Consider the following 72,089-nt stretch of genomic DNA (forward strand, 5'->3'; position numbering starts at 1 on the left):
TTGATAAGGCTGGATTAATATCTACATATTTATTACTATTTTTAAATTATTTGCTTTTGGCCTTTGTTTCCTTGTGTGTGTGTGTTTGTGTGTGTGTGTGTTTTGATCTTTTTCTATATTCTCTAATTTTAATTCAAAATTTTGTCTTTTTCCATCTTCTCTCCTATCTTAGCATATCAACTACTTAAAACAAAAACTTTTTAGTTTTAGTTGTTTCTGAGTTTGATATATACATTTAAAACTAATCCAAACCCCCTTTCAAATTACCTACCTCCTGGGCAGTTCAAGTACCTGATAAAAAAGTATTCCCAATTCCACCCTCTCCTTTTGTATAACATTACTATAATTCATTTTACTTATCCATAAGTTATAATCACAGAATATATTTTTGCTATTATTTTTAACAAAGTTATATTCAGCTTAGTTCAGTTCACTTGCTCAGTCATGTCCAACTATTTGCAAACCCATGGATTGCAGCACGCCCAGCTTCCCTGTCTGCCACTAACTCCCGGAACTTGCTCAAACTCATGTCCATTGAGTCAGTGATGCCATCCAACCGTCTCATCCTCTGTCACCCCATTTTCCTCCTGCCTTCAAATTTTCCAAACATTAGGGTTTTTTCCAATGAGTCAGTTCTTCGCATCAGGTGGCCAAAGTATTGAAGCTTCAGCTTCAATGGTAGTCCTTCCAACGAACACCCAGAACTGATCTCCTTTAAGATGGACTGGTTGGATCTCCTTGCATTCCAAGGGACTCTCAAGAGTCTTCTCCAACACCACAGTTTAAAAGCATCAATTCTTCAGTGTCCAGCCTTCTTTATGGCCCAACTCGCACATTCATATGAAAGGTTGTTGTTGAATCACGCAAAGACACCAGGATTCTTGGCCTCCGGAGAAGAATTCAATCCGGGGCCAGAGACGAGGCTTGATCGCTCAGAGCTTTTGTGTAATAAAGTTTTACTAAAGTATAAAGGAGATAGAGAAAGCTTCTGACATAGACATCAGAAGAGGGTAGAAAGAGTACCCCCTTGCTAGTGTTAGCAATGGAGTTATATACTCTCCAATGAATCCAAAGAATGTCTGGAGGTTGTAAAGACCTCACCAGACCTACTCCCATAATTTACATTTTAAGATAACAGAATTAGCCAGAGACTGTCCTCAGGCAGGATACATTATTGTTATATAATCCTAAGGAATGTAGAGGAAAAAAAGTTTATCCTTTCTTCCTCCTTGAGAATTCCAGACCCCTCTCTCCTTGGGGAACCCTAGACTTCTTATCAACCTGCCTAGGAAATGACTCTCTCACATACATGAGTACTGGAAAACCATAGCTTCTACTATACAGACATTTGTTGGCAAAGTAATGCCTCTGCTTTTTAATATGCTGTCTAGGTTGGTCATAGCTTTTCTTCCAAGGAGCAAGTGTCTCAATTTCATGGCAGCAGTCACCATCTGCAGTGATTTTGGAGCCCCCCAAAAATAAAGACTGTCACAGTTTCCCTTGTTTCCTCATTTATTTGCCAGAAAGTGTAGGGACCAGATGCCATGATCTTAGTTTTTTGAATGTTGAGTTGTAAGCCAGCTTTCTCACTTTCCTCTCTCACTTTCATCAAGAGGCTCTTCACTTCCTCTTCGCTTTCACCCATAAGGGTGGTAACATCTGCATATCTGAGATGGTTGATATTTCTCCCGTCAATCTTGATTCCAGCTTGTGATTCATCCAGCCTGGCATTTCACATGATGAACTCTGCATATAAGTTAAATAAGCAGGGTGACATTATACAGCCTTGACATACTCCTTTCCCAATTTGGAACCAGACCATTGTTCCATGTACACTTCTAACTGTTGCTTCTTGACCTACATACAGATTTCTCAGGAGACAGGTAAGGTGGTCTGGTATTCCCATCTCTTGAAGAATTTTCCACAGTTTGTTGTGATGTGATCCACATAGTCAAAGGTTTTGGCATATTCAATAAATCAAAAGCAGATTTTTTTTGGAACTCTCTTGCCTTTTATATAATCCAACGGATGTTGAAATTGGATCTCTGGTTCCTCTGCTTTTTCTAAATTCAGCTTAAACATCTGGAAGCTCTCAGTTCATGTACTGTTGAAGCCTCACTTGGAGAATTTTGAGCATTACTTTGCTAGCTTGTGAGATGATGCAATTGTGTGGTGGTTTGAACATTCTTTGGCATTGCCTTTCTTTGGAATTGAAATGAAAACTGACTTTCTCCAGTCCTGTGGCTACTGCTGTGTTTTCCAAATTTGCTGGCATATTGAGTGCAACACTTTCAAGGCATCATCTTTTAGAATTTAAAATAGCTCAACTGGCATTCCATCACTTCCACTAGTTTTGTTCGTAGTAATGCTTCCTAAGGCCCATTTGACTTTGCATCCCAGGATGTCTGGCTCTAGGTGGGTGATCACACCATGGTGGTTATGTGGATCATGAAGATCATTTTTGTATATTTCTTCTGTGTATTCTTACCACCTCTTCTTAATATTCTGCTTCTGTTAGGTCCATACCATTTCTGTTCTTTATTTAGCCCATCTTTGCATGAAATGTTCCCTTGGTATCTCTAATTTTCTTGAAGAGATCTCTAGTCTTTCCCATTCTATTATTTTCCTCTATTTCTTTGCACTGATCACTTAGGAAGGCTTTCTTATCTCCTTGCTATTCTTTGGAACTTTGCAATCAGATGGATATATCTTTCCTTTTCTCCTTTGCCTTTAGCTTCTCTTATTTTTCAGCTATTTGTAAGGCCTCCTCAGACAAACATTTTGCCATGTTGCATTTGTTTTTCTTGGGAATGGTCTTGATAACCAGCTCCTGAACAATGTCATGAACCTCCATCCATAGTTCTTCAGGCACTCTATCAGATCTAAACCTTTGAATATATTTGTCACTTTCACTGTATAATCTTAAGGGGTTTTATTTAGGTCATATCTGAATGGTCTAGTGGTTTTCCCTACTTTCTTCAATTTCAGTCTGAATTGTGTAATAAGGATTTCATGATCTGAGCCACAGGTCCTGGTCTTCTTTGTGCTAACTATATAGAGCTTCTCCATCTTTGGCTGAAGAGAATATAATCAATCTGATTTTGGTGTTGACCATCTAGTAATGTCCATGTGCAGAGTCTTCTCTTATGTTCTTGGAAGAGGGTGTATGCTGTGACCAGTGTGTTCTCTTGGCAAAGCTCTGCTAGCCTTTGCCCTACTTCATTCTGTAGTCCAAGGCCAAACTTGTCTGTTACTTCAGGTATCTCTTGACTTCCTACTTTTGCATTCAAGTCCCCTGTGATGAAAAGGACCTCTTTTTTTGGTGTTAGTTCTAGAAGATCTTATGAGTCATAATAGAATCATTCAACCTCAGCTTTTTCACCATTAGTGGTTGGGGCATAGACTTAGATTACTGTGATAGTGAATGCTTTGCCTTGGAAACGAACAGAGATCATTCTGTCATTTTTGAGAATGCACCTAAATACTGCATTTCAGACTGTTTTATTGACTATGATGGCTACTCCATTTCTTGTAAAGGGTTCTTGCCCACAGTAGTAGATATGATGGTCGTCTGTATTGAATTTGCCCATTCTGGTTCATTTTAGTTCACAAAGTGTCAATGTTTACTCTTGCCATCTCCTGTTTGACCATTTCCAATTTACCTTGATTAACCTAGATAGCATATTGAAAAGCAGAGACATTACTTTGCTAACAAAGGTCCATCTAGTCAAGGCTATGGTTTTTCCAGTGGTCATGTATGCATGTGAGAGTTGGACTGTAAAGAATGCTGAGCACCGAAGAATTGATGCTTTTGAACTGTGGTGTTGGAGAAGACTCTTGAGAGTCCCTTGGACTGCAAGGAGATCCAACCAGATTCTAAAGGAGATCAGTCCTGGGTGTTCTTTGGAAGGAATGATGCTAAAGCTGAAACTCCAGTACTTTGGCCACCTCATGTGAAGAGTTGACTCATTGGGAAAGACTCTGATGCTGGCAGGGATTGGGGGCAGGAGGAAAAGGGGACAACAGCAGATGATGGCATCACCGACTCGATGGACATGAGTCTGAGTGAATTCCGGGAGTTGGTGGTAGACAGGGTGACCTGGCGTGCTGCGATTCATGGGGTCGCAAAGAGTCGGACACAACTGAGCAACTGAACTGAACTGATGGGCCTAACATTCCAGTTTCCTATGGGATATTGTTCTTTATAGCATTGAACTTTACTTCCATCACCAGTCACATCCACAACTGGGCATTGTTTTCACTTTGGTTCTGTCTCTCCATTCTTTCTGGAGTTATTTCTTCACTCTTCTCCAGTAGCATATTGGGCACCTACCAATCTGGGGAGTTCATCTTTCAGTGTCCTATCTTTTTTCCTTTTCATACTGTTCATGAGGTTCTCAAGGCAAGGATACTGAAGCGGCTTCTCATTCCCTTCTCCAGTGGACCATGTTTTGTCAGAACTCTCCACCAAGACCCATCCATCTTGGGTGGCCCTACATGGAGTAGCTCATAGTTTCATTGAGTTAGACAAGGCTGTGATCCATGTGATCAGTTTGGTTAGTTTTTGTGATTGTGGTTTTCATTCTGCCTGACCTCTGATGAAAAGGAAAAGGAATAAATTTTCTTTATTTATTTCTTTATGATAAGGAAAAGGATAAATTTATATTAGATCAATTAATAAGAAAAATAGTTGTTTTATTGTCATTTATTTTTTTCTAACACTTCTACTGTATTATGTATATCAGACCTATAGTTTTCCTTCCTTCTGAAGAATTTATTTGAGAATTTTATTCAAATCAAGTCTATTAAGTTTTGTTCATCTGAGAAAGCCTCTATTTCTCCTTCACTTTTGAAGAATAATTGTGTTGGATATAAAATTCTAGGTTGGTGGTTCTTTTCTTTCAACACATTAAATATTTTACTGCACTCTCTTATTGCTTACATAATTTCTAATAAGAAGTCTGATGTAATTCTTATTAATGCTGCTCTGTGGGTCCAGTGTTTTCCCCTCTGCATTTGTTGAGGACATTATTTTTTATTTTATGCAGCTTGAATTTGGTATACTTCAGCATAGGTTTTATATGTATTTTTATCCTGTGGTGTTCTCTGAGCTTCTTGCATCTGTGTTTTTGTATCTATCGTTTATTTGGAGAAATTATCAATCATTACTACTTCAAGTACGTTTCATGTTCCTTTCTCTCTTCTCCTGGTATTCCCATTACACATAGTTCCACCTTTTGTTGTCATTCCACAGTTCTTGGATAGTGTATTATTTTTCATTCAATGCATGTCAATTTTGAAAGCTTCTATTGACATTTTTTCAAGCACTGATTCTTTCCTCAACTGTGCCCAATCCTAGGATGAGCCCACCTGAACCATTCTTCATTTCTCATTCTTGTAGCAGAGTTTTTGATTTTTTATGGGTTCCTTTTGACTCTTTCTTAGAGGTTACATCACTCTGCCTAATTACCCATCTGGTTCTTGCATGTTGTCCATTTTTTTACATTGTGGCCCTTAGCTTACAATAACAGCTGCTTCAAATTGCAATCTGAGAATTCCAAAATCTCTGCCATATCTGAATCTGGTTTTCATACTTATTCCTTCCCTTCAAGCTGTGTGTTTGTTTTGTTTTGTTTTTTTGCTTTTGTCTTTTAGTATGTTTTGCAATTATCTGTTGTAATCTGAACATGAGTTACTGGGTAAGAGAAACTGAGGTCTCTTGGTGGGCTACAGTCCATGGGTTGCAAAGAGTCAGACATGACTGAGCGACTTCACTTTCACTTTACTTAACATGGGCTTCCTTGGTGGCTCAGGTGGTAAAGAATCTGCCTGCAATGCAGGAAACCTGGGTTTGACCCCTGGGTTGGGACGATCCCCTGGAGGCGGGCACAGAACCCACTCCAGTGTTCTCGCCTAGAGATTACTTTACATGGTGGGGATAGGCTGTGTTTACTGCCTGGCCTGCCTGTATGTGTTGGAGCCTAATGTTTCCCTTGAACCCTTATTTTTGTCTCTTCTATTGTTCTCAGATTGCCTCTAAATACTTTCTTCTTTAAAGTGTTTGAGATGCACAACTCTGCTCACTGTGTCACATGGGGTCTATTTATACGCTGATATGGCAGATTTCTTCCAAAGTCTTTTCAATACTGTATCTTCCCTTTGGATTTGTAAAAAAAAAAAAAAAAAAAAATCACTTCAACAATCACAAAATTCTTTTCCTCCAATGTTACAAATTGCATTTCAAGTGAAAGAACTGGTACTGATGCTTATCAAAACAGACAAGATGATTGATGTTTTATATAAAACCACTTTATATGTTAACTTGCCCTCCAAAACCATTTTTTTTTGGGGGGGGGGGCGGGGGCTGGCTGAAGAAGAGCAATCAGGGAACCTATATTTCTATCACAGTGTATCAGTCTTTTAATGCACCTATGCTTCTCTTATTTAGGTTTTTGTTTGCTTATTTGTTTTTCTTAGTTGAGATAGGACATCTAGAACAGGCTGGGGCTGGAGATTTCCCTTCAGAAAGATGGTTGGTTAGGTTCTGGTGAAATAGTTTCTCTGAGATCAGACCTTGTTAAGAAAATCAGAATGTGCTTCAGAACAGCTACTTTTCCCACACTCCATCCCCACCCTCACCCTGCCCCCAGCAAAAGGATGAAGGGAGTTTTCTTGGCCTCTTACTTGGAAAACCTGATTGAGTTCCTGAGATAAAACCTCACCAAATTGTGGAGGCTCTCCTCACACTGGGCCTCTGGGTTTTCAGCCCAAACTTTCCCATGCAGCCCTCCAGCAATTTATTAATCACAGTTTACATTCTGCCCCTGGGCTTTTATACTGTGAGTTGTGATTCTTTGTTCCATCAGCCAAACTCTTCAATTTCAAGGGCAGTCATCTGCCCTGTGTCCTCAGATCTCTAAAGATCTAAGAAGAGTTATTGATTTTCAAAGTGTTCAGCTTATTTCTTTTCCTTTTTTTCTTTTTTTTCCTTTTTTGTGGAATAGGAGTGATGACCAACCAGTTCCTCACCTGTGGCACCAAGACCCAGAAATCCCCATGTACTTCTTTAAATGCAGGGAAAAGACAAGATGCCTGATATCATTGCTGTTCTGCATGACAGGGGAAGTGCTGGATATTTACAGACCAGCAAAGAAAACAACAGCTGGTAAAGAATCCGCCTGCAATGCGGGAGACCTGGGTTCTAATCCCTGGGTTGGGAAGACCCCTGGAGAATGGAAAGGCTACCCACTCCAGTATTCTTGCCTGGAGAATTCCATGGACTGTATAGTCTATGGGGTCACAAAGAGTCAGACACAATGAGCGACTTTCACACTCAAAGGAAACAAGCCACATATTTTTAATTGAGTAGAATGTTCATCATTTCATAGATTTTTATGGGCAAGTATATAAAACATATCAGAATTGTAATATACTACTAAAAAGAAAAAGAGTACAACAAATTTGCCAGCATAGATTTTATTTTTTTTAATTTAATTTTATTTTTAAACTTTACATAATTGTATTAGTTTTGCCAAATATCAAAATGAATCTGCCACAGGTATACATGTGTTCCCCATCCTGAACCCACCTCCCTCCTCCCTCCCCATACCATCCCTCTGGGTCGTTCCAGTGCTCTAGCCCCAAGCATCCAGTATCGTGCATCGAACCTGGACTGGCATCTCGTTTCATACATGATATTTTACATCAGGACCATCCCTCTACATCAGCAAGAGCAAATCAAAAATATATGCCTAGGAACTAAGCTCACAAGGAAACAAACTACCCTCTAAAGAAACTTCTTAAAACCTTAAAGCACAAAAAAAAAGAAAAGAAAAATATATTATTTAACCACAAATTAACATATAAATTTATAATTTAATGTAATCAAATTTAAAACTCTTAATTTTTTTCAAGGGATTTTGGAAAAAAATTCTTTATAAATTTATAGGAAAGAATTAATTTTCATGAATAAATATCTTAAGAAAATGGGAAAATTGCCATGTGAGAATTTAAGATAGAATATATAACAATGTAACAATAATACCATTAATGTTAATAATACTAAAATAGCATGATACTGTGGTACCAATTAAAAATATAAATTCTTGGAACAGAAAAGCAAACTCAGAAATAAGTCCTCATAAAACAAATAAAATTTGATATACATAAAAGTGGTACCAACAAATCAATAATAAAGGAAAATCATTAAATAACTTGTTTGGGGAAGACTGTTCACCTCACATGAAAATTAAACTGGGTCTATTTCACTGACTACAAGATGCATGCAGAAGTAAGGACTTAAAAGTAAAAGATAGCATACAGCTAAAAGATGAAAATGTAGAAGAATAACTTTTTGATCTGGAAGTAAGGAATTACTTCTTCGATAATATTAAAAATTCACAAACCATGGAGATCAAAAACCTACTGGAACTTCCTGTACCAAAATTTGAAATGCCTGTTCAACCAAAAATAGGAAGCCATCTGATAAATGGTAGACTGAGAGAAGATAAACTGAAATGTAAAAACTTGAAAAGACTAATATTAAGAATATATGAGTCTTAAAAGTATAAACAAATACAGGAAAACTAATAAAAATGCAAATCAGTAAAGGTAGGAAATAGGCAAATAATAAAAGAGAAATCTAAAAATTAATAAGTTCATAATGTTTAAATGTACTAGTAGGTAGCCATTTTCAAAGAAAAGCAACAGTAAGATATCATTCTACCAACCACTTAGATCATACCTTGGTAGCCAAAACAAGTTGGCTGCCTGTTTTTCTGCAGTCCACAAGCTAAGAATGATTTTGTGTTTGGGGAAAAATCAAATGAAGAATAATGCTTCATAATATGTGAAAACCACTGAAATCTGTGCCCATATTAAGTGGTATGAACATAAATTTTTTTAATATATTAAAAAAAAATATGTTCTACACCAATCAGTTTAACAAAAGCAAGGAAGGAATTATAAATTTGATGGAATATATAGTGAAATGGAAGTATCCAAATACCTTAGGTGAGACTGCCAACTTGTACATTACTTTTGGGAAGCAGTTTGGCCGTACTTATTACGTATAGATTACATAGGTGTATAACCTATGATTCACAAGTCCTTCTCCTAAGCATACCCTCCCAGAGAAATTCACAGGTTCACAAGGTAAAATTCATGGAAGTAATCTTGGTTTTATCATTTATTGTATCCCAAGCTGGGAGCAACTTAAATGTTAATTCTATGAAAATAGGCAAATAAAATGTGATGCTTACATGAAGAGAATACCATGCAAAAATTTAAAGCAATATATTTGAGAGGGTAACAGGCAGGAAGGCCAGGGGTCTCCAAATAGAGGAAATAGCCTGCAAGTGTCAGACATTTTTATCTCTCTTAAGCGGCAGGAGGAAACAAACTAGCAATATTTTTTCCTTCTCTATACAAATTTAAAGGGAGGTTTCTCTTAAAATATTGTGTTGCCATAATGACACCCGGCTTCGCCTGAAGTTAGCTATTCTCGAGTCTAGAGATAACCAATGCCTTTTTCTTATGGAAATGTTTGTCTTAAGCTATGTTAATGTACTATGCCTTTACCCCAAACTCTGTCTCCAAGTCGGTTCGCCTCTTGGCCCAGAACCTACTTGACAAACCAGTATGGATATTGTTCCCCTAATCTATGTAAATGAAACTATTTGTATGGTGGTCTGCCCTTCTTCAAGATTCAAGTTAATCATTTTATGGCCCAGGATAAACCATTTGGTGCCAAGATTATCCCAAAATGCATCTTATGGGTGAGGGGCCTGGTGCCATTCTGAATTTTAAGACATTCCTTTCTTTCATTAACAGACTGCTAGTGACTATATAACATCCAGCTAAAGACTAGCAGGGGGGGTACTCTTTCTGCCCCCTTCTGATGCCTATGTCAGAAGCTTTCTCTATCTCCTTTATACTTCAATAAAACTTTATTACACAAAAGCTCTGAGCGATCAAGCCTCGTCTCTGGCCCCGGATTGAATTCTTCTCCTCCGGGGGCCAAGAATCCTGGTGTATTCACATGATTCAACAACAACCTTTCATATTTTACCTACATATAGCAACACTGATGGTCTTAAATGCTTAGGGTTATGCTTAAACAAAGAGAGAAGATCATCTGTAACACAATAGCATTTATATAATTTTGAAACACATACATCCAAGACACTATGGCATTCATTCAACAAAGCACTGAGTGACTATTATAGACCACATACTGTTCTAAGTGCTGGAGATTACCAAGGGGCAAAAAAGAATGAAAATATCCTTGTCCTGGTAGAAACTGACCACAAACTAACTAAATTAGATAATAACAGAAAGTATAAGGATTACAGGAAATAAAAGAATAGGCAAGGGCTGAACAAGCAAAGGCGATTGAGCACCAGCTGTCAATGAGATGAGAGGAAAATCGGAATTTGAGGGGAGCTTTTCATAAAGAAGGTTAGTGATGCCAAAAGCTGCTGAATGAACAAGAGGAGAACCAAAGAACTGACATCAGCAGTGAACTCTGACATCACAGTAACCCATCAAGAGCAGATTCCCTGGGGATGTGGGAACCAATGCCCAGAGGAATGACTGTGAGGAGATGAGGTTAAATGGATACAGCAAACAAGCACAACCCTTTCAAGGTGTGCTGTGCAGAGAAGCGGAAAAATGAGGCATCAGCAACTGAGAACCTTTGCTCGGGAGCAGGTGTGCCATGGAGTTTCAATGTAGAGTGTTACATCGGTGACTGCAAGAAAGAGAGGGAGCAGTGATGAAGGGGAAGAGAGAAGAGTTGCAGCTGCAAAATATTCACCAAAATGAGCAGGATTGGTACCCCAAGTAGGAGAGCAGGCATCACCTTTGCATGGAGAAGGCACCCTGCCATCATCAGAATGGAGCATCCAGCCTGTGGATACAGATGTGTGGAGTCAGGGGACTTGATGGCAGGAAGATGAGCTTCTTCCCATCATTTCTCTCCATAAAATGTGAGGCAGGACTCTCAGCTGCAACATAGAGTATCTAAAAAGTTGTATACAAGTAGTTTCACCCCCTTGAGCTATGTATCCTGGGTTCCGAGCCCAAATGTGTTCAGATGAAGTTTTCAGAGGCTCCTTTTCCCCACCCCATCCCAGAAGGTGAGCCTTGGGAGATACAACGTGGATTTATCCACATATGGCTCATAGACCTGCCCTTACTTTTAGACAGACACAGTGGAATTCCAAAGATAAAGGTGGAAAATGTTTCTGATTCACAAAAGGGGAAAATGAACTTTAAAAGGGGGAAAGAAAAGGAACCAAAAGCCAAATCATCACATGATCATTAATTTATGGTGAGCAGTAAATTTGTCAATGTGGGCAGCATAGTAGTGGATTTTGAGATCAGTGTAGTGGGGTCAAGATTAGCATTTTTAAAATGAAAGAAAATGGAAGAGAAGAGACAAAATGAAAATTTGAGCATGCATCTCATGGAGTCACATGTCTATGTGAGCATTGTGTCATGATGTAAGATATATTCACACTGTCAGTTGTTTAAACAATAGTGTGGGAGGAGAAACAAACACTTAGAGAAGTTGTTTCTAATTTCTTGGAAATACAGTGTCCCTTAGAGTGCTAGGCTATGGATGAAATCAAATATGGCATCCATAAGGTGTGAATTTTTTTATGCCTCCAATGGCTGGAAGCCTTTATTTTATAATTTTTTTATTGGTGTGTAGTTGCTTTACAATATTGTGTTAGTTTCTCTGTACAATGAATTGAATCAGCTATATGTATACATATATCCCCTCCCTGTTGAACCTCCTTCCCACTACTGTCCCCATTTCACCCCTCTAGGTCATCACACAGAGAAGGCAATGGCACCCCGCTCCAGTACTCTTGCCTGGAAAATCCTATGGATGAGGAGCCTGGTAGGCCGCAGTCCATGGGGTCGCTAAGAGTCGGACAAGACTCAGCGACTTCACTTTCACTTTTCACTTTCATGCATTGGAGAAGGAAATGGAAACCCACTCCAGTGTTCTTGCCTGGAGAATCCCAGGGACGGGGGAGCCTGTTGGGCTGCCGTCTATGTGGTCACACAGAGTTGGACACGACTGAAGCGACTTAGCAGCAGCTGCAGCAGCAGCAGGTCATCACAGAGCACCGAACTGAGCTCCCTGTGCTGTACAGCAGGTTTCTACTAGCTCTCTATTTTACTCATGGTAGTGTATATATGTCAATCCCAATCTCCCAATTCATCCTACTCATCCCCCATGTCCACAAATCCATTCTCTACATCTGCATTTCTATTCATGCCCTGAGAATAGTTTCATCTGAACCAAAAATGATACAGATGAGCATTTATTTTTACTTCTCATCCTATAAATATTGCATTTTCAGTTGTTTTTAAACCTTGTCTGAATTTTCTCTGGAGTCCATTTTATGATTAGAAAATACTTCTTGAAATGTAGTATATGAGAGTTTTTTCTTCTTCTTGCACGTATCAGCTAGCAGTCAGCTTGCGCAAGCTGTGTTGAGGTGAAAAGGTAGCCATGAAGGATGCTGTCTTGTACTGTCTACAGAACACTGTGGGCTAGTTTTCTCATCACCCCAACACTTTGTTCTTCACTGTCCTTCAAACTGCATTTCAATATCCTCTGGGTTTGTCTGAATTGAAGTGGACATATTCACAAGTAAGATTTAGGAAAAAACTAGAATAAAATGTGCAGATTCTCCAAGACTTTTTGCCATTCAAAGTATTTCATGAGAGAAGTAATAGAAGTTTAACCATAATTCCTCCCCTTTTGCAAGGTGATAATATTTTCTGGAGAACCATTATCTCTCTTTATATGCTCATATTTTCCATTTGAAACACTACAGAATTGTGTATATTGAATCACATTTATTATTTTCCTTAATTATATATGAATTTTATTTCCTCTTCTTTGAGACAGAAAATGCAGAAGCTGTGTTCTGTAACCTATTTCTGCAAACCTCTATCCTGGTTACTTCTTCCAAGACATTTTAAGGACTCTGATCACTTTTGTTGAGTTCTAAATTACTAAACAATATGCAATGCAGATTTTACTTTTATATCACAGCAGAAGCAAAGCACCCAGTCATTTACCCGTGCCCACCCAGGCTGACACTGCCCAAGTACCTGATTGACTTATTGCCAGTGTTTTGCTACCTAATGAACAGTCAGCCATGCAACATTTCCAGGCTCAGGACAGAGACTTATTTTAGCCACAACTGTCTTTGAAAGAACATTGTCTTACTAGAAATAGAAATAATCTTGAGAGCAGTAGGAGCACCATTGAAAAAGGGAAAAAAAAGGAAAAAAAAAAAAAAAAGCTTAGGTTAATTCTTGATGCTTTTCGAAAGGCAGAGGGAGAGAGACTCCTTCAGGAGCTAAACTCATCCTAAGGGCATTGGGTTCTGGGGACTGTTGCTGGAATCCCAGTGCATTCAAATGCACTCTTTCCTCCTGCTAAACTTCACAAGTGGCTGCCTTTTGCCTGAGGAAGGTGGTTGCTAAATATTTGAAGAAGTAATTGATAAAAATTTTCCAAAATGAATGACAGACACGCAACAACACACCCAGGAAGTTCAGAGCGCACCAAGCAAGATAAATACCAAAAAGATGTTCACTGGGGCATATCATAGTCAAACTACAGAAAACAAAAACCAAGACAAAGTCTTGAAAGAAGCCCAGATGAAAAAAATCTCACCTATAGAGGATCAAGGGTAAGTACTAAAGCAGACTTCTCATCAGGAATTATGCAAACAAGAGGAGAATGGAGAGAAATAGTTACTGTTGAAAGAAGAAATCCAAAGCTGGAAAATTAGATTTCAAAAGGATATATTAATTTTATTGGAGGGGTAAGTATCATTTTAACAAATTTTTGATATATAATTGATCTGTAACAAACTGCACATGTCCAAATTATATAATTTAATACGTTTTGACATGTGCATACACCTGTGAAGCCATTACTGCAACCAAGATGATGAATAAATCAGCCACCCTCCTGAAGACTTTTTGTGCCTCTCTGTAATTCCTGGGCCACCTTGCCCTTCCTCCCCAGGCAATCTGCACTCTGCTTTCCTCCTTCACTACTGTAACTTCAGGTAAATGGATTCAAGCAGTATATTCTTTTATGTTTGTTTTTTTCTACTCAGCATAATTATTTTGAGAATTATCCACATTGTAGTATCTAAGTTGATTCCTTATGATTATGGTGGTAGATTTCATTCATGGATATTCCATGATTTGTTTACCTATTCACCTATTATCTAGCTATTTGGGTTGTTTCCAGTTTAGAGCTTTTATGAATAAAGGAGCTGTGAACATTAAAAAAAGAAAAAAAAGTGAATTCCCTGAAAGTCCAGCGGTTAGGACTCTATCCATGCTTCCACTGCGGGTCACATGGGTTTGATCCATGGTCAAAGAACCAAGATCCCACAAGCTGCACTGTGTAGCCAAAAACACGAACAAATATAGAAGAAAGAGGAGGAGGAGGGAAGTCATTCTCCCACAGACCCCTCCGGCCAATGAGACTACTGCAAAGGATTTTCAGACTACAGAAACATGACCTTCCCAGTTCTCTTTTTCCCTCTGCTGAGATTCATTACAGACACATGCATTCTCACTCCCTGGCCCCATCTCTCCGCTCGCCCCTACTCCCAGTTTTCCTCTCTACTACGACTCCCAAAATCACACTAGAAGACTTTAAAATCTCTGCAAACTAGCACACCAACTGACGTGAGCATGGCTCCCTGCCACCCTGTGCTCCAGCGACCCTCTGACGCACAGCACAGTGGTCATCCATCGGCTGGGGACTTGTCGTCACCCACACTGAAGCGTCATCTTGAGTCCCGAGACCCCGTGCTGTGTTCCCACACTCTGGACTTCCAGCTTGTTCACTTGCATGCTCCCACAGCTTCTCCTCTCCAGGTTCACATCTGCCAGCCCCTGACCCTTCCGTGTTTGCAGTCTCTCCGGGCCTCACCAGCCTCACCTTGCCCTCATTGTCCATGCTGTGAACAACACTCGGGCTGACACTTTGCTGTTTTCCTCTTGTCCTCCTGCCTCGTGCCTTCACCTTCACAGTTGAATCATCCACTGTTTGCCCTACAGCTCAGATGCTTGACTTGGTTGACACAGTTGCAGATGCTGTCACAAGACACCCTGTTCTTCCATCATTCACTGTATCTTCCTAATAAGGTACCACTCCTATTTGACTCACTGGTTATTTTAAATAAACATTAGTTCCCTCCAATTGACTATCAATGTGTTTACCTGAGAGGCAGAGCCGTATTTTTAATTTTAAAAATAAAATAGAGTTTCTAGGAGTTGCTGCATACAGATGTTCATATGTGCACTTCACTGCTGAGGGGCAGAATGTAAACCGATTGTCTGGACTGAGGCATGTGGCTTCCACATTTTGGATAATTTGTTCTATGTAAGAAACAGTTCTTTGGCAATTTGTCCACCCATAGGAGATGTCTTTTTTTTTAATTCAAGCAATTCTGGTATAATTTTTTTCCAGCATTAATTTCTTCTCACCTCCCTCCAATACACACACATACACACAGACACTCACATCCACACACACACATCCACACACACTTCATCATTTCCACCAATGCCTTCTCTTTATCTCATGAGGGTCAAACTTCTCTTATTGTTTAGGTTTTCCTACATTAATGCATTCTTCACCTAACCACCTTGATCTTTCTTTGGAATTTTCCTCCAGCTTGCTCTCTCTTACATCATCAAGCTTTCTAGCATTACTAATCTGCAAAACAGTCAGAACTAGGAAAAGACTTGCAGAGTAACTTTTGCAACAGAATGAATCCCTGAGCCAGGGATTTTCTGGAATATCAACTAGGTTAGGGAAATTGAAAAATTAATTGAAATACATGCTATTACAAATAAAAAAATTGTCAATCAATTTGCTTTTAAAAATGTGTCAACATAATGGGCATAGTATATCATTCTGTTTCTTTGTGATGCCATCAGTTTCTTTCATTAATGTCTTACAGTTTTCAGAGTACAGGTCATTCACCTCCTTGGTTAAATGTATTCCTTAGTGAAAGTGAAAGTGAAGTCACTCAGTTGTGTCTGACTCTTTGTAACCCTCGGACTGTAGCCTACCAGGCTCTTCCATCCGTGGGATTTTCCAGGCGAGAATACTGGAGTGGATTGCCATTTCCTTCTCCAGGAGATTTTCCCAACCCAGGGATTGAACCCAGGTGTCCCACATTGTAGGCAGACGCTTTACCGTCTGAGCCACTGTCCTCAGTATCTTATTATTTTTATGTAATTGTAAATGGATTTTTTTTCTCAATTTCTCTTTCTGATAGTCCATTGTTAATGTGTAGAAATGCAACAGATTTCTATATATTAATTTTGTGTCATTCAACTTTACTGAATTCACATATTACTTCTAATAATTTCCTGGCAGCATCTTTAGGATTTTGTATATATAGTATTCATTTGCAAACAGTGACAGTTTTATTTCTTCCCTTCTGGTTTGAATTATTTTTATTTCTTTTTCCTCTCTGATTGCTGTGGCTAGGATTTTCAATACTATGTTCAATAAAGTGGTGAGAGTGGGCATCCTATTTTTTATTTGTTTGTTTCAGTGATTGAATTCTTTAGCTCTGTGTAGTTCTTTATACTTTCTCTTTGGCAAACTTCTCACTGTGTTTATCCATTCTTCTCTCAAATTCTCTGAGCACCCTTAGGATCATTATCTTGAACTCTTTATTGGGTAAGATTGCTTCTCTCCACTTCACTTAGTTCTTCTTACCTTATTTCTTCATTTGAAACATATTGCTGTATCACCTCATTTTGCTTAATTATTTTTTGTTTTATTTTATTTTTATTAGATAGGGTGACTATAAAGATGACTGAGTGCCAAAGAACTGATGCTTTTGAACTTTGGTGCTGGAGAAGACTCTTGAGAGTTCCTTGGACTGCAAGGAAATCAAACCAGTCAATCCTAAAGGAAATCAGTCCTGAATATTCTTTGGAAGGGCTAATGCTGAAGCTGAAGCTCCAATACTTCAGCCATCTGATGCAAAGAGCTGACTTATTGGAAAAGACCCTGATGCTAGGAAAGATTGAAGGCAGAAGGAGAAAAGGGTAACAGAGGATGAGATGATTGGATGGCATCATTGACTCAATGGACATGAGTTTGAGCAAACTCTAGGAAACAGTGATAGACAGGGAAGCCTGGAGTGCTGCAGTCCATGGGGTCACAAAAAGTTAGACACGACTAATCCACTGAACAACAACAAAGGTGGCTATGTTTCCCAAACTTAGAGAAGTAGCCTGACATAGGCGACATCCTGCAGATCACTCCCCTCTGCTTGCCAGAGCTATGTCTGCTGAGGGTGCCTCCCATTTGGATTGCACGTACCCCTCTGTTGTGCCCGGTCTGACTACGGGCACACCGGTGGATGGGGCCAGTCCCTTGCCTGATTGGCTGCTAGGCCCTGCCTTGTACAGAGGTTACTGGCCCACTTCCTTGGCTGGCTGTACAACCTGGTGAGCCCAGGACTGGCACCACCCTGCTAGTGCCTGGAACCAGGTCCCAGAGAGGCTACTTGAAGGACTAGGGAGGTTCCAGAGCTGGTGCCAGCACACTGTGGGTGTGACTGGGTGCCCGTGTGGCTTGCTGCTCTGGCTGGTGTGTCCTGGACCTGGTACTGACTGCATAATGAGAGGGTGAGCCCTCATCACTAATAGACTGAAAGGAGAATTCCAAAATGGTGCTAGCTAACACCAGTGTCCTTGAGGCAAAACAAACTCCCAAATTTGGCTACCACCAGCGTTTACATTCCCAGAGGGAGTCCCAGTTACCTCCTGCCTCTCCAGGAGGCTCTCCAAGGTCAACAAGACTGATCCGATTATCTCTCAAAACACTGCATCTCTATTGGATCTTGAAGCAGGTGAGATTCTGTGTGAGCCTTTCAAGAGCAAACTTTTGTTTCCTACAACCCTCTAGCTCTCCCATATGCAGATCCCACTGGTTTTCAAAGCCAAATGTTCTTGGTGCAGAATCCCCAGTCTAGGGAGCTCAGAGTGGAACTTAGACACTCACTCCTTAGGAAGAACCTCTGAAGTTTTGATTATCCTCCTGTGTGTGAGTTTCCCACCTGGGGATATGGAACTTTATTTCATCTCCATCACTCCTACTCATCTCATTGTCGTTCTTTCATTATATCCTCAGCTGTGAAAAGTCTTTTCTCTTAGTTTCCAGGTCATTCTTATAGTTGCTTTGTAATTACTGTGTAATTGTGATGTGTCTATGGGAGGTAAGCTCAGGGCTTTCTTATTCCACCATCTTGGCCACACTCCCTCATCCCTGAATTCTGAGTAGCAAAAGAAAATGTTGGGTCAGTCCCTCTATATAGCTGAATCTGCGATATAAATGCTCAAGTAAGCTGGAAATTGACACTGAATTAGGTTATCAACTTCATGAGTGTTACTTGAAGGATATTTAACACAGGACAGAAATAATGAATACTACCAGTTTTTGCTTCTGTGTTTAAAAAAGAAAAAGTTTAAAATGGGGCTGTTTCATCATTTTTTTAATCCTCATATGGTACCACATAATTAGTTATATTATAGATCACTTGTATCATCTCAGCATTTGCCTGGACATCAATGAAGTGGGAAACATCCATTATCATTTTCTAATTCCATTCCAATTGTTAAAAATCTATAGTGTGCAAGGCACTGGGCGAACAGAGATGCATGGTACAAGTGTTTCATGCACAAAAAGTGTACAACTGGAAAATTAAGACAATCATCCCTCCATTCCCTTCAGCATCTGGGTTCACCAAAGAATGGAATTTTCCTGGGAGGATCATGTCTGAAAAAAGTTATGCACTGGCAATTCTTATTTACCTGTTTCCTGTAGAAAGTTGGGATTCCCTGTAGCTCAGTTGGTAAAGAATCTGCCTAAAGTGCAGAAGACCCGAGTTTGATCCCTGGGTTGGGAAGATCCCCGGGAGAAGGAAATGGCAACTCACTGCAGTATCCTTGCCTGGAAAATCTCATGGACAGAGGAGCCTGGTGGGCTGCAGTCCATGGTGTCGTGAAGAGTCGGGCACAACTGAGCACCTAACACTTACTTACTTACTGTAGAAAGTTAAAAAGAAAAGAAAAAAATGGTATACAGGAAAAAGATAACAGCAAGTGTATCATGAATATTTCTGCCATTAATTGAAATTATTCAGTAACTCCAAACATCTGAAAGATCATATCCAATCTCAAGCTTTTAAAAATTCAAATATTTCCAATTGTCTAGTTTTGGATTCTTCATCTGCTATGTGTGGGTATCTATCTGGAAACCAATTGAGGCAGAGCAGTGAAATGTTATACATTAATCTGCTGAGAGCTCCAGGCCTGTTACTGCTTTATGAATTCTGAGTTTTCCTTCAGGAAAGTAGGCATCAAAACAAAAGGGAGAACTTTTGAACCAAAGCACCAACTCACATGGGAAATGTTTAACTTCATAATTAAACATATTTTCTCCTCTTCCATTGATTCCCTCAGAGTAAAGAAGAGAGGAGAGATTTCCCTTTCTTTTCAGTTACCAGCTGTTACATCTTTATCATCTCTGATGACCAGCTCCAATTCGTTTCACAGCCCTGACCTCTATGTTTAGCAGGGGTCCATCCAGGCGTTGGTTCCTGGACAATTATCTACAAATAGGATAGCTTGATAGAGGGTTCTGCAACGGAGATATGAGTACAGCTGCGGCCTGCTAAAAATGTAAGATCAGAACACAGACCCCTTCCTGTGGGGTAACCACAGAGCTCCTGTAACAGCCCCTCCCGGGATCTTAGAAAGGATACACGTCTATTTCAGAATGCAAGAGTGGGCTGCAGGCACAGTATACCCACATAGCTCCTGCGATGGGTGCTGACAGATGGAACAGATGATAATGGGCAGAGCCGTAGCCCAGCCAGGATAAGAGAAGAGAAAGGATTACATTCCAAGTAAGCACTTCTAATTATCTGCTTCTTTTTAATATGGGTAATGTATCTGTCTTCTAAATATTGAATATAAAGCATACCGTATTTCCATCTAGGACTTCAAGATGCTATCCATCCTGTGCCAAAAGACACCCACCATCTCAATTTCTACTATTATTAGAGTATTAATATCATTAGAATGTGCTTGGTTCTAGAAAGTTTGGTTAAAACTTATCCATTCCAATCATTTCTTCTTCAACTCCTGCTCCATGGATAAAACAGAAATACAATTTTGATTGTAAATCATACTTGAGTAAACTACATTTTAAAAATAGGGAAAAAGAAATGGAACTTGGAAAGAAGCTGTTATTTTTCCAGGTGAATTTCATTATTAGCTTGTACTTCACAGCATTATTCCTAATGCAAAGTAGAATAGTGGGAAAAAATCCAAAAACAATGGATTTTTTAAACTTTTTATTTTATATTGGACTATAGACAATTAACAGTATAATAATTTCAGATGCACAACAAAGCGACTCAGCCATACAAATACATGTATCCTTTCTCCCCCAAACTCCCCTCCCATCCAGCCTGCCACATACCATTTAGCAGAGTTCCCTGGGCTGTACAGTAGGTCCTTACTGGTTATCCATTTTAAATACAGCAGTGTGTACATGTCGATGCCAAACTCCCTAACTATCTCTTCCCCCACCCTTCTCCCCTGGCAACCATAAGAGAAAACAATGAATTTTAAGCATAGCCCTGTATGTAATATTGAAAAGCATTTATTTAACTTCTCTGAGATGCACTTTAAGAAAAAAACCAAGGAATGGCATTAGTTCTCTTACAAACTTATTTTGAGGATTAAATACAATCATGATTAATGTTAACCTTCCAACAGTAAGACAGTTAACAAGTATTAAGTATTTGTCAAATGTAATATATTTGTCAAATATAAGAATCGATCATCTTATTACCATTATAATGTTTATCATCTCTATTTCTATTAAGAGTGCTTTAGGAAATGGATGTGGCTCTTTCTTCACTGTACTCATTTTCCTCTCTGATGACTGAAGATCATGACACCATGGATTAGGTATGCAGCCAAGCTGGACCAAATCCAGCTCAAAGCACTATCCCCGCAACATCATGGCCTTGTAACTCCACTGCTCTGAGTTTCTACTTCCTTAAATGTTCTCTGGGGAATAGTGAGAACTACCACCGAAGTTTCTCGATGAATAATCTATATTAAAAGTCTAGCATAAAGGACTTCCATGCTGGCCCAGTGGTTAAGACTTCATCTTCTAATGCAGGAGAGGTAGGTTTGATCCCTGGTTGAGGAGAGAAGATCCCACATGCCTTAGGGCCAAAAAAACAGAGCATCAAACAGAAGCAATATTGTAACACATTCAATAAAGACCTTAAAAATGATCCACATCAAAAAAACCTTTAATAAAAAAAATTTCTAGCTTAAAGCCTAGTTTCCTAAGTCCGCAATCCATGCTAGTCATTGTTATTGCTGACTATGCTCATCTCAGGTTTGTGTGTGCGTGTGTGTGTGTGTGTGTGTGTGTTGAAAATCAGTTTCACTGTAGGTCTTCCCCTTCTGTATCTACAGACACACCCTACAAACACACACATGTACACACCCAGACACATCCCATATACAACATACACTCCTAACTCATGACAGTTTCACACCCAAGCTTTCTGTGAGCAAGTCTGGTATATTGAGCCATTCCATCAGACTAGGGCGCATCCATGCCATACGCAAGGCCCAGCCCACGATGCCCCAGGAGACAAAGCCTGGGCACTCGTGTTCCCCAAGCTGCAGACACTCCTCAGCGTCAGAGAACTGTGCCGTGCACCATCCATGCAGGTTTCCTGGTGCTCCCGCTTCTTCTGGGTCTGAAAGTCTGTGGCTAAAACACCCTCCTGCCATGTGAGAATTTCAATGGCTCTCCTCTAAACAGGAGCTTCACCCCTGTATCTCAGCTTAGGGTTTGGATTCCTGCCCCCTTGGACAAACCCCCTGGGTGGAGATCTGATTAAGTCATGGAGATCTCGCTCCTGGATTTCCCAAACATCCAATTTGACGGTGGGTGTGGGGATTCCAAATGACCCCACTGCAATCTCTGGAGGTCGCATCTCAGATTCTTTTGTGGGAGATGCTGAGCAGAAAATTTTGGCAGAGAGGATGAGGTTGTAGTATTTATATTGATGGAACAATTTTTTTTTAAATGGGGCTACTCAATTTGTCCCAAAGTTGATTATGTCTATGAAAATATAAATTTTACTGAGACACTTATTAACTGTATTTATTCACATATAACAAGTCTACTGAATATAAATGTCCCAGTATTTACCTAAACTTCTCTATCCCCAGAAGCAATGGATTCTGTTTGAATTATAAAATATATACAAGTATACCTTATTTTATTGTGCTGTACTTTACTGAGCTTCACAGATATTGCCTTCTTTACAAACTGAATTTGTGACAACACTGTTTAGGACAAGTCCACCAGTATTTGCTTGCTTCATGTCTGTGCATCACATTCCTGAAATTCTTTCAATATCTCAAACCTTTTCACTATTATTATATTTTTATGGTGATCTGTCATTAGTGATCTTTGACGTTCCTTTATAATTTGGGGACTCCACAAACCACACCCATAAGTGTGCTAAGTCACTTCAGTTGTGTCCACCTCTTTGCGACCCCATGTACTGTAGCCCATCAGGCTCCTCTGTCCATGGGATTCTCCATGCCAGAATACTGGAGTGGGTTGTCATTTCCTTCTACAGGTGATCTTCCCAACCCAGGGATCGAATCCTCATCTCTTATTTTTCCTGCATTGGCAGAAAGGTTCTTTACCACTAGCGCCACCTGGGAAGTCCCATATAAGGCAGTGAACTCAATTGATAAATGTTCTGACTACTCCACCCCACGGTTGCTTCCCACCTCTCTCTTTCTGTAGTCCTCCCTATTTCCCTGAGACACAACAAGGTAGAAATTAGGCCAATTAATAACCCACAACATCCTCTAAGTTTTCAAGTGAAAGGCAGAGTCAAAAGCTAGAAATGACTAATCTTAGTGAGGAGGGCATGTAGATAGCTGAGAGAGGCTGAAAGGGAGGCTTCTTGCACCAAAGAGTTAGCCAAGCTGTGAATGCAAAGGGCAAGTTCTCGAGGGAAATTAAAAGTGTTACTCAAGTGATTACACTAATGGTAAGAAATCAAAACAGCTTTATTGCTGATAAGGAGAAAGTTGTTATGGTCTGGACAGAAGATCAAATCAGCCACAACATTCTGTTAAGCCAAAGCTTAATCCAGAGCAAGGCCCTAACTCTCTTCAATTCTATGAAGTCTGAAAGATGAGGAAGTTGAAGAAGAAAAGCTTGAAATCAACAGAAGTTATTTCATAAAGTTTAAGGAAAGAAGTTGTCTGCATAACAGCTGTCTGTGTAATAAAAGAGTGAGGGAAGGCAGCAAGTGCTGATACAGAAGCTGCAGCGAGTTATCCAGATCTAGCTCAGATCATTGATGAAACTGGCTGCACTAAACAATAGATGTTCAGTGTAGAGAAAATAACCTCATTTTTGAAGAGCATACCATCTAGGATTTTCAAAGCAAGAGGGCAAAAGTCCATGCCTGTCTTCAAAGATTCAAAAGATAGCCTTTTATGTTAGGGGTTAATGTAGCTGGTGATGTATATAAAGTTGAAGTCAATGCTGACTTACTATTTTGAATTATACTCTGACAGAGATATACTCAGACACCAATTCTGCTTTCATGCTCTCCAATATAACATTCGTTTTGCAGCCCATGGATCAAGGAGTAATTTTGGCTTTCAAGTCTTATTATTAAGAAATGCATTTTACAAGGTTTCCGCTGCCATACATAGTGATTCCTGTGATGGATCTTTGCAAAGTCAATTAAAAGCCTTCTAGAAAGGATTCACCATTATAGACACGATTAAGAACATTCATGTTTTGTAAGACTAGGTCAAAATGTCAACATGACCAGGAGTTTGCAAGAAGTTGATTCCAACACTCATGAATGACTTTGAGGGATCCAAGACTTCAGGGGACGAAGGAACTGCAGACATGGTGGGAATAGAAAAGAACTGGAATTAGAAGTGAAGTCTCACCCTGTGACTGAATATGCAATCTCATATTAAAAGTTGATCAAACGGGACATTGATTCCTATGGATGAGAAAAGAAAGTATTTTCTTGAGGTGGATTCTACTCCTAGTGAAGATGCTATGAAGATTACAGAAATGCCATTGAAAGGATAGAAAGTATGGCATAAGCTTAATCGGTAAAGCAGTGACAGGGTCAGAGGATTGATTCCATGTTGAAAGAAGTTTCAATGCAGGTAAAATGATGTCAGACAGCATTGCATGCTGCAGAGAAATCATTAGTTAAAGCAGGAAGCAATCAAAGCAGCAAACTTCATTATTGTCTTATTTTAAGAAACTACCACAGACACTCCAGCCTTCAGCAGCCACCACCATCAGCCTTCAGTAGCCATCAACACTGAGACAAGATCCCACACCAGTGAAAAGGTTACGACTCACTAAAAGCTCAGATGATGGTTCTCAATAATTACCTATAAAGTATTTTTTTTATTTAAGGTACTTACATTGCTTTTTTTAGACATAATGGCACTGTACACTCTATTAAAGACTACAGTGTAGTGGGAAGAAACTTTTACTGAGAAACCAAAAACTTCAATTTAGTCAGTTTATTTTGATATTCATTTTATTGCCATGGTCTGAGCCAAGGCTGCAATATCTCCCAGCTGTGTCTATAATCATGTTTTAAACTCCTTCTCATTTTTTATTTACTAAAAATGATACATAAGGTTTACATATTTACTATGTGCCATGCCCAGAAGAACTTAGCCTTACACGAATTACCACATTTACTCTTTATAAGAAATACTTGAGAGAAATATAATATAGTCCCCATTTTACAGATGAGCAAACCTTTGCTAACACAAGGTTTAATTCTTTCGCTAATTATAATTTAATATATATCTACTCTACTTTGAGTTCATCACCTATAACAGGCATTCATTTAATTGACAGATTTTTATTTCTTCTAACGGTTGATATTCACATGTATACAAATGACTACGCAGAACTTCATTCTGCTCTTAACACCAGAATTCCCATATTTTATATCTAAAGGTTGTTGAAAACATAGGCCTGAAAAATGCATTGTTCAAAATTTTATAGCAGGGAAAGTGAAATGGACAAATTCTGGCGAGTAATAAAGGTATGAGAACAACTCTTTTTGGACCAAGAAGAGGTTTCATCTGGAAGCGGAGACTGTAAGTGCAGGACATGCAGCCAGTAAGTGGTAAAGCTGAGTTCAGGGACTTGTGCCTGCTCTGTGGGGCTTCCCTGGTGGCTCAGGGGTTAAGAAGCTGCCTGCAATGCCGGAGACTCAGGGGATGGGGGTTCAATCTCTGTGTTGGGAAGATCCCCTGGAGGAGAGCATGGAAACCCACACCAGTGTTCTTGCCTGGAGAATCTCCATGGACAGAGGAGCCTGGATGGCTGCAGCCCGTAGGGTCACAAAAAGTCAGACACGACTGATGCAACTTAGCATGCTCGCATGCACACCTGCTTCATGGCTGGAAGCCCATCAAGCAAATCACACATACTCCCTGAAGCCAAAAAGCTTTCCTGGTGGCAATTCACTCCAGTATTCTTGCCTGGAGAATTCCATGGATAGAGGAGCCTGGTGGGTGCAATCCATGGGAATGCATAGAGTCAGACAGGACTGAGCAACTAACACTTTCACCTTTCACCTGAAGCCAGACTCTACTGACCACATGGGGACATGATGACCATCACCTCAAGGGAAATATGTTGAGAGAAGGAAAGATGACAGATCACTGGCAACGTTTCCATTTCTCTTGGTTTCCAAAAAGATTCACAGTCTGGATGAATAAAAAGGAAAATGGAAGTGAACAGAGTTATAAATATTGTGTTACTGAAAGGTTTGTTTTTCTGGCTGATGCTTCAGATACAGCAATAAATGGCTTCCCACGGGCAGGCATCTCACACAAACAGAGCAAAATTTTTTACCTGGAGACCCCTTGATTTGATCAAGTGATTTGAAAAATCAGCCTGGAGACAATAAGGGTGGGGAAGCTGCAACAAAACAACTAAGGCAGGCAAGATAGACTTTATCTTCTTAGAAATTTAATTGAGATATGAGAGATGCCCAGTATTCTAGACAAAAACATTAAAGACTGCTACAGAGGACTCCAAATGTCCATACAGCATGCACAAAATAAGCACAGAGATCCTAGAGCTTCACAAAGATGTAATTAGACCACATCACCTAAGCAGTGAGAAGAGATTTATAAGTGGGAAAAAATGAGGGAGGAAGAGGGAGATTTTAAAGTCATAATCTTGTTGGATAAAAAGCAAATTGGTTCCATATTTCAAGAAATACATGAGCATGAAAATGAATGGCCTGAAAACATTTCTCAGTGTGGGCAGATGTAAGGACAGAGAAGCAGAGAATCAGTGGTTTGTTCTACACACTGTCCCAGTGTGAGACACAGCGAGGATGCCGGAGTGTCTGTGCAGACCTGGGAGAGTAACATAAACTCCCATCAGCAGGCTTAATACGAAACACCTGATTTTTAAAAATCACACATTCCTAGCTTAAAATCATATGGGGAGTGCTTTGACTGCCCTTCCCATCATGTGTGATGCCATAGAAGCCCATCATTGTTTCCATCCACCTGCTCCAGCCACCTTACTCTCATAACATGGGAGGCACCCTTTATGTATGCCCTGGCACTCTGCAGATCCTCCAGGAAAGATAAATGCAGGACACTCTAGTGGAAAGCACTTCAGGAGTCCATTTCTTGAGCTTGGCATCCAGATGGACAAGAGTATTCATCAGAGGAGAAGCAGAACCAAGACCATTAAAAAAGAACAGATTGCATCGTCTGAGGGGTGCCTCCAAATACAAAGCCTAAATACATGTGAAAACGAAAGTGCAGAATAAATCAAGTAGTTCAAGGTTATGCATTCAGCTGAAACCTCTTGAACATTTCAAGTTTCTTTTCTTTAAGTTCAAAGAGTTCATGCATTTGAAATTTGAAGAAAAGATCAAACTTTACATTTTCACAGAAGGTGGCACGTCTCTGGAGTAATTGTTATTCGGGATTACGTGCCTAGTACCATTTATTCAGAAAACTTTATTTTTATTTTACTTTGTCCCAGGACTGGTGGGAAGACGGAACTGTGATCCAGAGCTCATAATGTGATGCATGTCCGTCTCTTTGGGACACTTGAATCAAGTCTTTCTTGTATTAAGTTCAGTCTCACGTCACATTCCCTTTTGATTTATCTTGACTTGTTCTTTTATGTGAAAGGCAGCTTGAGCACAGAGGCAGGATAAATGTTCCTCTTTGGACAGAGTCAAAGACTCTCCAAGCCAAAACCTCTCCCCTGGCTGTGTTTCTGATAAATGCAAAAGCACTTCCTGAGAAGATCGTGTCTCTAGCATCTTTCATCCACTGTCATCTCACACAGGTGAGGCTATCAGAACAGTGATACCTGAAGCAAGAGCATCTCAATAAGAAGCAGAGGTGAGGCTTCTTTGGAAGAGAGAGGGGATCAGGGGATGCAGTGTGCATTTTGCTCACTCCTGAGAGGGCTGGCTCTGCAAGAAATTACACAGTTTTTCTATTGAGAGTGAATGGCCGAGGCTACATCTTCTGGAGATGGAGTGCCTGTTTTCTCATCTGTAGAATGAGTAATATTTCACCTCTCTTCAAGGGTTGTCTTGAGGAATAGCTAAGTTGTAAAGCACTGAAAATAGTAACAGGCACATGATCAAAAGCTACCTAAAGACTGCCATCCTATCACCTTCATCCTCCTCATCCTCATTCACATTGAAATCAGTACAGACACTCTTAAGAAGATCCTTAATGTGAATATTAAAATCCAAAATGGTCAACCAATTCACAACCATAAAGGCAGCCAAAAAGAAAATGACAACAATTCCAGAGGGGTAAAGTGATGCGAAATCAGCTAGAGACAGAAGTACCATTTTGAGAAACTAGATTTTTTTTTTTTTAACTTGAAAGACCACACATTGGGGTTTAGTAGACCTGGGGTGTCAGCCTGTGCTGCCAGAGCTCAATGCATAAAGGTGACCTAAGGCTCAACTTCTTGTCCTCAGCTTGTTCACCTCTGAAATGCTTTTCTGTCTCATAGAATCGTCACAAGGATTTACCAATATAATAAATGAGAGATACTCTGAAAATTATAAAGCACTATGGAAATAATTATAATAGCTTATATTTATTGTGAGCTTAATTTCCAAAGAGCTTGGTATTTTTCTAAACTCTTTTCCCATGTTAATTAATTTCATGTTCGCAACATCATGAGGAAACAGGACTGTTACTCTTCCCATTAAACAGATGAGCCCCAAGGAGTGAATGGCACATCCAAGGCCACAAGGGTAACAGGAGTTCCACCTGGACAATCAGTGAAGTCTATATCCAGGCCCTGGACCACAACCACTGAACACACTGCATGTAAAATCGATTGGTTTATTGACTGTCCAATAGATTAATTGATTCAACAGATGTGCATTGAAGCAGCATGTGCCAGGTACCATCGCAGGCCCTGGGATTAAATAGTGGCCAAAGTTGCAGCCCCCAAGGATGCTGCTTTATAATGTAAGAAACTGACAGGCAAATAGCTACAATGTCAGATGGCAAGAGTGGTAGGAAGGAAAATAAAGCAAGCAAAAGGGGTGAAATATTGTAGGTATAAGAAAGAGACAGGTCTGAAGAGGACTTCCTAGGTGAGATGATCTGGTGACTCAGGTTGAACTGCCAGGGGTGGGAAGGGGAGAGGTAGGAAGACCACGAAGCTGACAATAACCACCTCTTTGTGTATATGTGGTCCCTGGGAGGTAGTTGGATAAAACACAGAATAAGAAGAGCAAGAATGTTCTAAGGAGGGGAAGCAGCTAGTGAAGGTGCTATCGGATTAAGAAAGCCAGTGGTGCTGGAGTTTTGTGAGCCAGAAATAAAGTGATGGTCAGAGGCAGCCAGGGTCCTGATTCAGCACAATTCATACCAGCACCCAGGGTATCAGAGATAATGGATTACAGTGTCAGCACCTTAAATCAAAGTTCATGAAAAAAAAAGTCACTTATCCAAATCAATCCATCAGGAAGGACACCAGTCAGAGAGGCTGGAGTTAGTAGACACACTTAGTACCAAACAAGACCACTGAGTCACCAGCCCATTTGACTGAAACCCCATGCTGCCCCTGGCAGACACCATTCACCTACAAAATGATCTTCTGAAGTGTGATTTCAACATCCAAACAACTCTCAAAATGTATCAATAAACAAGCATTCCCACCTTGATATGATTTCTAAACAGCTTTGTACAGAAACAATCAGAGTCACAGAAATTTAAGTTTGTTGGTGAATTAACAAACTTTTATCCATTTTTCTACTGTGTGCAGTTGTCAAGTGAAAATAGCTCATCATTTATCAAAGACTCAGAAAAACGTTTCCAATAAAATTGATTTACTTTCTCAGTAAGAAAGGTCAGTGTCCTTGGATTCTAATAACATCTGAAAGTATCCATCTAATTAGACCTTTAAAATCCATGAAAAGAATTCATTTTTACCTACCTGTCATCTGAGTTTCAATTGTTGAACTTTCTAACAAATGAAAAGCAACTGATGAAGTTACTCAGCAAACGAGACAAACATAATGTCAGATGCTGACTCCATCACTTGGAAACAGCAGAAAGTATCAGCCAGAATTAATGCATCAATAAAACAAAGGGGCTTTACTCAGTGGGGTCCAGGGTCTAAGCCTGCGGGGTGTGTACTGCTCTATGCTTTCACTTTAGCATTCAGGCAAATGAGTCCAGCTTCACATTCTGGAAAAATCATAGCAAACTTGAAGCACAAAGGCTGCTCAATTATACCATAAAATGTTCCAATAGGACTTCCTGCGCAAAGTGGTTACTTTCACAGCACAGGTTGAACAGAGGTTAACATGGTGAGCAGAGGACAGGGATTATCATGACAAGAGCATCCTTGTGTGTGTGGTGTCTATTGGAAGTGTTGGGCAAAATCATTCACCCAACAGAGAGAAAGGGACATAAAGGGCTTCAGAGCTTCATTACCGTCCTATGGTCGGTGTGTGCTTGAGTGAGGTGGAGGCGAGTGGGGAGAGCACAGTCCATTGCCTCATTAATATTCCTGGCTTCTCTTGGCATTGAGGACCCAGTGTTAGTGCTGTGCTCTGGCTCCAGTGCCAGAACAGGCTGCCTGGGTTCAAGTCTCAACTCTGCGCCTTCTGAGCTGTGACTTTCAGCACATGAGCCACCTTTCCACACCACAGCTTCCCCATCTATAAAAAGCGTCAATAAGAAGTGTAAGAGCTTCTCAGGGTTGTTGGAAGAATTAGATAAGTTAAAACATTTAAACCAATCAGATTATTCCTGGCACATAGTAAATGCTCAATAAATGTTAGATTTACAATCATATAAAAAGGAGCTACAGTCAAGCTGGCTGAAATCATAGCTACAATGCAAAACAAACTGCAAGACTATCTTGAAAAAGATGAGTGGATATAATTAAGATCAGTTTCCAGCTGAAGGTAGCAGAGACATCTTCAATATTTGAGCTAAGCCTTAAAGGATTTTTAGACTTAGGCCATCTTGGGTAGAAGAAAGGCTTTCATGGGCCTTTCAGAGTCCAGGGGACATTTCAGATCGCATCTGGCTTGATTCAATTGTGGGATTTATTATCATAGAAATAGGAAATAAAAACTGTCAGAGAGGTTGACAGGTCTTTTTCTAACTGCTTTACATACATTAATCTGTTTAATCATCAAACTGCCCTGTATATGTATGTACAATTATTACCTCCATTTTATACATTAGGAGGAGAAGGCAATGGCAACCCACTCCAGTACTCTTGCCTGGAAAATCCCATGGACGGAGGAGCCTGGTAGGCTGCAGCCCATGGGGTCGCTAAGAGTCAGACACAACTGAGCGACTTCACTTTCACTTTTCACTTTCACTTTTCACTTTCATGCACTGGAGAAGGAAATGGCAACCCACTCCAGTGTTCTTGCCTGGAGAATCCCAGGGACGGGGGAGCCTGGTGGGCTGCCATCTATGGGGTTGCACAGAGTCGGACACGACTGAAGCGACTTAGCAGCAGCAGCAGCATACATTAGGACCTAGAACACAGAAAGATTTAATGAATTACCAAAAATTACAGCTATCATTGGGCAGAGCTGGAATTCTAAAGAAAGGAGGCCTAATCCAGCCTCTGTGTTCTTCCCCATTACACTCAACTACCTCTGAAAAAGCAAGTGGCAACACTGAAATTCTCCACAATCTGCATCTTCTGATCATTTGTCTACCAAGACCCTCTTATCTGGGATGGAAAAAAAGGATACAAAAGGATCCCCTGGAAAAGTCCTGAGAATGGAATGTATGTTTGTTTAGACTTTGAAATGAGGGTGTGGCTCTTAAAATTTTGTCTTTCTTCTTACTCAGATCTATTCTGCATAAAGAATAATGGTTACAAAAGGATACACGCACCCCAATGTTCATTGCAGCACAGTTTACAATAGGCAAGATATGGAAGCAACCTAAATGTCAATCAACAGAGAATAGATAAAAAAAATGCAGTACATGAACACATTGGAATATTACCCAGCCATCAAAAAGAATGTCATCATGCCATTCACAGCAGTGTGAATGGACAAAGAGATTGTTATACTGAGTAAAGAAAATTGGGCAGAGGGGAAATATTGTATGACATCCCTTACATGTGAAATCTAAATATAAATGATACAAATGAACTTACAAAGCAGAAAGAGACTCACAGACTTAAAGAATGAACTCATGATTGTCAGGGGAGAAGGATGGGGGAGGGGACAGTTATGGAGTTTTAGATGACATGTACACACTGCTATATTTAAAATGGATAACCATCAAAGAGCTACTGGATAGCCCATGGAGATCTGCCTAATGTTATGTGGAAGCCTGGACAGAAGGGGAGTTTGGGAGAGAATGGATCCATGTTTAAGTATGGCTGAGTCCCTTTGCTGTGTATCTGAAACTATCACAACATTGTTAATCAGCTATACTCCAATATAAAATTAAAAGTTTAAAAAAATAAATATTGAATATCATGTGTTCTTGTACTTAGAGGATAGACTGTGCTCAGTGCTCAGTCATGTCTAACTCTTTGCTGCCTCCTGGACAGCAAAGGATCCTCCAGGATCCTGTAGCTCGCCAGGATCCTCTGTCCATGGAATTTTCCAGGCAAGAATATTGGAGTGGGTTGCCATTTCTTCTCCTGGTGATCTTCCCAACCCAGGGATCAAATCCACATCTCTTGTGTTTCCTGTATTGGCAGGTCGACTCTTTACCAATAGTGCCACCTGGAAAACAAAGGATATATTACTGTGGTCAAACTGAATATTTAAAAGGCGCTGAAAGATCACTGACTGAGTTACATTGAGTTTCAACTAAATAGTTCTACCTTCCACCAACCCAGGCTATTGACTTGTGGGAAAGACTGCCCAACTGCACTACAAAATGACCCACATCCTGGAGCTCTTAAAATTTTACGCTGATGTTCTTTAACTTGTTTTTTTGTCTTTTATATTATGCTGTTAACTGAAAGCTACTTCTGAAGACTTGGCTAATGCATTTATATATTTTATGAAGAATCTTCATAGAAGGAGCTATCCACTTCATTTGTGTCACTCAGGAGGCATGTATAGTAACATTAGGTCACTGATGATGACGGTGAGATTAAGCTCTGAGTTAAACTGATGACAGACAGACCCCTGCATTGAAGTTACACTGCAGACCCTGGGATAATGTGATGTGATAATTTTGCATAATGTGAATTTTAATTTCTGACAAACTTTCAGATAATGATTCTATCACCTTTTGATAAGGATTATCTGAATCACTTTTTCCATTAGAATTTGTAAACTTGCTGTGATTAAAATTCAATAATTCCTTTCACATAAAGAGCTTTTGCTTTAGAAATGGATGTGTTCGATTACCTTGAAATATAGCTATATTGGGAAGGCAGTTTAATACTTACTTCTTTCTTTTAATCTATTTTCAAAGACAGTATTCAGTATAATTGTCATCCTCAATAACACCAAATATATTTTGCTAATTTATTTTTGTGTGTGGCTCTTCATTTAGTGAATATAATTATAGAATGAAGAAATACCAATATGTTTACTGTTTACATCAATTGCAGTTATCATTTTGAGGGAGAGTACTCTACGTGTTCCAATTTGTCCCACTGAATCTCCTTTAAACTAATTCCCAGGCCCTTTTGCTAGAATCCTATTTCATTTTGAAAACTTCTCTGCATTCCAGTTTGGCAAGATTCTTCTCTAGATTAAGAGGCAGAAGAGGCTATTGCTTCCGGGGGGGGAAAAAAAAAGTGGAGCAGACATAGTTTTCCCTATCCCTCTACAGAATTTTTCATTAACCTTAAGTGAAACTATTAATAAAAGTCCTGGGAATCACCTACAAAACAAACATGCATGTGTGTGCATCCTCAGTCATGTCCAACTCTTTGTGACACCATGGATTGTAGCCCATCAGGCTCCTCTGTCCACTGGATTTTCCAGGCAAGAATCCCCTTCTCCAGGGGATCTTCCTGACCCAGGGATTGAACCCAAGTCTCTCATGTCTCCTTCATTAGCAGGAGGCTTCTTTACCACTAGTGCTACCTGGGTAGCCCAAGAAGACTCTAAAGGTGTAGAGAAGGTACAGTGGCCAAAGATCTTGGAACTCAATCAGCAGCAGTGATTTCTTTGGGCTTTCTTTCTGCTTCATATATGCCAGACTCAGAGCTGGAGAAGACAGAAAACCAGAAATGTTAAAATGCATGAGTAAAAACTGAAAATATGCTCCTTAAGAAAAATCTGCTCTCTGTATCCAAAGGAGTGGGAAAATGGCAACAAAGAACATTCTTACATAATAAACATTCTACCACAGAAATATGAAAAAGCTGTGCCCCACCCCCATCCACATCAGCAAAGGCCAAGTGGGGATCCTGGATGCCTGTCCTTGTGAGGCTGCAATGAGATTCCCAACGTCCAGGCCAGGATGGAGTCAGAAAGAGTCAAGTAGGGAGGCAGGGTTTTCAAAGCCCCACCTGATGGCAAGAAATGCTCTCTTCTCATGGTGTTACTGGAAACTACATGGGGAGACCTGATTTCTACATCCTTCCACATTGGGATGGTGGCAGAGTAGGCTGAAGAGAATGAGCTTTTGCCATCAACCAGTACTAAAAGTGTGAGTGGAGCCTACATGGAGAGCAGGGACTCCCACCTGGCAGGAATGAGAAGAGACCCCTTGGATACAATGGAGATGAACTGAGGAGCCTGGAGTTCACTTACACATGGCAGCAATGAGGTAGCACCCTGTACCCCGCAGAGCCAAATAAAGCCATCTAAAACAGAAAGCTTAAATAAATTCAGCCTCTCATAACATAATAGGAGAATGTCCAAGTTTCGACTTAAAAATGTCACTCATCATGCAAGAAACAAAGGATCTCAAGCTGGATAAAAAATAAAAAGCAAATTAATATATGCCAACAGCAAGATGACTGAGATGGTAGAAATATTTAACAAAGCAGCTATCAAAAATAGCTTCAAAAATTACAAACACACTTAAATACAAAAGACAAAACCTCAGCAAAGAAACAGAAAATGTAAAGAAAGGTCAAATGGAACATTTAGAGTTGAAAAATACTAACTGCCGGGAGCCGGTGAGGCATTCCACTCGTGACAAAGGTCATGAGGAAGGAGGCTCGGCATACGCAAAGGCGGGATCGAGCCTCAGGAGTCCGCCCGGATATTCTCGAGCATTTTCCCCCAAAAAACCAGAGTCTGCCTACTTTATTGCTTTGTGCTCTCACCTCTGACTTTACTGGGGGCTGTCCCCTACCACCATCTCGCTCTCTCTGTCAAAGAGTTAACTTACAGCTCCAATTAATAAAGTTCCTGGGCAATTAGGAGTGTTTAAATCCAAACCCCTCAGATGGCTCTCTAACTCGCCTGACAAGTTTACCCGGACTCCTGCAGCTATGCATACGATTGTTTACAGTCTCCCAGCCTGGAGAGGCACGGAAAGCTTAAGATATTCAAATAGCTTAGAGCCTCTCAGAGAGTTAGAAACTGTCAGAATAAACTAGTAAAGGATTTCATTGATGAGTCAATGTTTGTTGCCAAGTTTTCACATCCCCTGAATTGTATCCTTGAATGTGTATTAATTAATAGTTGGTATATAGAAAAAATAAGTAGTGGCCTTGGTGTTAGTAACTTTAGACCCTTAAGGTAATAAATTCTTTCCTTTGTTGTAAACCCATTACACATCCGCCCTATAGGAATGCAATTTTATCTTTGGAAGATGGCGCCAAACCTTAAAATAATTACTCTTAGAGAAAATAAGTCTTTGTTGATAAGTCCTTGTCAAGAGTCATAAAATGTTAGTAGGCCTTCTGTCCAGAAGATGATGTAAATCACCTAAACCATTTGTATACGATAAATTTGCAGGAAAGAAACCCTGGTTTTTGATAAGAATCAAAGACTGCTGACCTTGCATCCCCTATTATCCTCTATGTGTAACTTAGGGTATATAAGCCCCTGTTGAAAATAAAGCTACGGGCCTTGCTCACCAACGCGTGGTCTCCCCATGTCATTCTTCCCTTTAACTTCCAGCTGAGTCTCCATCTGGAGCGCGGAACCCACCACGCTTACTAATTATGCCTGGGCTTCTAAGACCCACTCGAGAAGGTGTCTAGGGTGAGGCACCTTCCGCTATTCGAGAGGGCGCCTGCGGCCTACATAAGTGGTGCAAACTTCTTGTCTTGAAGTTTTATTGGTCTCCCGCGTAAACCAAGCTACTCAGCCTCTTTTCTCCACCGAATTTTCCTACTGAGCTATCCTCATACTATTATTCTTGATATCTCTGATTAGCATATAAATAGTCGCCTAGGCCATCTCTCCTTCGAATACCCTGGATCAGCTGGGGCTGGTCCCCAGCAACCAACAATAAAAGAAAAGGCTTAGTGGAAGAACTAAACAGCAGAATGGATGGGGACACAGAAGAAAAATCAATGAAGTGAAAAATAAACAAGAGAAATTATCAAGTCCAAACAACAGAGGAAAAATCTATCACTAAAAAGAAGAAAAAGGACTGTGAGAAGAATCTTAGGGACTTCTGGGACTATAGGTAAAGATGTAATGTTTGTATTATCAGATTCCCAGAAAGAGAGGAGAAAAAACTGAGGCTAAAAATAATACTCAAGGAAATATTGACTGAAAAATTTCCCAAGTTTGTTGAGTCATAGAACTACAGATTCAACAATCTACAAAAACCTCAAAGAGAATAAACCTAAAGAAATATACACCTTGACACTTCATAATCAAAATTCTGCAAAATAAAGACAACAAAACTATTTAAAGTAGCAATAAAATAAATAGCATTTTTCCATATGGAAAAACAATTTAAATGACAGTGAATTTCTTATCAGAAACCATGGAGACCAGAAGACACAATATTTTCAAAAGCTGAAAGAAAAGAACTCATACCTAGAAAAATATTCTTCAGGAAATCGATACATTCTAAGATGAAAGAAAAGTAAGAAAGTCTGTCATCAGCAGAACTAATGTAAAAGAATGGTTAAAGGGAGTTGTTTAAACAGAGCTAATAATGAAAGGAAGAATCTTGACAATCAAGAAAGAAGAAAGATTCTGGTAAGCAAAAATATAGGTAAATAAAATACATTTTCCTTCTTTTGAATTTTCTAAATGTTGCTTGATAGTTATAACAAAGGCATCACACTGTTTGACATGACTTCAAATGTTTATAAAGAACAGATTTAAAACAATTTTAAATTGGGGACCTTAAAGGAATGGAAAGGGAGGTAAGATTTCTATAATCCACTGGTTAAAAATATGATACCAGCAAATTATTAATGTATAAATTTATACCCAAAATAGTCACTAAAAATGCTGCACAAAGATATAAACTAAAAAAATATATGAAATAATAATGTTACTATAAAAATACTCAAAAAAGGTGCAAAATTAAAACATAAAAACAAAAAATAGAAAGAAAATAGAAAAAAAAGATAGAATGGATAATTTAAGCCCTAACATATTTAATTATATTAAAGATAAAAGATCTAAATAAACCAATAAAAAGACACAGATTTATAGAGTGAATTACATAACATAACCTCACCATATGCTGTTTTCAAAAAACTGACTTCAAATGTAATAGTTGAACATGCTGAAAGTTAAAAGATAGAAATATATTTATCACATATACATTAATCAAGTGAAATGTCAGATAAAGTAGACCACAGAGAAAAATTTACCAGAGACAATGAAGGACACACTATAATGAAAAAAGGGCTGGTACACCAAGAAGTAATAGCAATCCCATATGCACCAAACAAAGGAGCTTCAAAATGCATGAAATAAAACTAATAGAGCTGTGAACAGAAGCAGAAAAATCGACAGATATAACTGAAAATGTAACACTCCTCTCTTGAAAATCAACAAGCTAGAACATGGATCAACACAAGAACTCCAGTAACCAATAGAACTTGAACAATTCAGCAACTAAGAAATGACAAAACTGATTTTACAATATTGTAACAGAAAACAAAAGTAAACCACCCCCACACAGCATGTATGGGAAAAATGCTCTCAATTATTAACTCTACAGATGAGTATCTTTATTATATTTTCCTATATGCAAGTGCTGGCTTCCATAAAGACAGAACCCTCATGAACATATCTTCCCCACTTTGTCTGTTTTCCATTGTTCTTTTTTTTTTTTTTTTTTTTAAGTCTTAATTAGACCACCTGATCTGCCTCTTGAGAAATCTGTATGCAGGTCAGGAAGCAACAGTTAGAACTGGACATGGAACAACAGACTGGTTCCAAATAGGAAAAGGAGTACGTCAAGGCTGTATATTGTCACCCTGTTTATTTAACTTCTATGCAGAGTACATCATGAGAAACGCTGGACTGGAAGAAACACAATCTGGAATCAAGATTGCTGGGAGAAATATCAATAACCTCAGATATGCAGATGACACCACCCTTATGGCAGAAAGTGAAGAGGAACTCAAAAGTCTCTTGATGAAAGTGAAAGTGGAGAGTGAAAAAGTTAGCTTACAGCTCAACATTCAGAAAACGAAGATCATGGTGTCCGGTCCCACCACTTCATGGGAAATAGATGGGGAAACAGTGTCAGACTTTATTTTTCTGGGCTCCAAAATCAATACAGATGGTGACTGCAGCCATGAAATTAAAAGACGCTTACTCCTTGGAAGGAAAGTTATGACCAACCTAGATAGCATATTCAAAAGCAGAGACATTACTGAGACATTACTTTGCCAACAAAGGTCCTTCTAGTCAAGGCTATGGTTTTTCCTGTGGTCATGTATGGATGTGAGAGTTGGACTGTGAAGAAGCCTGAGTGCTGAAGAACTGATGCTTTTGAACTGTGGTGTTGGAGAAGACTCTTGAGAGTCCCTTGGACTGCAAGGAGATCCAACCAGTCCATTCTGAAGGAGATCAGCCCTGGGATTTCTTTGGAAGGAATGATGCTAAAGCTGAAACTCCAGTACTTTGGCCACCTCATGCGAAGAGTTGACTCATTGGAAAAGACTCTGATGCTGGGAGGGACTGGGGGCAGGAGGAGAAGGGGATAACAGAGGATGAGATGGCTGGATGGCATCACTGAGTCAATGGACGTGATTTTGAGTGAACTCCGGGAATTGGCGATGGATAGGGAGGCCTGGTGTGCTGTGATTCATGGGGTCGCAGAGTCGGACATGACTGAGCGACTGATCTGATCTGATCTGATTGGACCTCAAATGATGAGTCATGCAATCATAAAGCTGAAACACTCTTGTCAACAAGTACAAAATACATTTCAATAATTTTATCCCAGAAAAAAAAGGAAATCATGAAATCATGGGAAGTTACTAAAATTAAGCAAAAATGAATTGTAGGAAAATCATCTTTGGCTGTGATGTAAGGAAGGGTTAGAGTAGCTGAGACTATCCTGGATATTTAAGTGATTTTTAAAAAGGGACGGAAAAGAGACATACACAGTGTGAGGTGAGAAGGTGACATGTTTCAAAGGTTCATAGAAGGTAGAAGAAATGAATCTCCTGGGTGGAATGAGAGAGGGGTAAAAGCATGATCCCCAAATTGAGGTTTAGAGGACAGGGTGTTGTCATCACTGTCAGTTATGACAGAAGGTATGGAAAGAAAATACTGGGGAGTAAAATCAAGATTTTTAAACATAGGTTCATTGAAAAAATGTGGTCCACTGGAGAAGGGAATGGCAAACCACTTCAGTATCCTTGCCTTGAGAACCCCATGAAAGTATGAAAAGGCAAAATGATAGGATACTGAAAGAGGAACACCCCAGGTCAGTAGGTGCCCAATATGCTACTGGAGGTCAGTGGAGAAATAGCTCCAGAAAGAATGAAGAGACAGAGCCAAAGCAAAAACAGCACCCAGTTGATGCAACTGGTGATAGAAGCAAGGTCTGATGCTGCAAAGAGCAATATTAAATAGGAACCTGGAATGTCAGGTCCATGAATCAAGGCAAATTAGAAGTGGTCAAATAGGAGATGACAAGAATGAACATCAACATTTTAGGAATCAGTGAATTAAAATGGACTGGAATGGGTGAATTTAACTCAGATGACCATTATATCTGCTACCATGGGCAAGAATCCCTTAGAAGAAATGGAGTAGCCATCATAGTCAACAAAAGAATCCGAAATGCAGTACTTGGATGCAATCTCAAAAATGACAGAATGATCGCTGTTCGTTTCCAAGGCAAACCATTCAATATGAAGGTAATCCAAGTCTATGCCCCAACCAGTAATGCTGAAGAAGCTGAAGTTGAACGGTTCTATGAAGACCTACAAGACCTTCTAGAACTAACACCCCAAAAAGATGTCCTTTTCATTATAGGGGACTGGAATGCAAAAGTAGGAAGTCAAGAAACACCTGGAGTAACAGGCAAATTTGGCCTGCCTTGGAGTACAGTTGGAGAAGGCAATGGCACCCCACTCCAGTACTCTTGCCTGGAAAATCCCATGGATGGAGGAGCCTGGTAGGCTGCAGTCCATTGGGTCGCTAAGAGTCAGACACAACTGAGCGACTTCCCTTTCACTTTTCACTTTCATGCACTGGAGAAGGAAATGGCAACCCACTCCAGTGTTCTTGCCTGGAGAATCCCAGGGATGGGGGAGACTGGTGGGCTGCCATCTCTGGGGTCACACAGAGTTGGACATGACTGAAGTGACTTAGCAGTTGGAGTACAGAATGAAGCTGTACAAAGGCTAATAGAGTTTTGCCAAAAGAACTCAGTGGTCATAGCAAACACTTACTTCCAACAACACAAAAGAATACTCTGCACATGGACATCACCAGATGGTCAACACCAAAATCAGATTGACTATATTACTTGCAGTCAAGGTGGAGAAGATCTATATAGTCAGCAAAAACAAGACGGGGACCTGACTGTGGCTCAGATCATGAAATCTTTACTGCCAAATTCAGACTTAAACTGAAGAAAGTAGGGAAAACCACTAGGCTATTCAGTTATGACATAAATAAAATCCCTTACAATTATATGGTGGAAGTTAGAAATATATTTAAGGAACTAGATCTGATAGACAGAGTGCTGGATGAACTATGGACGGAGGTTCATGACATTGTACAGGAGACAGGGATCAAGACCATCCCTGAGAAAAAGAAATACAAAAAGGCAAAAAGGCAGTCTAAGGAGACCTTACAAACAGCTGTGAAAAGAAGAGAATCAAAAAACAAGGGAGAAAAGGAAAGATAGAACCATTAGAATGCAGAGTTCCAAAGAAAAGCAAGGAGCATAATAAAGTCTTCCTCGTAATCAGTGCAGAGAAATAGAGGAAAACACCAGCATGGGAAAGACTAGAGATCTCTTCAAGAAAATTAGAGATACCAAGGGAACATTTCATGCAAAGATGGGCTCAATAAAGGACAGAAATGGTATGGACCTAAAAGAAGTAGAAGATATTAAGAAGAGGTGGCAAGAATACACAAAGAACTATACAAAAAAAGATCTTCATGACCAAGATAATCACAATGGTGTGATCACTCACCTAGAGCCAGACATCCTGTAATGTGAAGTCAAGTAGGCCTTAGGAAGCATCACTAAAAACAAAGCTAGTGGAGATAATGGAATTCCAGTTGAACTATTTCAAATCCTAAAAGATGATGCCATGAAAGTGTTGCACTCAATATGCCAGCAAATTTGGAAAACTCAGCAGTGGCCACAGGACTGGAAAAGGTCAGTTTTCATTCCAATTCCAAAGAAAGACAATGCCAAAGAATGCTCAAACTACCGCACAATTGCACTCATCTCATATGCTAGTAAGCTCAGTCACTCAGTCATGTCCAAATCTTTGTAACCCTATGAACCATAGCACGCCAGGCCTCCCTATCCATCACCAACTCCCAGAGTCCACCCAAACCCATGTCCATTGAATCGATGATGCCATCCAACCATCTCATCCTAGTAAGTAATGCTCAAAACTCTCCAAGACAGGCTTCAACAATATGTGAACCATGAACTTTCAGATGTTCAAGCTGGTTTTAGAAAAGTCAGAGGAACCAGAGATCAAATTGCCAACATCTGCTGAATCATCAAAAAAGCAAGAGAGTTCCAGAAAAACATCTATTTCTGCTTTATTGACTATGCCAAAGCCTTTGACTGTGTGGATCACAATAAACTGTGGAAAATTCTGAGAGATGGGAATATCAGACCACCTGATCTGCCTCTTGAGAAACCTGTATGCAAGTTAAAGAAGCAACAGTTAGAACTGGACATGGAACAGACTGGTTCCAAATAGGAAAAGGAGTACATCAAGGCTGTATATTGTCACCATGCTTATTTAAATTATATGCAGAGTACATTATGAGAAATGCTGGGCTGGAAGAAGCACAGCAGGAATCAAGATTGCCAGGAGAAATATCAATAACCTCAGATATGCAGATGACACCACACTTATATCAGAAAGCAAAGAAGAACTAAAGAGTCTCTTGAAGAAAGTGAAAGAGGAGAGTGAAAAAGTTGGCTTAAAGCTTAACATTCAGCAAACTAAGATCATGGCATCTGGTCCCATCAGTTCATAGCAAATAGATGGGGAACACCAGCAGACTTTATTTTAAGGGGCTCCAAAACCACTGCAGATGGTGACAGTGGCTGTGAAATTCAAAGACGCTCCTTGGAAGAAAGTTATGACCAACCTAGATAGCATATTAAAAACCAGAGACATTACTTTGCCAACAAATGTCCATCTAGTCAAGGCTACGGTTTTTCCAGTAGTCATGTGTTGATGTGAAAGTTGGACTATAAAGAAAGCTGAGCACTGAAGAATTGATGCTTTTGAACGTTGTGTTGGAGAAGACTCTTGAGAGCCCCTTGGACTGCAAGGAGATCCAACCAGTCCATCCTAAAGGAGATCAGTCCTGAGTGTTCATTGGAAGGACTGATGCTAAAGCTGAAACTCCAATACTTGGGCCCTGATGGGAAGAGCTGACTCATTTGAAAGACCCTGATGATTGGAAAGATTGAATGCGGGAGGAGAAGGGGATGACAGAGCATGAGATGGTTATTTGGCATCACCAACTCAATGAACATGAGTTTGGGTAAACTCCTGGAGTTTGTGATGGACAGGGGGGCCTGGCATGCTGAAGTCCATGGGGTCACAAAGAGTTGGACATGACTGAGAGACTGAACAAAACTGAAAATCAAGATTTTTAAACATAGGTTCATTGATAAACTCAGCAAAACTCAAGGGTGAGAAATGTTGGTGCTCAAAAGGGTGGTGGGGGAGGGTGATCTGTACTAAAGGCTTACTTTCAGAAGTCTTGAGCATGTAAGACATAGTAGACACCTGGTAATGACAAAACGGGAGAACTGAAGAACAAATGTTATTTGTAGTACAGGTATTTGGAGATATCTGTTGGTAAATTCAAAAAGTTATAAGTATAGAACAGCTTCCATTGTATAAACTATTGTCAATAAGAAAACAGAATAAAATAGTGTGTGTGGTTTACAGCAGTGACACAAATGAGTAGTAACTAAAGAGAAATTTCACAGGAATTATATGATGCATTTAGAAGGAGTGTGACTTTATCAGGCAGCTCAGGCTAAGTTAGATGGTGATACTAAAGAATACCTAAAATCTCACCTATTTCTTGCTTATGCTACAGGTACATCACAGATCAGCTGGGATGCTATTCACTAGTCTTTATTTGAGGGCCAGGCTGAAAGAACAGACCCCGCAGAGATATTCTCAATACCATGATAGGACAAAAGAGGACACGGTAGAACCATCATCACATCCTAAACCTCTCTCTTGAATATGGCAGTGCCACTTCTGGTCACACTTTCTTAGCCAAATGGCAGGTCTAACATCAAAGGAGCAGGATCTGTGATTATTCCACAGAATTTAAACAATTAGACATTCCCACCCAAGTCAATTTTAAGCGGCATTGATAAATTTTATAGAGGAAAAAGTGATTTCATACAGCAAAGTCCAACTTCACATAAGCAAGATGAAAAGAAAATGGACAATTGTTTGGTAAATACGTAACACGAATGATCACTAAAGACTTACTAGACTTACTTCTACCTAGAAAGTGGGACTTCTCAGTCATTCTATCTAATGCATGCTCTCCTCTCTTAGATAAGAATTCATGGGAGAGGAAGCAGACTAGGCTGTTATTTGTCCCCATGATAAGCAAGGCCAGGCCTTTGTACAGTCAGTGACTGCATCACACCTTTTCTCTACGCTTCTATACACATATTTATTGTTTTTGCAATTAGCACATACCTTTTTCACAAGAATTATAATGGTTCTAAAATTGTAAGCAAATTAGCAACACTCCAATAGACAGACGGGTGGTTATCATGAGTGAAACTCTCCAAAATTAGGAAATAGACCCAACAAAGAAACATATGGAAAATATCCAAGAACATTTGTAATGAAAACACTAAAATTTAAGTAACAATGAAATTCAATTTTACATCTATTCAGTTTAGTCAGTTCAGTCTCTAAGTCATGTCCAACTCTGCAACCCCACTGACTGCAGCATGGCAGGCCTCCTTGTCCATCACCAACTCCTGGAGTTTACTCAAACTCAAGTCCATTGAGTTGGTGATGCCATCCAACCATCTCATCCTCTGTTATCCCCTTCTCCTCCTGATACAAATGTATTATGTCATAACACAAATACCTATTAGGATTTGTTCCAAAATGAGACATGCAGAATCATGCTAATTCATCTGGGAACATTGCAGACAATGTTGGAAAACATAACGGGAATACATTTCAAGAGATAAGAGAAAGTTGTTAATCTTTGACCCATTAATCCGACTCTTGGGTATTTATTCCTAAAGTATAATTCCATGCAAGAATTCTCCGTAGAGTTTACACTATTTTGCCAACACAGAGATGAAATGATCCAGCTCAGAAAAATCTTTTCCACTCGGTCTTCCTGAGTAGAGGGACTCATCCCCTGGCACAGTCTAGAGATGGTGTAGGAGTGAGCAAGCCTCACTCCCTAAGGCTACATCAGGTCCCACGGACCCCAGGCTTAAACACAGCTAATTAGGAGGAAGCAATGCAGAAGGTGAGCCCTCAGTGACTACTTCCTGAGTGATTTAAGTAAGGATCTCACCACAGAGAAATTACCTTAATTACAAAACAGCACCCAAGAATATTAGCTGTGACATAATTGATCAAACTCTCAAAAATAAAGGAAAATTAGCTGAATAAAGAGTAATTTGAAAGGTCAAGATCATTTTCTTGCAGCCATCACTACAAGTGATAAAGTTATCCCCTAAGCAATCATTGAGAATTATTCTCCTGTTCAAAAGAAGAAACACACAGGTCTCTAGTCAAAGCTCTGCAGAAGAAGAGGGAAACATCTGTAAACTGCAGTATCACTGCTGTGTGTGTGTGTGTTTAATGTTCTCCGGAGTCATTGCCTCTGGAAATCGAAGCCAGAGTCGGGTAGGATCCTGGCAGGCAGCCGGCGTGGGTCCTACCCCCTGCTTCGTGAGCCTGTGCCTGACACTACTCCACACCCCGATACCTCCCACCCAAGATGCACACTGTGTTCACCACCTCCTCACTGCACCTTCTGAAACATTCTGCATGCTGCACTTTTAAACTTTTGATCAATTACAGCCACACTCTACCTTGTACTCTTAATTGACTTAAATTCCAAGTATCATTAGTCCAAATTTTTGAAAAAATTATATTATCTGTACTCTATTTTTCATTTTCTTCACTTAAAGGAACTCGGGGCCTTATCTGAAAGTTGAACTCGGTTCCTTATCTGAAATGAGCTCTCTGGTCCTGAAGTCAGGTCTTTCTTCTTGGCGTCCTTGTTAGCTCCTTACACAAGCTGGTGTGCCTGACCCAGTAACTCTCTCTGGGTAAACGGGTCCTCCCCCGGGACCCCAGTCAGGCTGCCCACACAGTGATGATGTTCAAGAAAATGTCTGAATTATTCACTCTTTTTTCCCTTTGCTTGAAATTAGCTTTTCGCTTCCTTTTGTTTCCCATTTTCACAAAGGGTAGTTAGAAAGCCAGACGGATTACAGATGCCATGATGGGAGTACAGGACGCAGTTCTACTTTATGAGTCGATTCCTCTCTAAGCGACTTTTTCGGGGGAAGTGTTTGGTGAGTCTGCCTATAATGTGCCAAATTCGAGTAAACCTCAACAACTAAGTCAGATACTGCTCCAACTGACGCTGACTTTCTGAAACCTTTAAAACGCTAACATAATTTTGAAATGCTATACTGAAACCTAATGTGGAGACATTACTTTGCCAACAAAGGTCCGTCTAGTCAAGGCTATGGTTTTTCCAGTGGTCATGTATGGATGTGAGAGTTGGACTGTGAAGAAGGCTGAGCACTGAAGAACTGATGCTTTTGAATTGTGGTGTTGGATAAGACTCTTGAGAGTCCCTTGAACTGCAAGGAGATCCAACCAGTCCATTCTAAAGGAGATCAGCCCTGGGATTTCTTTGGAAGGAATGATGCTCAAGCTGAAACTCCAGTACTTTGGCCACCTCATGCAAAGAGTTGACTCATTGGAAAAGACTCTGATGCTGGGAGGGATTGGGGGCAGGAGGAGAAGGGGACGACAGAGGATGAGATGGCTGGATGGCATCACTGACTCTATGGACGTGAGTCTGAGTGCACTCCAGGAGTTGGTGATGGACAGGGAGGCCTGGCGTGCTGCGATTCTTGGGGTCACAAAGAGTCGGACACAACTGAGCAACTGAACTGAACTGAACTGAACTGAATGTGTGCTATTAGATGAGCAATTACTAAAATGCATGATACTTTGTTTAAAACCAGCCTTCAGTTTTTATTTTGAGTGTCATATTTAATTCTCTAGGGGGTCTCTGATTTTTGGCTTGCAATTTCTGTATGCCCTTTCACCCCATCTTTTTTCTTGTTAATTTTTTTCCATCCCATTCATTTCTCCCCATCATAGTTTTACTTCTGCCACAACCCATGATTTCATCTCAAGATGCAGTCTGTTTGACCAGCCACGGAAAATAAAATGAAATGGCCACCAGTAAACTGTATTGGTCATGACAACACTTGTGGAGAGATTTATGTCCTTTACCTGCAAAAATTTGCCAATCCTGGGACAAAAGAAAGAAGTGGAGGGAATTTCCTCAAGGCTGAGGAACTTGAAATCCTGGCTTCTATTCTGTGGCAAGGATGGACAAGGAAGCAGCCAGCCCACGTCACACATCTCACTGGTCTGCCTGAAGTGCATGCCCAGGTCTCGGTACCAGCCAAAGCACGTGAGTTACCTTGATGAGAAAACAGGAATAGCATTAATAATAATAACATAAAAACTGAACATGGAGGGGGCAATGTAAATAATTCCAAATGTTTATGGAACACAACAGTTGCTTCAAAATTTATAACTAAATAACACCTAGATATTCCTTTGATTTTTGTTATATTTCACACAATGAACCTTATTTATGAACCACAGAAGCAGTATCACCTATTCATCTAATATGATATCTAGAATAGAAAAGTATGAGTTGAAGGCTACCAAATACTCATTTTATGCCAGACACTCTACTATGCACTTTCCTGAGAAAGTCATTTAGCCCTGAAAACCATCATAAAAAATTTAAATCGTAAGAACTAAAGCTCACACAGGTTAGGTACCTTCTCATGCCCTCTTGAGGTCCTTTAATGGACTGGAACCTCGTGGTCTGGAGTCAACCAATAAGACAGTAAAGAAGAGAGAAAGAGGCTGATATTCCTTGGTTTGCACAGAAAGCCAATAAAGCCCCTGCACAGGGCTTGCTCTGTTCACAAAGGCCTCAGGCACCCTCTCGATGGGGAGAAGGCGCAGAACAAGAGGGTCTTAGAAGCCCAGGCAGGAAAGTGAACTCAGAGAGCCTCTGCACTCCAGGGGATCAGCCTGAAAAAGAGAGAGAGGGAGAGAGAGAAAGAAAGACACAGGGACCAAAGCTCTGATGGAGCAAAGGTGTTTTAATCGACATGGTGTGGGCATATATACTGCAATTATTCTCAGCAAAGATAAAGATTAAAATTCTAGACTTACAAAACATAGGCAATCTATATTAAAGAGAGAGAGAGAGTTGTAAATAATCACTTTTACCGTATGGTTCATAAAAAGGAAGAGGGTACTTATCACTGTATAGAAAAACTAATGAAGGAAATGCCTGGATTCCTCAGCCCCAGGAGAGACTTGCCTTTCCTCTTATTTCCTGAATATTCAGGAATTAATAAGGAACAGAGAATTCCTGACAGATCCAAAACAGCATACAGGAAGCCTCCTGTTAAATGCTTCCTGACAATGCCCCATGTGACAAGTGGGAGTAATATGTGAGTGGAGGTTTACCCAACTCAGAAGTGTATCTTCTGTAGTGCCACAATTCTGCTTTTCATCATTTTAAGAGGAATAGCCATATACTGAAAGCATGACTTACTAGAATACATGTATTTTTCAATGGTACTTAATTTACCTTCAGGGAATTGTTTTTGTATTGAGAAAAATGCATATTTGTTGTAACTAGTCATGATTTATTTAAATGTTTTCTCCTTTTGTTCCTTCCATCTTCTTAATTTAATTCTTTAGCTTATTTTATTCTCTTCTTTTCAGTTTATTTACCAACACCTAATATTCCCATATGCAGATGACATCACCCTTATGGCAGAAAGTGAAGAGGAACTCAAAAGTCTCTTGATTAAAGTGAAAGTGGAGAGTGAAAAGTTGGCTTAAAGCTCAACATTCAGAAAATGAAGATCATGGCATCTGGTCCCATCACTTCATGGGAAATAGATGGAGAAACAGTGGAAACAGTGTCAGACTTTATTTTTTGGGGCTCCAAAATCAATGCAGATGGTGATTGCAGCAATGAAATTAAAAGACACTTACTCCTTGGAAGGAAAGTTATGACCAACCTAGATAGCATATTCAAAAGCAGAGACATTACTTTGCCAACAAAGGTCCATCTAGTCAAGGCTATGGTTTTTCCAGTGGTCATGTATGGATGTGAGAGTTGGACTGTGAAGAAGACAGAGCGCCGAAGAATTGATGCTTTTGAATTGTGGTGTTGGAGAAGACTCTTGAGAGTCCCTTGGACTGCAAGGAGATCCAACCAGTCCATTCTGAAGGAGATCAGCCCTGGGATTTCTTTGGAGGGAATCATGCTAAAGCTGAAACTCCAGTACTTTGGCCACCTCATGTGAAGAGTTGACTCATTGGAAAAGACTGATGCTGGGAGGGATTGGGGGCAGGAGGAGAAGGGGACGACAGAGGATGAGATGGCTGGATGGCATCATCACTGACTCGATGGACATGAGTCTGAGTGAACTCTGGGATTTGGTGATGGACAGGGAGGCCTGGAGTGCTGTGATTCATGGGGTTGCAAAGAGTCAGACACGACTGAGCGACTGAACTGAACTGAACTGAAGGTAACCTCAATCTCTGTCCTCTGGATGTTCAAGGGAGCAGCACTGACTACTGAATTGGCGAAGGAAAGAGAAAAAGCTTCTGCACATCTGCTGGCTCCACAGGTTGCCTTTCATCCGTTCTCATCTTCAAAAGGAAGTGCTTAAGCTCATCTCATTTTTTTACCCTTTTCAGAAAGTCAACACATTTTCTGAGTCTTACATTGTTGTTGTTTAGTTGTTAAGTCGTGTTCAACACTTCTGCAACCCTGTGGACTGTAGGTCAACAGATTCCTTTATCCAAGGGATTTCCCAGGTGAGAATACTGGACTGGGTTGCCATTTCCTTCTCCAGGGCATCCTCCCAACCCAGGGATCAAACCAGCATCTCCTGTATTGGCAGGTGGATTCTTTACCACTAAGTACCAGGGAGGTCCATGAGTCTTACTTTATTCACCTTGAAAATCAAGGATTCAGCTTGCTCTTAATATGTGTAAATATAACATAACCCAGAATTTCCTGTGAAGTATTATTTATAACCAACAAGGACCTACTGTATAACACAGGGAACTCTGCTCAATATCCTATAGTAATCTAAAAGTCAATCCTAAAGGAAATCAACCCTGAGTATTAATTGGAAGGCCTGATGCTAAAGCTGAAGCTCCAGTACTTTGGTCACTTGATGTGAAGAGCTGACTCATTGGCAAAGACCCTGATGCTGGGAAAGATTGAAGGCAGGAAAAGAAGGGGACAATAGAGGACGAGATGTGTGGATGGCATCACGAACTCAGTGGGCATGAGTTTGAGCAATGTCCCGGAGATGGTGAAGAACAGGGAAACCTGGTGTGCTGCTGTCCATGGAGTCACAGAGTCAGATACGACTTAGCAACTGAACGATAACAAATGGGCAAAGAGTTTGGAGAAGAAAAAAAAAAAAAAACAGATATACGTGTATGCTGCTGCTATGCCACTTTAGTCGTGTCCTACTCTGTGCGACCCCATAGACCCATAGACGGCAGCTCACCAGGCTCCCCTGTCCCTGGGATTCTCCAGGCAAGAATACTGGAGTGGGTTGCCATTTCCTTCTCCAATGCACGAAAGCGAAAACTGAAAGTGAAGTCGTTCAGTTGTGTCTGACTCTTAATGACCCCATGGACTGCAGCCTATCAGGCTCCTCCATCCATGGGATTTTCCAGGCAAGAGTACTGGAGTGGGGTGCCATTGCCTTCTCCAATATACGTGTATATGCAGAGCCAAATCCCTTTGCATCTACCTGAGACTAATGTTGCTTATTAAATATGCTCTAATACAAAATGAATATTTCAAAAGTATAATTGTTAAAAAATTTAAATCTGAATCTATTCAAGCTTCTAGATCATACTTAGCAGATACATGAAATCAAGAGATGGGGGAACGAAGTAGATGGAACTGTGGGGAAGCACTCAGACGAGTCCAGAATGGGAGGTGATCAGCACATTCAATAATCTCCACATTCAATACCCTGCAACTAAAACAGTAGGGTGGCTGTTCCAAAATAAATGAGGTTTAAGTATTCCAATTAGAAATTTATTTTTTTATTTAAAAGCATTCAGCTAAGGGCAGGAAAACATATAAATATAAGTAGGTTGATGGAAATATACATACAGAGAAATCACTACAAAATGTCCACAGTTGTTGAACCTAGATGGGTATAGTTTACAATTTTACTACTTTCTTCAAATTTCTGTATGTCTGAATTTTTTTCAAAATTCAATCTTGGTGAGCAATAGTAAAAATAAAGGGGGTTATATAGAAGTTGGAGAAGGCAATGGCACCCCACTCCAGCACTCTTGCCTGGAAAATCCCATGGACAGAGGAGCCTGGTGGGCTGCAGTCCATGGGGTCGCTAAGAGTCGGACACGACTGAGCAACTTCCCTTTTACTTTTCAGTTTCATGCATTGGAGAAGGAAATGGCAACCCACTCCAGTGTTCTTGCCTGGAGAATCTCAGGGACGGGGGAGCCTGGTGGGCTGCCGTCTACGGGGTCGCACAGAGTCAGACACGACTGAAGTGACTTAGCAGCAGAATATAGAAGTTTAAAAATCCCTCCTATGTCTGCCTCCCCAAGACCTCTATGAGTAAAGAAATCTGGGTAAACAAAAGAACACAGAGGCAATGCACATTTAATGAACTGTCTAATCTATTTCTTTACCTGTTTTTCTATAATAAGTGGACCAAAGCCCCTAAAACTGTCTCTTCAATTAGATCATGAGTCCAAGAGGTGAACAATTTAAAACATTGCAAAGATCATGGAGGCATTTTCCTAACCAACTGCCCTAATCCTGACTCCTCTTTTCTTCGGGGCGTCTCTTCCTCATATGTTCCTTCATATAAAAAATGAAATATAACAGGAAAAGTAAGGAGAAGAGAGCAAACAAGCTATGGGATCCTGGTAATGATTGACATAGACATGCATTAGAGACAGATCCCAGAGCAGGTGGCTGACAGCCTCTCTGGAAGTTCTGTGAAATAGTATTAAACTAACTTTTGACAATCAAATATGCAACTTCAAACTCTTAGAAAATGTTCTTTTCCAAGTGAGAACACTCCAAATATTTTGAGTCTTCATCCATAGGGACACAACTTCTACTAATATAAGTAACACAATGTCTCCCAAACCTTTGATATCACCCTCTTGGGACATTGCTTCATTTATGGACCCTTTAAATCAATTGTGTATTAGGAAGATGGTTTGTGACATTTTGCCTGTATGTTCACAGTTTTACTGAGTATTATCTCTCTACATCACAACACACAAATTAAAAATTATGTGAAGTGAAACAAAGAATGTATATAGACAGCGGTGACTCTGTGTGTGTGTGTACACAAACACAAGATGTGAGTGTGTCTGTGTGCACACATCTATGTGTGGGTACCAAATCGTCCTCTTCACCAGCTGTTGCTATTTATTAAATTGAAGGTCTGAGGAACAGAGATTCACTTAATGCCATAGATCTTGGATTGTAGTGTAATTTTGCTTCCTTTCTTTTTTGAAATTTCCCCCCATGCATTCATTATTTCCCTGAAATGGAGCAGATGAAGATGGCAAAATCACCAGATACTGTGCTATAGCTTCAGGAAATAACAGGGTACAGCTGCCTAGGCTTTGTCCCTGAGAGCAGAGAAAATAACAATCTTGAGATGAAAGCACAGAGAGTTGTTAATCACTTTCTAATATTCTGTGCACAGAAATATTGATGAGCTTTCTGAAACTGGATTCACAGTCCTGGGGTTTACTTTTGCATCTTGGCAGAATTATAATAGCCATGCAAACACTCAGCTGAGGCCCGGGGCCATGGGATTTCAACCCTACCAGCCCCTTTCCAAAGGCACACAAGTGTTAGTCGCTCAGTTGTGTCTGACTCTTTGCGACCCCATGGACTGTAGCCTGCCAGGCTCCTCTGTCCATGGGATTCTCCAGGCAAGGATACTGGCGTGCGTAGACATTCACTTCTCCAGGGGATCCTCCCAACCCAGGGATCAAACCCAGATCTCCCGAATTGCAGGCAGATTCTTTACCCTCTGATCCACCAGGGAAGCTCAGGCACACAAAGTCCTATTTTAATCTTATCTTCCAAGAATTAAGTTCCATGGGCCACCTGCTCTGGGTTTCTAATCTGCCTTTTAATATGTACTCATATCTCTAGTGTTTTTCTACTGTGGTTCCTCAGAAATATTCCAGGGAGGATTAATATAAATAGGCATATAGATCATGATTCTAGAAACTTTGCTTTGGGGTATAACTCAACGAATACTGTAGCACATTTTCCTGTGTCTGTATTTTTAAATTTTTGTCTGGTATTGTGATGAGACCCTAAAAACACGCCCAAAGACCTAAAAATCTATCATTGTTTTTCACCAGCTAAAAGGATGCTGCATGTGGTTTGCTTAATGACAGGAAAAGACAGTTTAATTATTATCTCTTGCTGAGAAAAAGTTTGTTCCATAAGAAAACCTAATATATATTTGATATAAAACAGTCCATGTTTATTCAATTGATTTTAGGAGGAACATAGTTTATGCTTTAAATTTAGGTGCAATTTCTGATTCAGGGACTGAATTATGAACACACTGATTCAAATTTTGTGTTCTCCAATAAAATGGAAGATTCTGCAAGTTGGATTGATTCTTCCTTTTTTCTTGTCTAGGTATCCACACATTTCTGCTGGAATACAAAATTGCTAGAGTTAATACTTCAACCATGACACCAAATCGATAATAACTCCATTGATCAACTCATTTCAATCAGTTCTGAAAAAAATTTAACAAAATAATAAAGAAGGTGCTTAACCTATGATAGTATCCAGATAGGAATTTAATACTCAATTTCCTCCATTTTACCAAAATTACAATTACAAGCATGAATAATTTCCCAATAAATCATCAACGCACATTTCAAGCATGCTATATATCACCCCTGATAAATTATTTATAAATGTTATTTTAATTATAAACTTTATAAGATAGTTTCCAATTTTAAAGATAAGAAAGCTTATGAATGGAATTCTTTGTACATCATGTAGCCAGAAGGTTGGAGAACTGAAATTCATACTCAGGTCTTTCTCATCCCAGTTACAAAAAGTTTTGAATTGACCCAAAATGCTTCACATAACAATCCTGAAACTATTGCTAGACTCTGCCAGGAATTTCTATAAATTTCAATATATACAAAGCTGAAATGGACCTCTTTATAATTTGCAGATTATAAATAATCTGATAATCTCTCACTGTTCTACCTGGGGGAGAACAAGGCCATTGATGGGAAAGATGATAATTTGGTCCATGTCTCAAGTCTTCCCGCTCAAATCTCAGAGCATTTCCGGTCAAGTCAACCATCTCCAGGGAACTGCCCCCTCCACCTCAGGACCCAGATCCCTTTATCAGTTTAAACCCTTGACCCTGTGCATCACCTCTTCAAACTGAAAGTCCACTGCTCTGAACACCTCCAGAGGTAGAAATGCATATCTTGTAGAGTTTTATATTCAAGGGTTAAGAGATAATCTACCACAAATTGGTTTACTAATAAGTTTTACAATCTAAGAATGATAGCTATGCATGCACTCTTTTCTATATGGGAAGAAATAAAGATATTTTCATATTCTCAAATAATGCATTTCTTACCTTCTTATGCATGAGGGAATAAGCTTTCTCCTTGCCTCAGCTCTCACAGAAGGAAGTGAGAAACAGCAGGTATTTGAGCAGGAGCCTCACACACCAGAAGATTCAAACTTCATATAGAAAAGGATGGATTAAACAGCTAAGAGAATAATGAGACCCCCTGCCTCTCCATTTGGGCACAAGCAAAGAGCTGAATGGACCACTCCTCTTCCAGGAAAGTTGGGAGGTGATGAGAGTAAACAGAAATATCCTGGATGTACAGGAAATAAAAGATTATACTTGTGATAAATAGGAAGAGCCTTGCTCTTGGAAAGATGCACACACATACAAAAAATATTCCATTCAGGCTTTCAAAAAATTAACAAAATATAAATTCTGAAACATTATTATAAAAAAGAGATGATGGGATGTACATAAATCAAATTGAGTCCACTGAACCTGTGTGTAGGCAGCCTCCAGCCAGATGCTAAAAAAAAAGAAGATATGTCCACGTCAATCAGAAGATGAAGGCTGGGAGAGGAAGAGAAAAAGGAGAATGGCCAGAGTTTTATGTGGTTTCATATTCATGGAATTAGTCTAATTTATATTTCTGCTATTATACCCAAATGGGTTTTTCTGTTCATCCAGCAATACACTGACAGCTTTGAAAGATGTTCTTCATGCAACTTTATATTTTTCACATTGCTAAACCAATTTCCCATAGCATATTGTAAGACAACATCTCTAATTTGTTTGAAAATTTTATAAAGTGCCATATGCCACTTACTGATCTTAGTCTCTGGAAATATGAATAAAACAGACTAAAATCTCCACCTTCATAGTGCATTTTGATGGGGTGGGAGGAGGAATAGAACACTGATAATTAGCAACTTAATAGATACTGGGGAGAAAAAATAAAGCAAAGAAAAAGACTAGGAAATATCATGAGTAAATTTTGCAAATTTTAAAATGGTCTTAATGAAGGCCTTCCTGGGAGGGTGACATTGAAGAAAATAGACAGGGTTTGGGGAGGAAAAAGCTCTAACTGGGGGAGGTCATCCCAAGGGGAAGAGTTTTGGAATGAGCCGATGCATGCCTTGTTCAAGAAATGGGATGGAGGCCATGCGGCTGCAGGACAGTGAGTGGGGACCATCTCAGGAGGAGGTTCAATGAGAGAGGTGGCAGGAGGCCAGTCTGGTGTCACCAAGGCCTCTGCAAAGACTTCGTGTATTATGGGGGCACAGTGGGTAAACACTGGAAGTCTGAAGGAGAGTGCTAGCATTTTGGGGGGATACTAAATGGTTCCCGAGATTGTGATAGACTGAGAATAGACTGGAATTGAGGCACACAGCAAGGCCAAAAGCAGGACGAGTTGGGGAATTATTACAAGATTTCAGTTCAGATATTGTGAGTTGCAACAGGGTCACAGGTATGATGGGAGAAATGGCCAAATTCTGGACATGCTTTGAAGGTAGAGGATTTGCTAATGGATTCTACATGGAGTATAAAAGAGAGACTAAATTGATTACAAGACTTTGGCCATATTACCAGGAAAAAAAATGGAGTTGCTACCAACTGGGAAAAGGAAAAAATGGAAGTTGAGGTACAGATTTGGAAGAGATGAATCTGGTAATGGTGTAGCTGAGATGCCAAATTAGATATTCAAGTGGAGGTGTCAACTGTGTGATTGGACTAAGATCTGGTGTGATATGGAGAGCTTCAGGCTTTCCAATGTCAAGCATCTGAAGAGATGAAGACACAGCAAACTATACAGACAATGTATTTGGGAAAGAAAAAATGAGCAAAGGAGAAGAAAATCAGTAGTGTGGTATCCTGGAAAACACTTAAAGAAAGATTTCCAAGTTGAGGGAACCAACACCTGATATCCAATGATTATTTAAGGGCAAGATGAAGGCATGCCCTGTGGAGGTAACAGTAAGGAGGACTTCAGTGGCTTTGGCGATGGTGCTGGCGAATGCGATATTGCAAGAAGTTTGGAGGAGATATGGAGGAGATAATTCAGAGATGATGAGCACAGGCAACCTTTTAAAGAGCTGGAGGAGAAATTAGATGGAAGTGGGGAGTTAAAAGGAATAGTTCACTAGAGAGAGAAAAGATGCTGACAGCAGAAGGATAGGGCAGAATTGCTAGAGCAGCATCCTTGACCAGCTAATAGAGGAGGACATTCTTAAAGGTTCTGGTGAGATCACAAAGAAGGCATCACTTAGAGAATGGGACTCTCAAATGTCAACCCTTACGATAGTGAATGGCAGGTGCCAAGCGCTAGAAAGGAGCAGGAGGGGAGATGGGTGATGGCTATTTAGTGGACCGTTATCAGCATTTCTCACAATTAGCACATTTATTATTGTCATTGATATTATTATGAGGCCAATGAAAACAATGGGCCAACATCTAAGAGTCTGGGGGGAACTGATAGGACTGCAGGCAACAAATTGTGCTTCCAGATGTCCAAAAGCCTGAGAAGTAAGATATCAGTGTACCCTTCATGGAGATAGACTTGAGGATATTTGAGCTTACAAATACTGGAATCAAGCTCAAAAGAAATACCTCAAGAATGGTTGCATTGCAATATAAAATGAGTAACAGTGACCATTACAAACTGAACAAATAATGACTAAATAATTGATTTGAGCATGCTTCCAAAAAATATAAGCAAAAAGTAATTCTTGAAAGAAGATACACATTTACTATTAGTAAGTAATGTCATCCCATCTTATACAAGCAAGCATTCGTGAGAGGTATAAGGAGGTAAAATTATCTTCTATTCTGTGCTTTAGTTTAGTTTTAACCTTGGTAATATGAAACAATAGTCATTCTGTGGGAATTACCTTATATTACTAGGCTGGTTTTAAAGTTGCCCATAAAATTTATTTATTTATCTGTCTATTGGCCATGACACTTGTGAAATCTTAGTTCCCCAACCAGGGACTGAGCCTGGGCCCCCACAATGAAAACAGAGAATCCTAACCACTCTACTGCCAAGGAATTCCCATCCACAATGATTTAAGTGAGAGTGTATGCTTTCTAAATTTCAAGGAAAAACAAAATAATTAAATTCTTAAAGAGATACTGAAGCAGATAAGAAATATAATAAAAAGAACTGAAAGGAACAAAATCTCCAAAAAGATAACAGAAATGTATTATATGCATTCTTTTCTCTTACATGATAGATGTGTTCCTTTAAAATATCCTCAAATATTAAGACTCTATCATTAAAAATCATGTTAACGAGAGATATAAGCCATGGGGAAAATCATGCTGATATTGAAGCAAATGTAGAATCTATTTCAAAACAGTATGATTCTAATTTTTTTTAATGTATAACCCATCTGTACCAGAAAATGAAAGCACTGATTTTTCTTTTAGTTGTAGGATTTCATGAAGATCTTATTCTCCTTACTTTTATTTTTTCAGGTAAAAACATTTACTTCAGTAAACTGGCAATAATTTTTTATTCAGGAAAGGGATGTGATTTTGTGAAACTTCTTTTCTACTGCCTATGGAGAACAAAATTTTAATTGTAATTGTTTAATAAGATAATAACTCTGAAACATGGTAATTTCAGTATAAAATTGGAATACATATTATTGTCAAAATTTCCTTTGTACTATATAAAATATATAAGTGGTGATAAAGTAATATTTTGACTCAGAGGTGAGTGGACTTGCTTTTGAGTCACATAGGAAATGTCAAAATGTGTAACATTTTGAGTTTTATTCTGGATTGAATTTGGACTAATTGGTATTAGTACTCTTTCAACTGTGAACTGACAAGGTTTCATTTTGATCCCTCTTCCTGCCCTTACATCTAACTTATAAAGAAGAAAATGACATCTGTAACAGCAAATCCTTATTGTAGAGACTACATTCTTGAGACAATAACAGCATTCACTCATCACTACACTTAAACCAAGGTTTGCCTCTTAGGGTCTGGGAGCAGGGGCATGAGGACAGTAATCCATTAAACAGGAAGTCAGGTGCCCAGAAATATAGAATAAATAAGCAAATGAGTAACACCAGAGGGCACAAAGTGGAAATACTAGAAAATTCAAGAATACTTATTTTTTCTCTATGATCAATCCAATCAGATTCTTCTATAAATGGAGAGGGTAATACTCATGCAAAGACTTCATTGACAAGAGCTTTAAAAGTTGCAATGAGAGAATCACTGTAACTTAGAGAAGACACATTCAACTAGGCCAGTCTGTTGGTCAAATCTGTGGTCTCCTCAAATTACTGAGCCCTTGGTAAAGATGTACTAAAAGCTCTTCTCCATGTATCCACCACAGCAAAGGAGGACATAGAGCTAAGACCCTTGCTGACTCATTTTGCTCTGTATAACAGGCTCTAGGTTCATCCACCTCATTAGAACTGCCTCAAATTCAGTCTTTTTTTTAATGGCTGAGTAACATTGAGTTGTATATGTACCACATCTTTGTGTTGTTGAATGGCAGAAACCAGCACAACATTGTAAAGAAATTCTCCTCCAATTAAAAATAAATTATTTTAAAAAGCTAAGATTCTTAAAACAGAGAATGATGTGCATTCCAAGGAAAGGACTGACTCTATTTGAAAATTTGGAAGACAGACCAATTGAAAAATAAAAGAAAAACTGATGGCTAATGTTTATAAGGATTTTAGGAACACCCAAAAGTATCCTCATTTAAGGAAATACAATTATGATAGACTGGAATCAATCAATAACCTCCAGGCTGGAGAATGGTGGCAGTATTTGAGCTGTACCCCTCATGGACGGTACTGTGAAGACACGTGCTATAAATGCCCACAGGAGGGCAGGGTGCCCAGCTGGACTCATCATGTGCAAATATAGACTCCAATGTCACTCTTTCTCTACATGACCTTGCAAGATTAGTGTTTTTTGAAAGACACCTTGAGCAGCATATATTGGGAGATTTTTTTAATGAATGCTGGCAAGCTATAATAACACAGTGTTGTAAATCAGCTATACTTCAATTAACAAAAATGAGAACAAAAGAAAATGAGACACTTAGTAAGTCAGTCAAGTGTAAAAATAAATAAATGAGTGATGGAAACAGAGAAAATGGCTAAATCAAATGTGATTTCTGTTCTTTCTTTCCATTTCTTACTCTAAGAAAATGCCACAGAAACCAATAAGAATTCACTCTTGTAAATGGAATAGCCTTCATTTCGAGCACTTTAATAAACACTGGATGAATTTCATCATTCTAAGTTTGCAATTTCAGTTGTCTGGCAGACAATTTCTTTGGGAAAGTGGACATAATGTCTATGATAAAATACCAGCCCTTGGGAACTATTTAACCTTTTATCTAACGCTTTCATAAAAATTTGCCTTAGAATATATGCCAGGGTAAATATATTTCTAAAAGCCCAGGTGTATAAATACTTTGAAATTTAATACAGGAGACTTTCCAACACATTATATTTCAAAGTGATACTAACAAAAAATAGTATTAGTCACACCAGTAGAAATCTTACAGTTATTGGAATAGTGATAATCCTAGTTCTGCTTGTTCTAGTAAAAAACAAAGAGAAAACCACTCCAGTAATACATTTTAGTCCCTCCAGAAGTTCACAACAAAGAAAAATACTGGCTTCATTGTTTTCTTTTCTTTTTCTATCTCATCTTTCTTTGCATTGAAGTTGATTGTTGAAATCTATATTCTCGAAGACTACAGCAGAGTCTAAATATAAAACAACAATAGTATAAGCCCGGCAAAGGCACATTTCCTCTTTTTCTCTATACTTCGCTGCATCTCTCTCTGTCCCTTGTTGCTTCTATGTCTTCAACTATTTCAAACAGAATTTGGAGAAATTTAAGGTATGAATACAATGAAATAAAAAATTAACGTTTCATATATTAATGAATATATATATATCAGTTCAGTTCAGTCACTCAGTCGTGTCCGATTTTTGCAACCCCATGAATCGCAGCACACCAGGCCTCCCTGTCCATCACCAACTCCCGGAGTTCACTCAGATTCACGTCCATCGAGTCAGTGATGCCATCCAGCCACCTCATCCTCTGTCGTCCCCTTCTCCTCTTGCCCCCAATCCCTCCCAGCATCAGGGTCTTTTCCAATGAGTCAACTCTTTGCATCAGGTGGCCAAAGTACTGGAGTTTCAGCTTTAGCATCATTCCTTCCAAAGAAATCCCAGGGCTGATCTCCTTCAAAATCGACTGGTTGGATCTCCTTGCAGTCCAAGGGACTCTCAAGAGTCTTCTCCAACACCACAGTTCAAAAGCATCAATTCTTCGGTGCTCAGCTTTCTTCACAGTCCAACTCTCACATCCATACATGACCACTGGAAAAACCATAGCCTTAACTAGATGGACCTTTGTTGGCAAAGTAATGTCTCTGCTTCCGAATATGCTATCTAGGTTGGTCATAACTTTCCTTCCAAGGAGTAAGTGTCTTTTAATTTCATGGCTGCAGTCACCATCTGCAGTGATTTTGGAACCCGAAAAAATAAAGTCTGACACTGTTTGCACTGTTTGCCCATCTATTTCCCATGAAGTGATGGGACTGAATGTCATGATCTTCATTTTCTGAATGTTGAGCTTTAGGCCAACTTTTTCATTCTCCTCTTTCACCTTCATCAATAGGCTTTTTAGTTCCTCTTCACTTTCTGCCATAAGGGTGATGTCATCTGCATATCTGAGGCTATTGATATTTCTCCCGGCAATCTTGATTCCAGCTTGTGTTTCTTCCAGTCCAGCGTTTCTCATGATGTACTCTGCATAGAAGTTAAATAAGCAGGTGACAATATACAGCCTTGACGTACTCCTTTTCCTATTTGGAACCAGTCTGTTCTTCCATGTTCAGTTCTAACTGTTGCTTCCTGACCTGCATGCAGACTTCTCAAGAGGCAGGTCAGGTGGTCTGGTATTCCCATCTCTTGAAGAATTTTCCACAGTTTATTGTGATCTACACAGTCAAAGGCTTTGGCATAATCAATAAAGCAGAAGTAGATATTTTTCTGGAATTCTGTTGCTTTTTCCATGATCCAGCAGATGTTGGCAATTTGATTTCTGGTTCTTCTGCCTTTTCTAAAATCAGCTTGAACATCTGGAAGTTCACGGTTTACGTATTACTGAAGCCTGGCTTGGAGAATTTTGAGCATTACTTTACTAGCATGTGAGATGAGTGCAATTGTGTGGTAGACTGAGCATTTTTTGCCATTGCCTTTCTTTGGGATTGGAATGAAAACTGACCTTTTCCAGTCCTGTGGCCACTGCTGAGTTTTCCAAATTTGCTGGCATATTGAGTGCAGCACTTTCACAGCATCATCTTTCAGGATTTGGAATAGCTCAACTGGAATTCCACCACCTCCACTAGCTTTGTTTGTAGTGATGCTTTCTAAGGCCCACTTGACTTCACATTCCAGGATGTCTGGCTCTAGGTGAGTGATCACACCATCATGATTATCTGGGTCATGAAGATCTTTTTTGTACAGTTCTTCTGTGTATTCTTGCCACCTCTTCTTAATATCTTCTGCTTCTGTTAGGTCCATACGATTTCTGTCCTTTATTGAGCCCATCTTTGCATGAAATGTTCCCTTGGTATCTCTAATTGGCAAAGTAATATATCTGGGGTTTTTTTTGTTTGTTTTTTAATATGCTATCTAGATTGGTCATAACTTTCCTTCCAAGGAGTATGCATCTTTTAATTTCATGGCTGCAATCACCATCAGCAGTGATTTTGGAGCCCCAAAAAATAAAGTCTGACACTGTTTCCACTGTTCCCCCATCTATTTCCCATGAAGTAATGGGACCAGATGCCATGATCTTCATCTTCTGAATGTTGAGTCTTAAGCCACTAATCATCAGGGAGATACAAAACAAAACCAGAGTCAGATACCACCTCCCACCTGTTTGGATGGCTGTTATCAGAAAAACAAAGATTGTAAGTGTTGGCATAGAATGTAGAGAAGTTGGAACCTTTCTATATTGTTGAATATATATAGCTTCTATGCAAAACATTATGGAGGTGCCTCAAAAATTAATAGAACTAAAGACCTAAATAAACATTTCTCCAGAGAAGATGTATATATGGCCAACAGGAAAGTGAAAAGATGCTCAACAATACTAATTATTGTAAAAATGCATATCAAAACCACAATGAATTATTACCTCACATGAGTCAGAACAGCTATCTTTTAGAAGTCCATAAATACTAAATACAGCAGAGAGTGTGGAGAAAAACTCTACACTGTTGGTGGGAATGTAAATTAGTGTAACCACATGAAAAACAGAATGAAACTTTCTTTAAAAACTAAAAATAGACCTGTCATATGAGCCAGCAATCCCACTTGTGTGCATGTATTCAGAAAAGACAAGAACTCTAATTCAAAAAGATTACATCCACCACAACATTCAGTGCAGCACTACTTACAATAGTCAATATATGGAAGAAACCTAAGAGTCCATCAATAGATGAATAGATAAAGAAGATGCCGTACATATACGCAATAGAATATTACTTGGTCGTGAAAAAGAATGAAATATTGTCATTTGTAGCAATCAGGATGGATCTGGAGATTATCATACTGAGTGAAGTCAGACAGGGAAAGATAAATAAGATATCACACATATGTGCACTTTAAAAATAATACAGATGACCTTACTTACAAAATAGATTAGACACAGACTCACAGATGTAGAAAACAAATGTATGATTACAGAAGGAGATAGTGGTGGAGGTATAAATTGGAAATTTGGGCTTAACAGATGAATACTACTATATATAAAATAGATATACAATCATGATTTACTGTAAAATGCAGGGAACTATATTCAATATCTTCAGTTCAGTTCAGTTCATTTGCTCAGTCATGTCCAACTCTTTGCAACCCTATGAATTGCAGCACGCCAGGCCTCCCTGTCCATCACCAACTCCCGGAGTTCACTCAAACTCATGTCCATTGAGTCGGTGATGCCATCCAGCCACCTCATCCTCTGTCGTCCTCTTCTCCTCCTGTCCCAATACCTCCCAGCATCAGGGTCTTTTCCAATGAGTCAACTCTTCTCATCAGGTGGCCAAACTAATGGAGTTTGATCTACTGGAGCTTTAGCATCAGTCCTTCCAATGAACACCCAGGACTGGTCCCCTTTAGGATGGACTGGTTGGATCTCCTTGCAGTCCAAGGGACTCTCAAGAGTCTTCTCCAACACCGCAGTTCAAAAGCATCAATTCTTCGGCACTCAGCTTTCTTCACAGTCCAACTCTCACATCCATACATGACCACAGGAAAAACTATAGCCTTGACTAGATGGACCTTTGCTGGCAAAGTAATATCTCTGCTTTTGAATATGCTATCTAGGTTGGTCATAACTTTCCTTCCAAGGAGTAAGTGTCTTTTAATTTCATGGCCGCAGTCACCATCTGCAGTGCTTTTGGAGCCCCCAAAAATAAAGCCTGACACTGTTCCCACTGTTTCTCCATCTATTTCCCATGAAGTGATGGGACCAGATGCCATGATCTTAGTTTTCTGAATGTTTAGCTTTAGGCCAACTTTTTCACTCTCCACTTTCACTTTCATCAAGAGGCTCTTTAGTTTCTCTTCATTTTCTGCCATAAGGGTGGTGTCATCTGCATATCTGAGGTTATTGATATTTCTCCCAGCAATCTTGATTCCAGCTTGTGCTTCTTCCAGTCCAGCGTTTCTCATGATGTACTCTGCATATAATTTAAATAACCAGGGTGACAATACACAGCCTTGACGTAGTCCTTTTCCTATTTGGAACCAGTATGTTGTTCCATGTCCAGTTCTAACTGTTGTTTCCTGACCTGCATACAAATTTCTCAAGAGGCAGGTCAGGTGGTCTGGTATTCCCATCTCTTCCAGAATTTTCCACAGTTTATTGTGATCTACACAGTCAAAGGCTTTGGCATAGTCAATAAAGGAGAAATAGATGTTTTTCTGAAACTCTCTTTGCTTTTTCGATGATCCAGCCCATGTTGGCAATTTGATCTCTGGTTCCTTTGCCTTTTTTAAAACCAGTTTGAACATATCTTATAATACTCTATAATAGAAAAGAATTTGAAATATGTCTGGGTATAAGTGTGAGTATAGCCAAATCACTTTGCTGTATATCTGAAACTAACAAAAGACTAGAAATCCACTAAAACTTCAATTTAAAACATACAAAAACTAATGAAAATATCTGACGATCCAACAATTCCATTTCTTTGTATATAGGCCCAACAATTAAATTTGGGTCTTAAATGTATACCTGCTCCTCCCCCAATTTATTGCAGCATTATTCACAATAGTTAAACTATGGAAACAATCAAATATTCATTAACAGATGAATGGATAAAGGAAATGTGGTATGTACATACAATGGAATATTTCTCATCCTCATAAAAGAAAGATACCCTGCCATTTGTGATAACACAGATGAACCTTGTGAGAATTACGCTAAGTGAGTAAGTCTAGTTACAGAAGGCAAGTACTGCATGATTTCACTCACATGAGGTCCCCGAGATGTTCAAATTCACAGAAGCAGAGAATGGAGCAGAGATTATCAGGAGCAAGGGACAAGGTGAAATGGAAGTTTTTCAGTTGGTAAAGAGCTTCAGTTATGCAAGGTGGCTCACTTCTAGAGATCTGCTGTACAGTAGAGTGCCTATGGTCAAAAATCTTTAGGAGCTTGTTACCAGAGTAAATGTCTGCCCCTCTTTCTTTCATCCTGTCTTATAGACTTGAACTTGGTCAAATGGCCACACTTAGGAACAAGGGAGACTGTGAAATGCTGCCTTTATTCTGCGCAGAATGAGCCCAGCTATTAAACTGAGAATTCTACCACTGTGAAGAGGTGAGAATCATAACCCTGGGAATGAGAGCTAACGCAATCCTCATTTTCATTTGAGCAAGACACAATCCAAAACAAGGACATCCAGTGCCTTGCATGTATGTGATGCCAAACAAATGTTTTTATTAAAAAGTGACAGTGATCCTTTTATAAGTCAGCACCTGATGCTCTTTTCTTGAGCTTTGACATTTTGTGATTGTACGCTGTGCCTACTACAAGTTGTTTACTGAATTTTTATTACTTTACAATTATACTGGAATCACATCTGTGTGACTTAAGCCAGTAAAACTACAAAAGAATTCAGAACTCAGTGAGAAAGTGGTTAGAGATGCCTGCACTGCAGCCAGCAGCAAGGCAGCAGTCCTCAACCCTGGCTTATGCACAATGAATGACCCTTTTATCTTAATACCCATTTGTTAAAATTTTGAACCTGCTATAACTGGATTTTTTTTAAAAAATTGGAAAATGGATGGATATTTAGAAATCAGATTTTATTATATTAATACAATTACCCTAAGAATTTTGATTTACTATTATTCTTCCCTTCATATCTCTCTTTATTCATAATTGCATTCAGAGTATTATGACATATATGAAAATTGAACACAGACATATAATAATGGTTCCTCATTGTATTACAGCTTGTAGTGGTGACCTCTTTGAATGCTGGGATACTGGGGCTTGGTAGATTCTGAGAGATTTTATTTAAAAATTGTGTACTCCATGGCATGGGAAGCAGGTATTGACTGACTCCAACAGAGAATGACTTTATAATAATTCCTTTCTTGTCAATCCCATTCCCACCCAACACAATGCTAGGATATCCCATATCCATAGACTACTCATTCAGTTCAGTTCAGCTCAGTCACTCAGTCGTGTCTGACTCTTTGCAACCCCATGGACTGCAGAATGCCAGACTTTCCTGTCCTTCACCAACTCCCTAGCTTACTCAAACTAATGTCCATTGAGTCAGTGATGCCATCAAACCACCTCATCCTCTGTCATTCCCTTCTCCTGCCTTCAATCTTTCCCAGCATCAGGGTCTCTTCAAATGAGTCAGTTTTTTACATCAGGTGGCCAAAGTATTGGAGTTTCAGCTTCAGCATAAGTCCTTCCAATGAATATTCAAGACTGATTTTCTTTAGGATTGACAGGTTGGATCTCCTCGCAGTCCAAGGGACTCTCAAGAGTCTTCTCCAACACCACAGTTCAAAAGCATCAATTCTTCAGCGCTCAGCTTTCTTTATAGTCCAATTCTCACATCCATACATAAGTACTGGAAAAACCATAGCTTTGACTAGATGGACTTATATTGGTAAAGTAATGTTTCTGCTTTTTAATGTACTGTCTAGATTGGTCATAGCTTTTATTTCAAGGAGCAAGTGTCTTTTAATTTCATGGCTGCAGTCACCATTGAAGTGATTTTATATCCTTTTAAATCATTATTTAAGAGAGAAGACAATTCAATGACATTTTCAAATAAAATCTTGGGGAAGTTTGGGGCCTGTACATAAAGAAAAACTTTTCCTTTACCTTCTCAGGTTTAAAGATTGGAGATTTGAAATTCTAAAGTTTAAATTGAAGCATTTACCTTAAGGGGAGGGAGGCAGAGTTTACTCATACACATGTAGAAGCATATGAAAGAAGTGGCTCTCTTAACAGAAAAAGATGGGGACCTCTATATCTAACTTAATGAAGCAGGAGAAAAAAGCTTATATGGGAAGAGCAAATGTGTTTCCAAGAGAAAAAATAGGAAGTAGGAAATTTGTGATAATGTTTGTTCATGCACATGTGAGTGGCTTCCTCTATTTTTCTTCTACCCTTCATGGATGTGATGCTCCTCTGGAGAAAGGATTATGGCAGCCTCATTCTGAGAAGTTTCTTCTTTTAGTGAGCTAGGAGCATCTCCCAGGATGTCACTTTTATATCTGTTGACTCTCAAATGTGTTCAGTTTAAAATAATCTTTATACATCAGTTTGGAGAGGCTGAATGGCCCCTACTCAATTCTCTGCCTGAAATTTCCCTAGAAGCTTCCAGAAAAATTGGGTAGATTGCTATCGAGGAAACATTCCAGTTGGACGTTGTGCGATAAGAGATATGCCAGGGAAAGAAGAATATGGGTTATAAAGAGGAAACAAAAGGAACAAAGACTACAGGTTAGAGCAGATTATAACCCCAGTTTCTACATCCAGAGGACAGCCAGATTTCTAGATGCTGGTCTCAAAATGTTTTTATTAAGATACTACTGGAAGCATCACAGTCATGGTTATTTCCTGGAAATAACCATGAAAGATGCTCAAAAATGATAAACAGGACTGAAATGTGAAAACTCACAAGGCTGTGCTACAGTTTTCTATAGAAACATAAAATTTCCCACCAAAATCATCTTTAATTTTTTGTCCAGGATAAGCAAAGTCAAATTCAACTTTACTTGTTTGTAAAATAACTCTAATCTCATTAAAATTTTCCCACTTATTTATATAAGTGCAGAAATAATGGTAATAAATCACATAAATATTTTAAAGAAAGTCTTATTGGAATTTTATAAGGGATCTTAGTTGAGACTTAAATTCTCTTGGGGCTATGAAGCCAAGTCAAGAAATTATCATCATCAGATTGACTCAGTGAAAAAGACTCTGATTCTGGGAAAGACTGAAGGCAGGAGGAAAAGGGGACAGCAGAGGATGAGATGGTTGGATGGTATCACCGACTCGATGGACAAGAGTCTGAGCAAGCTCTGGGAGTTGGTGATGGACAGGGAAGCCTGGTGTGCTGCAGTCCATGCGGTGGCAAAGTGTCAGACATGACTGAGCAACTGAACTGACTTGATCTGTTATAGCAGGCAGGTAGCTAGGTATGAGCAGAGAAGGGGGTCATGGGCCAGGTGGCAGGAAACCAGGCATCTCATAAACAGCAGGGGCTGTCCATGGGCAGACAAAGACTAACAGCAAACAACCCTTCTGGGTGATAAGTGTCCCAGAGGCACACAAGGAAAGGTGGGGAAAGGCAGGAATCTCCTGTTGCTCATTATGCTGAGCATTTTAACAAAATCATGCTCATTCTAACAAGCCTTTCAGACAAGAAGATCCTATCATGCACCAACACCAGGACAATTTTCATAAAATATGAATAAGAACAAAAATCCCTCTTTCCCTTGGGAAGGTGAAACTTGGATGAAAATCAGGGAATATGACCCCAGCCACCTTCTTCCCCAATGAAATATTCTGCCCCTTCATATGTATGTCACTCTTAACCAGCTTTGGGGATTCCCTAGTGGCTCAGTGGTAAAGAATCCACCTGCCAATACAGGAGATGCGGGTTCTTTCCCTAGGTTGGGAAGATCCCCTGGAGAAGGAAATGGCTACCCATTCTAGTTTTCTTATCTGGGAACTCCCATAGATAGAGGAGCCTGGCCAGCTACAGTCCATGGGGTTGCAAAAAGAATCGGTTGTGACTTAGCGACTAAGGGACAACATAAGTGGCTTTCCAAAGAATCCCAGGGCAGCAGCTCCAAACTTGTCTGCCCATTCTCCCTCTGAGAATGTTTGCTTGTGTGTGTGTGTGTGTGTGTGTGTGTGTGTGTGTGTGTGTGTGTGTGTAGCTATTGTGTATGTTAGTTGCTCAGTTGTGTCCGACTCTTTGCTACCCCATGGACTATAGCCCGCCAGGCTCCTCTGTCCATGCAGTTCTCCAGGCAAGAACATTCTCTTCATGAAACCAAGCAGAGCCCCCCTGGGGCCCCCACAAGGTACAGCTCCTTTCCGTTCTTGCTCTACTCTGTTTCTTGTTTATAGGAAATAGGTTCCATTCAGCCTCCTATTGGAGAAGGAAATGGCAAACCACTCCAGTACTCTTGCCTGGAAAATCCCATGGATGGAGAAGCCTGGTAGGCTGCAGTCCACGGGGTGGCTGAGGGTCGGACAGGACTGAGCGACTTCACTTTCACTTTTCACTTTCATGCATTGGAGAAGGAAATGGCAACCCACTCCAGTGTTCTTGCCTGGAGAATCCCAGGGACAGGGAAGCCTGGTGGGCTGCCGTCTATGGGGTTGCATAGAGTCGGACACGACTGAAGTGATTTAGCAGCAGCAACAGCAGCCTTTCCTAAATTCCATGGGGCAGATTCAAACAGTTGCTAAACAGAGAAGTGAGGGAATGCAGAAACAAAGGAGGAGCAGCTGAGAAACGATAGTGCGTCAATGGGGCAGTGTCTTTGTTCTCTCAAGAAGTATATATAACAATGTATCTCTGACTTCTTCCACTGGAACTAAGGTCCGCACCCTTATGCTGCTGCTGCTGCTGCATCGCTTCAGTCATGTCCAACTCTGTGCGACCCCATAGATGGCAAACCACCAGGCTCCCCTGTCCCTGGGATTCTCCAGGCAAGAACACTGGAGTGGGTGGCCATTTCCTTCTCCAATGCATGAAAGTGAAAAGTGAAAGTGAAGTCACTCAGTTGTGTCCAACTCTTAGCGACCCCATGAACTGCAGCCCACCAGGCTTCTCGGTCCATGGGATTTTCCAGGCAAGAGTACTGGAGGATGCTAATTTCAGGCTGAGAACAAGATTCCTGGAGCTCTACTCTGTTACCTCACCCCCAACCAATTAGAAAAAAGTCACCAGTCCTGCAGCCCACACTTTAAGTTTTACCTGTAGAAACTCCCAGAAAGCTTTAAGGGAGTTAGACATGTTTGAGGGCAAGCCACCCATTTTTGCTTGACCCTGAATTAAACCCTCCTCTGCTCCAAACTCTGACATCTCTATTTCCTTGTTCTTGAAACAGAGCAAGACACTGTGGGTCTTCTGAGCACAGAAGACCTTCTGTCTCCCCTTTCCTGTTTGTAGAGAACAGAATCCAGCCTCTGTGACCTTTCCTGAATTTCAAACAGCAGATTTGAACTGTTGCCAATCAAGGGAGGAGCAGCCATTAAACCACCTGAGGCAAGATTAAAGGGGGTCAGAGAAGCTCATCAGTATTAGGACACTGAACACCTGAGACCCTGCACACACCCTTATCTTATCAGCAACCCGACCCTTAAACCATTGCTATAAAATTCCTCACCAAATTCTCCGAGGTTGGGACACAGTTTTCCAGGGCACAGGCCCTCTCTGTCCTCCTTTACCTGGTAAGGCAATAAAGCTATTATTTTCTACTTCACCCAAAACTCTGTCTTCAAGATCAGTTTGGTATCATTGCAGAGGGGTCGAGATTTTGGCATCAGCCTCTCTGTGCTCTGGGCACAGGAACTTGCCTTGAGGAACATTAACAACGTTCAAATATACAACAAAGTATTGTTGAGTACAGTAATGTTGTCGCGTATTCCCTGGATTTATTCATCTTATAGCTGAAGGTTTATACCTTTGACCGACATCACACCATTGCTTTTACCCTCAAGCCCCTGGGAGCCCTTCATATATTCTCTGTTGCTGTGTGTTTGACTATTTCAGGTGCTACATATAAATCAGTTTTCTTTTTCTCACCTATTTTATTTAGCATACTGCCTATGGTCCAAATGGCAGAATGTCTTTCTTTTATAAGAACAAGTATACATACTTTCCTTCAGGTATACACTCAGAAGTTAGAAGTCTGAATCATAATGTCATCTTATTTTTAATTTTTAGAGAAACTTCCGCACAGTTTTCTATATAGCTATACCAGTTTACATTCCCACCAGCAATGCACAAGAGTTCCATTTAGGAGAACAAATTCTTATTGAGCTTATGCAAATAACTATGTTGCTACGAAAATAAGAATATTCACTAAGAGTTCTTAAATTCTGGAGAGATCAAGTAGAAATAAAAATAAATGTTTCATTTCTTGTTACATAAGTATAATCTTCTAAATTACTATAAGAGGTAGCTGAAGAGAAAAGAAAAAATTTGCTTTTTTAATCCAGAAAATAAAATATTAAAAAACCAATAACATTCCAAGTAAAAGTCATAAAAGAAATCCTAATCATTCTCTATCAGTCTACTCATTCCTATGTGGTTAATTTCAGTTCTATTTCAGTCCTTTTTGCTGTTGGGTTAGTAATTTCATAAACTCTTCAATTTCAAATTGTTGTTGAACCCAAGTTTGTGTGCCTGATGCACCCTGAAGCTAAACAAACTGAAATGTCAAAATTTGGAGCAAGGAAAGGTTTATTGCAGAGACCAAGCAAGAAGAATGAACAGGTCATTCTCAAAAACCCTCTGATACTGTGACTTTCTTCTGATTGGTTCGTGGTGACATAAAAAAGTTACCTTCCAGTTACCTTGTGCTCAGCCTGAGGTTACCAACCTCCACATGATTGGGAGCTTCTTTCCTGCAAAAAAACTCAGAGACACTGTTCCATACATCCCTTGACGAGGAACCAGGACCATGCACTGTATTTTCTGATCCATTCCTCTTTTGTTTCTCATTCTCTCCCTTATGTAATTAGCAACTGTTTGAATCTGCCCTTTGGAACACAGGGATGGTCTAGGAGACTAAAGCCTGCAAACAAGAAACAAGGGCAGGGAAAGACTTCTGTACCTGGGAAAACTCCACTGGGACCTGCTCTACTTCAATCACACTTGTTCCTCGATACTCTTCAACCATGAGAGGAAGAGATATTGGACAAGAAAGGGAATAATGACTTAGATTGAGAGGTTAGTCATAAATTCAGCAGAGGAGCTCAGTTTTAGGAGGACTTTGTTTCATTATTAGTTCTGGAAATCTTTACTCAAATCTGTGGTATGATCCCAAAGTAATTGATGCCCTGAATCCCAAAGAAACTGCTGCATTTCTTTACCTGAGTCTCTGAGACAATCTCCTTTGTTGAAAACAAGAGCTGTGGCCTGTAGCTGATTGAAAGAGTTCTCAGAGAAACATCAGAATAAAATAATAACTATCTGCTAATGACAAAAGATTTTAAATGGTTATGGATCTGATGAGAGTTCATTATAATTCAATTAACAAGAAAATTTAGTTGTCTCTGTGACATACAATATTTTAACATAATGATTACAATTATGACTGATAACATGT

The sequence above is a fragment of the Bos indicus genome, chromosome 4, assembly GCF_029378745.1.
Source record: "Bos indicus isolate NIAB-ARS_2022 breed Sahiwal x Tharparkar chromosome 4, NIAB-ARS_B.indTharparkar_mat_pri_1.0, whole genome shotgun sequence".
NCBI lineage: Eukaryota > Metazoa > Chordata > Mammalia > Artiodactyla > Bovidae > Bos > Bos indicus.